This window comes from Podarcis liolepis (assembly GCF_965112155.1).
Source record: "Podarcis liolepis genome assembly, chromosome: 1".
Lineage (NCBI taxonomy): Eukaryota > Metazoa > Chordata > Lepidosauria > Squamata > Lacertidae > Podarcis > Podarcis liolepis.
Genome location: NC_139554.1, coordinates 119,769,037 through 119,841,125, shown reverse-complemented (window position 1 = coordinate 119,841,125; position 72,089 = coordinate 119,769,037). Strand labels below are relative to the sequence as shown.

Sequence of the window (72,089 nt, the reverse complement as noted above, 5' to 3'; positions counted from 1 at the left end):
TCTGACATTCGCACCCCCCGCGAAGTCAGAAAGGGTAGGTCACCTGGGGAGAGAGACGGGACTGGGAACCATGCCTCACCTCTCCCCAGAATGGTCCCAGGGCTTGTGTGGCCCTAGCCCCTTGCCAGGGGGTTTCGGACAAAAGCATGGGGAGCCCCTGGGTTCCTTTAACAGAAAACCCTTGTGGCAGCAGCAGCATTTTGGGGGGCAGGCACAGCCGAATCCATACCCCTCCGCCAACCAATTCCCAGACCAATGCCTAACCACAACCTTACAAGTTGTGACGATTTGCTACGCAGTAGGCAAAAATCAAATGGCACACACTAATCAGCCAAATGGACAAAATTCCTACCGGGCCCCTGCCCCAAAGCAGACGACCCCATGACAGGCATAGCAAGGTCAAGCAAACAGCCTAACATTAGGGAAGGGAGGGTGGGTGATCCGAAGCACACAGCGAAAAGAGGAAGTTCCTCGCTGCGTGCATTGTATTTAACAAATAGGGCTGTCAATCAACAAATGGCAACATCTAGATTTCCCCAGTAAAAGCTATATAGAAAGTGCATCTAATGAGCATTTAAAGCACATGATGTCCCCAAAATGATCTTGGGGATTGTAGCTTCCAGGCTCTCACCTTTGGGAAACTCAGAAATAGTGGAGACTGTTGTAGGAAGAGTACAGCAGGGTCCTTTCAGGCTTTGAAAGCGAGTTTGAATGTTGGGGGGGAGGCAGTTGAGAGTTCGTTGAGAGTGGTGGGTTCTAGAAGGGGGGGCAAGGGGCGGCTTCCGATTGGCTGCAGGAGCTTCCTGCACTCAGTTGGAAGCCATGTCGGAGGTTCGGCTTCCAAAGGACCTTTGCAACCGTGTTCTCCTTCATGGAGAGCATGTGTTGCAGTGGGGTCTGACAGGCCACCCCTCTGTTGCTGGGCGGGATCGTATAGATGGCCATAGCAGTGATTGAGCTGTTTGAGTTACCTTGGAAATTTTGATGTTGCCAATTTGTGGGATGGACCAAGGGTTTTATATATAGTGGTACCTTGGGTTAAGAACTTAATTCGTTCTGGAGGTCCGTTCTTAAGCTGAAACTGTTCTTAATCTGAGGTACCACTTTAGCTAATGGGGCCTCTCGCTGCCGCTGCACCGCCGGAGCACAATTTCTGTTCTCATCCTGAAGCAAAGAGGTATTATTTCTGGGTTAGCGGAGTCTAACCTGAAGCGTCTGTAACCTGAGGTACCACTGTACTGAGCACACAGCATTGAGCGTTCTCTTTTGCTGTGTGCATCGGGGGACAGTGGAGCGATCTTCTCATTGTCTGGTTACATTTCTTTATGTCCCCCTTCTTTCTAATCCTCTCCAGTCCCTTAATTAATTTATTTCCCCTTTTTTCCTGTTTGATTTCCCACCCCACCCCCGGACAAAATTATGCCAAAAACCTTAAACAAAAATTTCTGTGTGAATTGTGATTTATTTAGGAGGGTAGCTTGGGGACCTCAACACACAACAACATTGGAATAAGACTGGGTGGCTTCCAGCGCATATAAAAACATTACAAAACATTTTTTTTTAAACTTCCTGATACTGTATAAGAGGATTTGCATCTCAACTGTGTAAATAAACTTTTAATACCATGCCTATGTTGCTTGTTTTCTGGATCAGGTGCAAAAAAAACACACCTGTTGTATATACATTATTACCATATGCAATATTCCTTCCTTCCTTCCTTCCTTCCTTCCTTCCTTCCTTCCTTCCTTCCTTCCTTCAAGTGTGGTACAGAAATGCATTTATTTGATTTGAAGTGTGGTGCATCAAGTGCATTTGTTCTACATAAATAAATAAAACCTTAGTCCTACATTTAACTTATTTATTCATTGATCGTCTTTGACACATGTGTCTAAAGGCCAGGCCTCCCCCCCCCCCAGCTGGAACTCGCCGGAACCGGCCCCTCTCAGATGGGCGCCATTGCCGTTCTAAGAGAATGAGGGAGGCGTTCGTGCTAAGTCCCAGCACCTCTTTTCCTAGAAAAATATATAGCACTTCTCAAGGCAAAATGGAATAAAAACAGCTTTAAAAATCAGTTTTAAAAACAGCACAGAAAGCAGATAAAAACAATGCAAGGTAGACACCCATGGCAGAGACCTATAAGGTAAAGGTAAAGGTCCAGTCGTGACCGACTCTGGGGTTGCAGCGCTCATCTCGCTTTATTGGCCGAGGGAGCCGGCGTACAGCTTCCGGGTCATGTGGCCAGCATGACTAAGCTGCTTCTGGAGAACCAGAGCAGCGCACGGAAACGCCGTTTACCTTCCCACCAGAGTGGTACCTATTTATCTACTTGCACTTTGATGTGCTTTTGAACTGCTAGGTTGGCAGGAGCAGGGACCGAGCAACGGGAGCTCACCCCATTGTGGGGATTCGAACCGCCGACCTTCTGATCGGCAAGTCCTAGGCTCTGTGGTTTAACCCACAGCGTCACCAGAGACCTATATTCACCCATAAATGTCTTCAGTTGTTTCTGGGAAGTGCAGAAAGTGTTGTTTAACTTACCTGTCAGTATTTCATGAGGGAAAATAGAAACATTTGTATACAGCACTTATTTCTATGCCAGAGTTGGGGAACCTTTTTCCGTTCAAGGACTCTCATTTCTTTCTGGGCAACTTGATAGGTCATAACAGGTAATAATAACAGGTAACAGAAGCTCAGAGACCTCTCAACAGCCAAGAACTGAGGACCAAAAAAAAAAAGTTTGTGCCTTGTAGACTTAAGATGAAGTCCAGCCTGGCAGGGATCCTTATTTTAACATCAAACCGAGCAGTTACTATGCTAATGGTTCGTTAAATCAAGCAAAGAGTATTATTATGAAGCCAGTCTTGTAATTTTATACTCAGCAAAATCACTATGACGTTTTGCACTTCAGACGACCTACTTCTGGATAAGGCAGAGCACACGCTCAAACTGCTTTTTAACAATCACCATCACCAACGCATAGTAAAAATAGATGAAGAAAAGTATCAGTTAAGAGGAGTTCCCGTGTATGGGCACTGCCCAGGTATCACTAAGTCACCACTCCCTGTGTTTTTAACGGAAGCCAATGCGGTGAATTGTTTTGTGCAGTCAGTGTTAAGCCACACGACAAGCAGCGCTGTTATTATCCCTTTTGGACTCCTCAAATTACAAGCTAGGCTGGCTTAGCTAGAAGAGAAGATCACCGAGTCATTTGGCAGAGCCACTCTCTGAGTCACAGCATTAAGAGCCAATAATTTAGTGGTCTGGAACATAATGGCGAGTCCTAATAACCAGGAAGTTCATCTAGCTTTAGCAAACAAGCGATGCTGATACAGATTTTTTGGGGAAAGATCCGGAAGGAAGGAAGGTGCTGACTGTGTGGTGCTTGCCGAAGATGGTTTGCTGCCTGAAGCAACGCCCCAAAAGCATGTTTTATCCCTGCTAGGGACAACACTTAGGCAAGTCTGGCTGCACAATTTGGGCACTGATTTCCATCCCAGTACATTTCCGAGCACAATTCAAAGGGTTTTTGCTGACCTTTAAAGCCCTAAATGGCCTCGGCCCAGTATACCTGAAGGAGCATCTCCACCCCCATCGTTCAGCCCGGACACTGAGGTCCAGCTCCGAGGGCCTTCTGGCGGTTCCCTCATTGCGAGAAGTGAGGTTACAGGGAACCAGACAGAGGGCCTTCTCGGTAGTGGTGCCCACCCTGTGGAACACCCTCCCATCAGATGTCAAGGAAATAAACTACTATCTCACTTTTAGAAGACATCTGAAGGCAGCCCTGTTTAGGGAAGTTTTTGATGTTTGATGTTTTATTCTTGTTGTTTTTTAATATTCTGTTGGAAGCTGCCCAGAGTGGCTGGGGAGGCCTGGCCAGATGGGCGGGGTATAAGTAATCATCATCATCATCATCATCATCATCATCATCATCATCTTTCTTTGTGATGTCAGGGCTACTCTGGACTGTGTGTGGATATACCCTCCACCACTGAACACAGGAACCAAGTTGGGGATGGAGTAAGTCCTGGATTTACAGACGCATCCTGGTTTCTGATTTGATCTCGGGATGTCCCTATTTTCATCAGAAAAATGTTGGGAGGTATGGAATTATGTGACACCCCCCCCCCAAGCCAAGGAGATCAGTTAACTATACAGCCTTTAGCAGGCATCTGAAGGCAGCCCTGTATAGGGAAGTTTTTAAATGATTAATGTTTTATTATGTTTTTATATATGTTGAAAGCCACCCAGAGTGGCTGGGGCAACCCAGTCAGATGGGTGGGGTATAATAATAATAATAATAATAATAATAATAATAATAATAATAGGATGTACCTATTTTCATCTGAGAAAGGTGGGAGCATGCTTTTACAAAGAAACACAGACACCTTCATCTTCCAGAGGCCAATACAGGAATGTGCAAATACAAAGAACCACCATATTTCCATTTAGTGAATAATAATAATAATAGTAGTAGTAGTAGTAGTAGTAGTAGTAAATTAATCGCTTTGCCAACTAAAAAGACTCAAAGTGACTTACACAACAGCCACACAGTATTAACAATAAAACCAATTACAGCAAACAAACAAACAAACACCCCATACAAATAAAACCCAGGCTTACAGAATTCACCCCACTAATAGTACTTAAAAACCTTCAGAACCGAAAGGCCAGGTAAAAAGGAACTTTTTGCCTGGAGCCTAACAAACAGATAAAGGTGGTGCTAGGTGAGCCTTCGTGGGCAGAGCATTCCACAAGCGGGGCGGGGGGCCACCACCGAAAAGGCCTGTTCTTGTGTTGCCATTCTCTGGACTTCCCATCAAAGGGGGCACAAGAAGAAAATAATCACAGGGTCCAGCTCTGGGTCAGCAGACCTTCCCTGCTCCTTGCTCAACTCCTTGTTTTCTTCTAAATAAGCTCTTTTCCAATCTCTGTATGCTTTCTTATGATGTGTGAAAAGAACTCCAAATGGGAAGCAAAACTGCTGAAGTGCTTTTTCCTCACACATTAACCTAAGGGCATTAACAGAGATTGCAGCATAAAATAATGAAGAAGAAGAAGAAGAAGAAGAAGAAGAAGAAGAAGAAGAAGAAGAAGATTATAATAATAATAAGAGCCCCAATCCAGATATATATGTATACGCATGCAACAAGTGTTCAGCCTCAGACCAAGATGGCAGTTGTATATGGTCATTTATAGAAATGTGTTCTCCCTTTAGCGCTTGTGAATGGCAGATGTATCGGAGCTGGTTTTATGCATATTGTTAAGAAGCAACAGAAAAACTCACAGAAGTCCCAGAAACAATGCACAGAATGTGATATATCCACTGCTTTTTCTTGCATTTGCCGAACTTTTGGCTTCATTATGTAATCCTTCCCAGACTTCTTAATTCTTATTGTGACCCAGAACCCTTTCTTGTTCATACGAGAACAGACCAGACCAGGAATAATTTTGGGAATGATCTAAGAGAAGTTGAGATCACGGGGAAACAGTCCCATCAGGATTTGTTGTACTGGGGCATCCAAGCGCTTTATTCTACATTAATAGTGCAAACCTAAGCTAGAATTTTCTTGGCCAAAATTTGGCAATTACAAGAAGTACCAACTGTGGAGGAATGGCAGATGAAGATAATAATAATAATAATTTATTATTTGTACCCCGCCCATCTGGCTGGGTTTCCCCAGCCACTCTGGGCGGCTTCCACAGAAACCAAATAACACTAAAATATCATACATTAAAAGCTTCCCTGAATAGGGCCGCCTTAAGATGTTTTCTGAATGTCAGGTAGTTGTCCATCACCTTGACATCCGATGGGAGGGCATTCCACAGGGCGGGCGCCACCACCCTGATGGACTTTTGGGAGCTAGCCGACCTGACCGGAAGAGTCCGCGACCAGAAGGAGGAGGAGTACCAAGAGGAATGGAAGAAATTCAAAGACTATTTAGCTAAATTTGTCAAGATAACTGAAATAGAATTACTTGCGAGTATCATATTGGCCTAGGATTTACATATGTGATGTTGTAGGATACTATGTCAAAAGTTAAAATGAAAAGAAAGAAAGATGTTAATCGACCAAGTAAATTGTATGTGAAAATAGTTTTGGAAACTGCTACAATGATTTATATGGAAACTCAGCCAGGGGGACTTGAGGAAGTCACCTAATAATGTTAACAAAAGTGGAATTATTACAGTTAGGATAAATGTTTGCTTGCTTGTTTGTTTTTTAACGTTTTCTTTTTATGTTTGTGGATTTGTTTGTTATAAATTTGGAAAACTAATTTTTTTTTTTGAAAATAAAATAGTGCAAACCTAAAGCTATGATTTGCACTTGAATCCTTCCTACACAAATAATAGCAGTCTACAAGCCCACATCCCTTAGTCTTTTCCTTTGGGTACCGCAGACCCTCCAAGTGTCCCTATTTTCCAGGGACCGGGCTGGAGGAAGGGGGGGGGTGCAGTGGGGGCGCAGAGTGTCACCACTGAGGGGGTGACAAAATGCCTGGTTGCACTCACCCCGGGGTGTGATGGCCTGGGATTCGGACTCAGAGGTTGAACCTGAGGAGTCCCAGCCTGCACAGGAGTCCCTGCCTCCAGAACCAGCTGAGCTGGGGCTGGGGCTTGAGCCTGAAGGGTCCTCACCTGTGCTGGATCCTCAGGTGCAGGCACCAGCTGAGTCTGCTCTGGCTCCTGAGGTGATGGAGGACCCATTGCCTGCAGGTGCTCTACTCTCAGCCCCGTCAGGGGTAGCTGAGGTTGCCTCTGGGTCCGGTAACCCTCCAGCCTCTCCTGAGCTGCAGAGGCTCAGGGCAGAGAGGCGGAGGGAACTAAGTTCCCACAGGAGGAGTGCTCGCCTCCAGGCCAGGAGAGGTGAGTCACCTGTGGACCGGGGCCGCCCTATGCCTCGGGGCAGAAAAAAGCCAGCCAGCCCCAGTTCCAAGTTGCGGGAGCAACATTGTTGGTAGCCTGTTCCTGCCTGCACCCTGTCCTGCTCTTCTGCCAGAGTTCCTGACCTCACCCGACTCCCTGCCTTGGACTCAGCTTCAGCTTTGACGGACAGCCTCCATACCGCACCCTCGACCTTGGACTGGACTCGGACCTCACCTCATGGTTAACCCTCAGGACCAGAACACGGGGCCTGCAGCACGTCCGAGCCACGCATCTCTGCTGGGAGTGATGCAGTGGCTTGGGAGCCCGCAGACTCTGTGCTGCCCCAAACTGTCCGACCGCCGCCTCCCCCTCAGCTGTAGGGCGGCTGAGTGGGAGGTTGCAGGCAGACTCTTTGGAGGCCCCGTGGAGAGTTCTGCCCCAGCTCGCCCCGCCCCACGGGCTGCTGTTCCCACCTCTGGGCACAGGGCACACGCGCCGCCCCAGGCGCCCAATCAGCTTGCTCTGCCACTGCCAGGGGCGTCCTTGTTTTTGAGAAGCCATTCCGGTTTCTGGTTTTATCCCAGAATGTCCCACTTTTCCTTGTTGTTGTTGTTTAGTCGTTTAGTCGTGTCCGACTCTTCGTGACCCCAACGACCCAAGCATGCCAGGCACTCCTGTCTTCCACTGCATCCCGCAGTTTGCTCAAACTCATGCTGGTAGCTTTGAGAACACTGTCCAACCATCTCGTCCTCTGTCGTCCCCTTCTCCTTGTGCCCTCCATCTTTCCCAACATCAGGGTCTTTTCCAGGGAGTCTTCTCTTCTCATGAGGTGGCCAAAGTATTGGAGCCTCAGCTTCAGGATCTGTCCTTCCAGTGAGCACTCAGGGCTGATTTCCTTAAGAATGGAGAGGTTTGATCTTCTCGCAGTCAATCACTTTTCCTTAGGATGTCCCTATTTTCACTGGAGAAATGTTGAAGGGTACGGAGCTATCAGACCCTTGAGCCGTCTGAAGGCAATCCTCTATAGGGAAGTTTTAAAAAAATGTTTACTGTTTTATTATGTTTTTTATATATGTTGGAAGCTGCCCAGAGTGGCTGGGGCAACCCAGTAAGGTGTGTGGGGGTATAAATAGTGAAATTATCATTATGGAATGGGATGTCCCTATTTTCATCGGAGAAATGTTGGAGAGTATGGGTGCCATGATACTACAAGTTGTTTTGAACTGTTTAAAATATTGTGTTGTAATGTTGTCTTGTAATGTTGTAACCCATCCTGGGACCTCAGGGTGAAGGTAATAAATTAAATAATACTTATTTTAATAAAATGTATACAGTGGTACCTTGGTTTTCAAATGCCTTGGTACTCAAACAGCTTGGAACCCAAAAACTGCAAACCCAGAGGTAAGTGTTCTGGTTTGTGAAGTTTTTTCGGAAGCTGAACATGCTCAGTTTTGAGTGTTATGCTTCCGTTTTGAGTGTAATGCTTCCGTTTTGAGTGTTATGCTTCCGTTTTGAATGTTACGCTTCCAATTTGAGTGCCATGCTTCCATTTTGAGTGTTACGCTGTGGTCTATCTGTTTATGCTATTTATTTTGTGTTTTTGTTTTTGTGGCTTTTTTGTTTTGTTTTTGTGACTGTGTGCACTCCATTTCATCTACTGATTGATTGATTGTGTGACCGCAGTACATTGTTCATTGCTTTCATTTTATGGATCAATGGTCTCATTAGATAGTAAAATTCATGTTAAATTGCTGTTTTAGGGGTTGTTTTTCAAAGTCTGGAATGGATTAATCCATTTTGCATTACTTTCTATGGGAAAGTGCTCCTTGGTTTTGGAATGCTTTGGTTTTGGAATGGACTTCTTGAATGGGTTAAGTTTGAGAATCAAGGTACCACTGTACCAGATAATCAGATTGTGTAGCTATTTGTTGGTTGGTTAAGTGCTTAAAAGAGCAGCATGCTTTGTACAAGAGTTGGGGGGAAATACAGATCTTTGCTGAAACAGGTCACAATCAATGGAGGATGATGCAAAAGGGCGAACAGTTGCACCATGATAATCCTTTTTACCTCATAGGGTAATCTGTGACAGACAAGGGAGGCCATTTATTTGAATTATTTTAACCACATACCTTTCTGTGCTTTGCCACTGGAGAAAAAGGTCACACCACAAGAGGCTACAATTATTCCACAAGAGGCTACAATTATCATTGTGAAAATTACATACATAAAAACCATGGCCACTATTGCTTTGCATTATATTGCAAAAGGGTGTGAAGAGTCGTTTAATAGCACCAGAACAAATATTTTGGTGTAGGCCTATATTGCTGGCAAGGCATGTGCGTTCAACATGAGTCATTTTCATGCACCTCACATGCGTCTTCAAAGCACTCTAACAGCTTGGATTGGGAACAATGTGGTTGTATGACTGACTCCACAGTAACATGAAAAGGCAACAGAGATTTCCCTGGTTGTTGTTTTTTAAAAAATGAATAGTTAAATGCTGTTAAAAGTAATGTGGGCCGAAACAATTCAATGATAGAACTTACATACAGTGGTACTTTGGGTTACATACGCTTCAGGTTACATACGCTTCAGGTTACAGACTCCACAAACCCAGAAATAGTACCTCGGGTTAAGAACTTTGCTTCAGGATAAGAACAGAAATTGTGCTCTGGCAGCAGCAGGAGGCCCCATTAGCTAATGTAGTGCTTCAGGTTAAGAACAGTTTCAGGTTAAGAACGGACCTCCGGAATGAATTAAGTACTTAACCCGAGGTACCACTGTACCAAGTTTTTATAGAAAGGCAGAATAGAATAAACAAGGTAATGCAATATCATTTCATAAAATCAGTGTACAGTGGTGCCTCGCAAGACGAAAACAATCTGTTCCGTGAGTCTCTTCGCCTAGCGGTTTTTTCGTCTTGCGAAGCAACCCTATTAGCGGCTTAGCGGATTAGCGCTATTAGCGGTTTAGCGGCTTAGCGGCTATTAAAGGCTTAGCGGCTTAGCGGCTAAAAGGCTATTAGTGGCTTAGCGGCTTAGAAAAAGGGGGGGGGAGCGGAAAAAAATCGGAACACTCGCAAGACGTTTTCGTCTTGCGAAGCAAGCCCATAGGGAAATTCGTCTTGCGAAGCAGCTCAAAAACGGAAACCCCTTTCGTCTAGCGGGTTTTCTGTCTTGCGAGGCATTCGTCTTGCGAGGCACCACTGTACTGAAAGGTTAGTGGGATGGTCCTCAATGAAAATATTACAGGAGGTGTGGGTGTGTCACTCATGTGCGCACACACAGTATGTTATTGTGGACATGAATTAATGGAAACAGCTATTGTCTGGCAGAAGAGAGGGGGGAAATCAACAAAGCATTAAAAGTTCAGTAATTTATTATGCCTTGGAAACCAAATTATGAACACATTCAACACAAATGTCCTGGCATGGTATCCAAAATATTGTGCTTGGCAATCTGACCGGAGCCTGGGAACAGCTTTTACCCATTAGCTGCTTCTTCCATTTCAATGCTCTGTCTGCTGTGTGGGCACTTTAAGTCACCGCAGCAGGAACTTAAGTCATGAGTCTTGGCATCTGCATCAGCTCAACCACCTGAATTGCTAGAAAGGCGCATATTGAGGAACAGCTGCTCTTTTTCTTCCTTCGTCAGCAGAATCGATGTGCTTACACAAATGTTGTAGCTCCGAAGTATTGTTCTTGTGTGCAGAATTTTCTTCTGTTAATAATAACTGCATCCACAAATAAATGAAAAGAGAGAGGGGGGTAACTTAATGCCAATGTATTTTTATAGGGTGATATTCAACTGAATAGAGGGACGCGGGTGGCACTTTGGGTTAAACCACAGAAGACCCCCTGTTTGTTTGTTTTTTTAAGTTAAATAAATATTCCCAAACTAAAGCCCTGTTGTGTAGATTATAGATAGATAGATAGATAGATAGATAGATAGATAGATAGATAGATAGATAGATAATAAATGACAAAACTGACTAAAAAGTCACAAAATTGCATGCAGAATGAGACAGGCTGATTTCACAGGCCATGTTCAGTAGGTTCCCATGCTACTTGTGCATCCATATTCCACATGGTAAGTCACAGTATATTATTATTATTATTATTATTATTATTATTATTATTATTATTATTTATTAAAATAGGCTGCTTTTCTGGAAAAATGCTTTCTCAAAATGGCTTACAATAAAAGCAGTGCAAAACTGATAATTTTGAAAACTTAACACTACAGCTCAACCATACATGGCATTTTGTATTTTGAACAGAACCAAAGTAACAGAGAAGGACCACCATTCATCTAATCAGCACCATGCCTGAAGGCAAGTAAGGGGGCAAGAAAGCCTCTGGGGTCTTCTGAAAAAAGAGCAGTGTAGAGATTTTGTGAAGGTCCGATGAGAGGAGGTTCCATAGCCAAGTAGACACCATACTTCTGAAGAAGAAGAAGAAGAAGAAGAAGAAGAAGAAGAAGAAGAAGGGGAGTTTGGATTTGATATCCCACTTTATCACTACCTGAAGGAGTCTCAAAGCGGCTAACATTCTCCTTTCCCTTCCTCCCCCACAACAAACACTCTGTGAGGTGAGTGGGGCTGGGAGACTTCAGAGAAGTGTGACTAGCCCAAGGTCACCCAGCAGCTTTATGTGGAGAAGCGGGGATGCGAACCTGGTTCACCAGATTACAAGTCCACCGCTCTTAACCACTACACCACACTGGCTTTCTTGTGGCAACCTGCCTTCCTCACCGAAGGGGTGGGAACACCAGGGCAGTCTTTGAAGCAGATCATAAGGAGGAGGCAGGATGGGATGGGTGCAAGCGGTCCAATAAACTGTTTAGGGTTTTAAAGGTTAAAAACAGCAAACTAGACCCCAAAATGCACTATTAACCAACTGAGCTGATACAATAAAAGGTGCTACATAGGCTGACTCCCTTGGCCCCAGAAGGACTCTAGCATCTCCATTCTGAACTAGTTGGAGTTTCTGAACTGTCTTCAAAGGCAGCCTCCTGGTCAATGGTACTGAAAACCACTGAGAGATCTAGGAAGACTTATGGTGCATCCCTGTGTGGAGAGCCAGCGTGGTGTAGTGGTTAAGAGTGGTAATCCTGCAATCTGGGGAACCGGGTTCGCGTCTCTGCTCCTCCACATGCAGCTGCTGGGTGACTTTGGGCCAGTCACACTTCTCTGAAGTCTCTCAGCCCCACTCACCTCACAGAGTGTTTGTTGTGGGGGAGGAAGGGAAAGGAGATTGTTAGCCGCTTTGAGACTCCTTCGGGTAGTGATAAAGCGGGATATCAAATCCAAACTCCCCCCTGCTGTCCATTCTCCAATGTAAGTCCTCCACCAGATTGGCGGAAACTGTTTCCACCCCATAACCAGGTCTGAATTCAGACTGGAATGGATTGAAGTACAGTGGTACCTCGGGTTACATACGCTTCAGGTTACAGACTCCGCTAACCCAGAAATAGTGCTTCAGGTTAAGAACTTTGCTTCAGGAAAAGAAGAGAAATCGTGCTCTGGCAGCGTGGCAGCAGCAGGAGGCCCCATTAGCTAAAGTGGTGCTTCAGGTTAAGAACAGTTTCAGGTTAAGTACGGACCTCCGGAACGAATTAAGTACTTAACCCAAGGTACCACTGTAACTGATATCATCCAAAACTGCCTGAGGTTGAGAGGCCACCACTCATTCTATCGCCTTGCAAATTAGAAACAGCCCAGTAGTTGTCCATGGCCAAAGGATCTAAATTTGGTATTTTAGGAACGGTGACACTTTCACCCCTTGAGGCAGATAGAAACCACTCCTTCTGTCAATGAGGCATTAACTACCTCTGGGGTCCAGGCACCCGACCCTGATTTCACAGCTATCAAAAGCCAGGAATGGCAAGGGGTAAGTAAGAAAGTGTCAGGCAGCACAGAAACCAAACCCCGCGGCAGGTTGCCAGGAACGGGCAAGACCAGCAAAAGTTCTTACCATCTGCTTTTATTCAATATTCACAGAGAGAGGCTTGGGAATGCAGCCCCTCGGGATAATGACGTTGTCCCAAGTAAATCTCCACCCCACTGCTCTCATTCATCAACAGGACACACACACACATGGTTGCCGCTTAGGGCCATCTGTCTCCAAGCTCTTTGCGTGTCGAGGTCCCCCAGGGCCACCCCAATAACTCACACATCACACAGAATTTTTTGTTTAAGATTTTTGGCATAATTTTGGCCTCAACTTTATTAAAATACAAATTTGTGAGCAGGGGCGCCGACTTATAAAAAATATTGGGGGGGCCCATACCGGGGTCCATATTGGCGGCAGGATGGCAGTGGTGCTTTTGCATGCAAGAACCGGCCTGCCCTCCCCAGGCTTCGCGCCGGGAGGCGGCCACCCCCTCCTACCAACGTCACCTTGGCCGAACCCAGAAAAAAAGCCCCGCTCCAGCGGCGGGAACTCCCGTCCCCTCCATTCTCCCCTCACCCCGGTCCCTCGCCGGCGACGAATACGCCGTTCCTCGGCCCCGCGGCTCCATTCCTTTCTAAAGTCCCGCCGCTGGGGGTCTTCCTCTGACTGACCGACCTGCCCGCCCCTTCTCAGGAGCTCCCGGTCACTTTGGGAGGCGCGCGCCAGAGTCCCCTGCGCAGTTTTTTGGCAAGGTGCCTAATAATTTTCTTAAATTATTGGGGGGGCAGAGCCCCCCCAAACGAATTTTTGAGGGGGCTCGGGCCCCCTCAGGCCCCATGGAGTCGGCGCCTATGTTTGTGAGTGATTGCTTAGGCATTGGTTGCGACTATCTGCCCCCACCATGGGGGACAGACTGACATTCCGCACGATGCAAAAGTCAGAATAGGGGAATACACTTGGGGGTAGCGATGGAGCAGGGAACCTGCCCTCACCCCAAATGCAACCAGGAGCTCATTGCTGTGGCCCGAGTCCCCTTGACAGAGTGTACAAGCAATAGTTAGCCCCCGATTCCTTTAAGGGAATCCCTTGCAGCAGCAGCATTAGAGGGGCAGGCACAGCCAATCATGCCCCTCAACCAACCAAACCATAAACCAATGCCTAACTGCAACCTTACAAGTTGTGACGATTTGCTACGCAGTAGGCAAAAACCAAATGGCCCCAGCCAATCAGCTAGATGGACAAAATTCCTACCGGGCCCCTGCCCCAAGAGCAGACGACCCCGTGACAGGCATAGCAAGGTCAAAGCGAATGACCCTAATTCTAGGGAGGAGGGGGGACGGGCAATCCGATGCATGGGCGAAAAGAGGAAGCCCTAGCCTCATGCAAGGAGTTTTAGCATTTATGGCTGTCAATCAACAAATGGCAACATTAACTTCTTCCCAACAACAAGGGAAGCCCCAATTGCATCAGTGGCCAATGATCAATTAGCCCGCCCCCCCAACTTTGGAGTGTCCTGGCGGCCCCCACTGCAACACGTGCTCTCTGTGAAGGAGAACATGCTTTGCTCTCCTACTTTCAAGGCCTGCCGGGTTCTGGGAGATGGCGGATCTAGAATGCTTTCTAGTGATAGTGTCAGCCAGCTGCTCTGGCTCTGCCTTCTCCTCCGCCTCTCCCATTATTTCCCAATTTCCCCCCTCACCTTCCTCTAAGCTGTGACCTTCCTCAAACCCCTGTTGTAATTCTGAACTGTCTCCTTCTTCTCTGGAAGGGTCAGGCTGGGGAGGCGGTCTCCACCATTCCTCCTCTGCCCAGTCCCCGACAGCAGGTCATAGGGCTTGCCGCTCCAAATAGTTTGTCCACCTCCTCAGGGAAAGCAAACTGAAAGTTATCTGTCCTAACAGTTTTAGATGGTATCTTGGTCCCATCCATACCTCACTCAGTCACAACAACAGCATCAAGGTCAGCCAATTTATCTGTGAAGCGCATAGCAAATTGGTCAAAGCAGCCCCTCAAAGATTACAGATGTTGCTGCTGCCTAGCACTCTGATTGTTGATCCTGTCTCTGATGGTCTTGTGGCCACCTTCTATTTGCCCACACACTCTTCTTGTACCAAGTTGGAACGGTCATTTTGCAACGCAGAGCTTTTCATGTAAAAAGCCTTCTTGGTGCTGTTGGCTGAAACAAACAGTGCATTCATTTAAAACAGCAGATTAGAAAGTCAAACAAATGGGATAATTTTCTAAAGAAAGTAGCTTTAAAGTCACAGTGCCATAACATCCAGCCCATAACTGACCCATGCCCAGCCTCAGAACTTCACTCGACAAAGTTTTATTTCATTGTGTAGCAACTCTGATAGCCACTATGTGGCAAGATTCTGTTACAACAAATTCAATGAAGGATCGTGGGGAAGACTCTCTTACTGCCATGCTTTGGCTAGATAAGCCATAAAGATCTTGCTTGTTGGGTACAGAGCCCACTGTTGGGTTTGACTCTGTTGAAGAACTCAGTTTAATGAAGATCTCACCTATATAGCGAATACAATATATGAAGGCATGGGAAAATGCCTTAGGGGTTGTGGAACCTGTGGCCTTTCAGGTGTTGACGGACTCCTGATGTTGACTAGAAATGATGGGAGGTGAACTCAAGCAACATCTGGAGGACCACAGGTTTCTCACACCTGACAGAAAGAAATAAGTCCTATTGAATTGAATGGAATGGGACTTTCTCCCAAGTTGTGCTTTAGAGCCTAAGGAATGATTTTGGGTGAAGGCATGTGTCAGGGGTTCAGGAGCAGAGGCGAGGGCAAGGGAGGAAACAGAGAGCGAAGGGGAGGAGGCAGAAGAAAAGATGAGTGATGACGACGACCCGAGATCTCCGAGTCTTTCCAGTGAATCAGAAGATTCACAGGAAGGGGCGCCAGTGGCCAGAGCAAGGGGGGAGCCTAGGGGGACACCCCAGGAAGAAGGGTCCAGAGGGGGCTCAGAGAGCAGCAGTTGGAAATCAGGACCAGCATCACCAACAGAACGCAGTGGAGAGGAAGGGCGCCAGGTATCGAGCTCTGGCAGCTCGCAGCAGGAGGGAGGGCATGAGTCAGGAGTGGCCACACCTCCATCGGGGAGCGAAGAAACGGTCAGGCGGAAAGTGGAAGGTTGGGCGCGCGCGCCAAGTTCAAATGCACAGGAAGGTGGCGCAGTAAGCAGCCCGGAAAGGGAGCCAGGTCCTAAAGCCCGACGCAAGGAGACAGAAGGGTCCGGGGGGTCAGCGTCAGAAGCGTCCCGGAAGGAAGAGACCACGGGGGGCAGAGGGACCCAGAGAAGAACGGTCAGGCGGAAAAGGTGGAGTAAGGCTAGGGCATTTAGCTGGTGTACAGGGGGCGGAGACTCAGACGGAGCTTCGCCGGTCTAACCCATAAGACGTAGAGTTGCACGCAGCAGCTTGAGAATGGAAACTGTAACTCAATAAAGACTTTTACAAAGTGACCGCTGGCTAGCGTGATCCTCTGTGAGCTAGGATCTGGAAGCAGCTCTGACAGCATGTTTCATAAACCTTGCTCCACTGTTTGAAATCCTTATTTCAGCCAGAAAAACTATTGCATGATTCCTTTTAAACATTTAACATGGAGAACATTTGCCAGGATAAGTTTTTAAAAAGCTTTTGTGGTAACTTCACTGTGGGCAAACATTTTTTTAAAAAATCGGCTGACAGAAAGACCTGGAAAGTTTAAAATTGTCATGTTTCCTATTAAACAAGGACTTTGATTCATAGTGTGGCAGGATGTACTCTATTGACACAGAAAAATTAAGACCATCCCAGGAAAAATCTGCTTACCTAGCTGTATTTGGCCTAACCACAGACATCCAAGAATTTATTTTAGGTAGACCCAGGTAAGACACACCTGTTTCACTGGGTAGCACCTAGTATTTTAAAATATTGATTAATGTTAACATTTAGAACATTCTTACCAGTTAAATGAATACATTATTTGTAACATGCTGTCAAGTTGTTAAGACTGTCTTTATTGGGCATAGAGAAATTCTTGGTAGCCTACCAATGATTTTACATAGTCCTCTTCTACATTATGAATACAGGTTACCATCATTTTTTGCGCTAAATTGACACCAAGGTTTCTTCAGTGCTGGCTGTGAAATGCAGATTTCAGTATAGTGGTACCTTGGTTCTCAAACACCTTGGTACTCAAACAACTTGGAACCCAAACACTGCAAACCCGGAAGTAAGTGTTCCGGTTTGTGAGCTTTTTTTGGAAGCTGAACATGCTCTGTTTTGAGTTGAGTGCTATGCTTCCAATTTGAGTGCCACACTTCTGTTTTGAGTGATATGCTGAGCTCTGTCTGTTTTTGCTATTTATTTTGCATTTTTGTGGCTCTTTTTTTGTTTTTGTGACTGTGTGGAACCCAGTTCAGCTAGTCATTGATTGATTGATTGATTGATTGATTGTGTGGCTGCAATACATTGTTTATTGCTTTCATTTTATGGATCAATGGTCTCGTTCGATAGTAAAATTCATGTTAAATTGCTGTTTTAGGGGTTGTTTTTAAAAGTCTGGAATGGATTAATCCATTTTGCATTACTTTCTATGGGAAAGCGTGCCTTGGTTTTGGAAGGCTTTGGTTTTGGAACGGACTTCCGGAACGGATTAAGTTTGAGAACCAAGGAGAAATATACATGAGAGCTTTCAGATTCTTCCTCCATCCCCCCTTCCAAAAAAAGTTTGTTTCAAAATTTGCCTCTGCAGTTTTCTCCAGTTTTGTCACTGGCTTCTTTCGCCTCCTCTTCCATTTTCCTTCTTTGTTGTATTCGCCAATTGTTGCCCATCGGTCATAGCTTGAAGAACAAAGTGTATATACCCAATGTGCATTTTAAAACTCTCTTCTTTCTTTGTAATTTTATAGAGCTTGTGTCTGCAGTATTGTTTCAAAAGGAGCGACTAATGACAAGATTAAAAATTAGTTTCGAGCTTAGATACTGATCGTTGGTGTTGTTGTTTTTTAAGTCATAATGTTTTGTTGCAACATTTCAAGTTGACAGGTTTAAATTAAGCCACAAGGTTTCCTGTGACTCATCAATGGCAGCTGATTTGTGCTACAAAGCGCCAAAAAATTATGTGACTGAAAAGAACGTCCTACAGTTGCTAGGCGATCATGACATGCTTCCCTCCACAATGTAGTCAGGTGCTTTGAATCTGAAATGGCGATAGCAAAATAAAAGGGGGAAAGTTAGGGCCAATGTTCAGCCTCTGTCCAACAAACCAGACCATTGTGAGAAGGATTCAATTAATATGGACTCTTTCATATTTTAACAAGGCTACTCGTATCAAGATTCTGTTCTTTTCTTGTATTTTCTTGCAAAGTTAGGAAACTTTATGATTATTACTATTATTTCTTAATAGCTCATCTACTTGCTGATTTAGAAGCAGAGCAGACAGGCACCATAGTGTTATGTGTGGATAATATGGGGAAAAGCAATTGCAACCGCTGAATTTGACAACTTTTACCAGTTCGTGCTGTTGCGGCTAACACCCTGGCATAACTTCTAAAGCAGTAACATCATGGCTTACTTGGAATTCCTTAATCCTCCTGGTGTTTATGTTGAGACGGTGTACTGTGGAAAGGTTTTGCCCTTCAGTCGAAAATCCAGGAAAAACATTGCCTTCTCTGAATTTCAACAAGGGGGGCATTTTTTGAAATAGCCCTGAAATGTTATTCATCTTTGAGATGAGGGTAAACTGACCACATGCAAAGGAAGTTTAGTCTTCTCCTGTACTTTTAATAATTGGGTAGGGGAGAGAGAGAGTTCTGGCAGGTGTGGCTTGTCTATCAGGAGTTATGAAAACTGTAAATGGTGGATTTCTTTCTTCTGTAGCATTATTAGAGATGCAGATGTCTTGCACTCCTTTGCTTCTGTGTCCTCAAATAAAGGGCGAAATGTTCAGACCCTAAGAGGGGTCCTTGAGAGTTTTGGGAAAGGAATTTGTTAGGCAGAACTTATCCCCATTGTATTGGAAAAGACACACTTGGAGCAATTCTCTTTTTTTCTGTACAACTCTTAAAGGTGCAGGTACTTTCTTGAGGATCTAGACCTGATCATGCTGTGTCAGGGAGATGGAATCAAAAAATTGCATTTGGGGAAAATGTACTAGAGCAGGGGTACAAAGCTTGCTGGAAATGGTGCCAAGTACAGTGGTACCTCAGGTTAAGAACTTAATTCATTCCGGAGGTCCGTACTTAACCTGAAACTGTTCTTAACCTGAAGCACCACTTTAGCTAATGGGGCCTCCTGCTGCTGCCGTGCCACCAGACTACGATTTCTGTTCTCATCCTGAAGCAAAGTTCTTAACCTGAAGCACTATTTCTGGGTTAGCGGAGTCTGTAACCTGAAGCGTATGTAACCTGAAGCGTATGTAGCCCGAGGTACCACTGTATTATAACATGCTAAGAGTTGAGTTTTCTTGTTTGCCTAAATCAAGTCTTAGTGGTTGACACTAAGAAGCTTTTTTAAACATCCCCTGGAATGGAAGAGAGGTCTGCTTTGAGACATCAAATTAAAGAAATCAAATAATTTAATATAGCTGAGATTGGATACAAATGTGTCCTATTCAGTAAAAATAAGTGAAAATTGGAATCCCAAATTGTATGAATGAAAGCGATTTCCAGTAAGGCAAAGTCAACATCAGTTACAACCTGCAATTTCTATATTCCCATCCATTTATTGTCATGTGTGTATGGTTTGCTTTATCCTCAGCAGTAAATTCTGCCAGCTTTCTGCTAGTCATTTCAAGCTTCAGCATGGGGCCGTTTTTATAAAGTTATTTGTGTCAATTTGTACAGTATTTTCATCGTAGCCCTCTGGAAAAGCTCTGATCACAACCTCCTGCATCGCAGCTGGGTTATTATTACCTCTTTTAGCCCCGACTCCATTAACATGTGACGGATGGAAAAATAAATTCCGTAGCCCGTGCTGTCAGCAAAATCTGGCACTCACACTCTTAAGACAAATATGAAGAGGGAAAAACTGACCTCTAGAAGGAAACAGCAGATGACCGAAATTAAAATGACAGGCTCTTAACATACTGTCTTTGTTGAGACACTAGATATGCACAGATGGCCACAAAATTCTCCCCTATTTGTTGACAGAGAGATCTAGAGACCATTTTACTGAGTTTTTCCATGGCAAAGATAAATTCTCCAACAGTGTCTTAGGGGTGAGACTCAACATTAGCCGAGGCAGTAGCACAGCTTCTTTTTCTCTCCCACCCCCACCGAGATCTCCATTGTGTGTGTGTGTGTGTGTGTGTGTGTGTGTGTGTGTGTGTGTGGTGTTCCAGTAACTATCTTGTTAGTCTGGGGCACTATTTGCACTCCCTGTTTTGCATCATTCTGAGACATTGTGCATGGGTAATGGCAAATGCCACCCCCAAAATGGAAGGCAACTATTTAGAGAAAATCCTGTAAGGTTGCTTTTTCGGAGGGAACTGTGTTGATGAAGACACACACACACACACACATCTCAGAGATTTTCCAGGAAAAAATTATTCTGAAGAATTTTGGTTCAGTTCTATTTGAGACATCATCTTTAACCTTGGCTGAGCTTTCTGCAATACTCAACAAAAGAAGATGAACTGAAACTGCAGTTTTGAGGTATGCAGAAAGGGTTTTGAAACCTCTGACGCTATCCGGTGAGGTTCAGTACTTCAAAATAAGGCAGAGTCTTTGAAAAGGCTATGAAGCAGGCCTTTATGAGACTATATCACCTCTGAGTGCACGCCAAGGAAAAACACTCAGCTGCTCTTGCACAGAAAACTATTGTGTGAGGTAAATAAATTCACCAGAAAGCTTTAAAAAAATACAGTGTGTGTGTGCAATACACACTTAAAACAACAACAACATTTCAAGGCGTTCTACAACATATGAGAATAAAATGAACCAAAAGACCCATGCTGCATGGGTAGTTACTTGAGGAACAGTAAATGGCATTTTTTGGAACCTGTTGACACATAAATGGCAATCTCCCTTGCTTTAACAAGTAGAAATCAAATCAAACTTTTAAAATTCACCCACATCATCAACTTATGGCGTTTACTGCATTTCACAAACATCCATGTTTCAGTTGCAGTCAAAACTGAGAAACTAGTAGGTTTTTAGCTCGATAAGCATCTACAAGGGCGTTCTCCAAGCATGATAATTGTGTGTGTACTTATTAATGTATATAATATATCTCAGTATTTGCAGTACTTAAAAGGTGGTGGAAGTCTCATGCATCCCATAAGGCAGATGAAGGAGAAAGATCCAAGAATGAGGAACACTATTAAGCATCTTTTTTTCCTTGCTGGCTACATCATATACAGAGTTTCACTGATAATATGCCAAATTGCTGCATTCAAGACCAATCCAAAAATCATTAAATTTCTAAAGAGCGTTTCATGAAAATACTCTCATGCACTGCTAGCGACTGAAGCAAAGGAACACACCAGAAAAACAAGTAGATAATGACAGACAGCCTGCAATTAGCTCAACACAACAGACACCACCCTTACAATTTCAATCGTGAGACTTGTGAGACGTTGCCAAATCTGTTAGCATCATGCTATTTTCTTAATTGCAGTTGTTTCAGTAAGCCAGCAGAAGTTTGACTAGACCTTTGGATTTTTTGAGCACAGAAAAACAGATGAAGTAACCTCATGTACCCAACTTGTCTTATTGGTTTCTTCCTTCGCTTGCGAGTGTGAACCAATTAATAACACATCTGTTTTAAAAAGGTAAGCGAGGGAGATGTTCAGGAGAGTCACCCTGCCTTTTCTCCATTAGCATGGAAATTGTATTTGAGCTGACGGTTGCTTTGAATTAAGAGACTGGATATCACACACACATAAAAAACTTTAGCCAGGGGCACAGAACGATTTAGGCGTAGAGATTGAGCCAGGACTACTGGTGAACTCAAATGCCATGCTTTTACTGCAACACAGCAACAGAAAAAAGTGGTTTGAAGCAGAGAAGCAGAGAGAAAAGTGGTGTTAAACTTTGTATGTCACTTCCCCTCCCCACTTGACCACAACTATTCCCACAAGTGAGGTACTACACCTGTCAGGTGTTTTGTGCTACAATTTCCACCAGGCCCAGCAGCTAGGGTCGATGTATTGAAACATTCAAATGCATATAGTGATGATCTTTTTCTTCTTTTGCATGTCGGGGCAAAATGCTATCTACTTCACCACATACCGTTTCTTTCCTGCTTTGACAAGATCTTCGCATGAAAAGAGCAGAGAGCTCTTAAAAAACTTAAAATACTACTTTCCACAGAAAAGTCACTGACAGGAGACCAGAATTATGAGGGTCACCAGAACTACAATCTGAATGAGAGGAGGTCTGTAAGGGGCACAAGTTTTGACATGTTGGAAACAAACCTAACAGGAATGTTCTCTGGCTTCAGCCATCAGTTAAAGCAGCTGTTTAAAGGAATGGGGAACCTTAGGCCCAGGTGGCAAATGCTGCCCCTTGGCACTCTGCCCAGGCCACCTCCCTTGTTGCCCCTACTATCACCCATTTTGCCTTAACTAGAATGCCCTTGCTCTGACGTTTGCCTGGATAGAGGTGTTTGTCAAAGTTTGTTTCACTCTAGCTCTGCAGGGAATGCTAGTTTGTTGGGTTTTGCTTCCAAGTCTAGAGCCAACCCAGTCTCTCTATACCAGAGGCAGGGGCTCCTGGGATGTAAAATTGGACTCCCATCAGCTCTAGTGAGCATGGCCAATGGTCACAGGTGGAAGTTGTAGTCCTCAAGCTGGAGAGACACAGGTTAGCACCCCAGCTCTGAACATCTCTGACTTAAAAGTGTTGAGGAAGCAAGTTATATCCATGTATTTTATCATCAGGCATTCCACCTGGCCAGCCATGAGGTAAAGTGCTGGTCTAGATGCAGTTTGCCCTATTATACAGAATTGTCCATACTGAAATTATTATCCTCAGAAACACTTTCCTCCATAGCAGCTCTGGTCAAATGAATAAGTATGAGCCAATTTGGTTGCTACTCATGGCTTCCTCAACAACATTTCTTCGGTTTTAATATTGAGCTGTTGTACTGTTAGTACAGTGGTATCTCGGGTTACAAACACTTCGGGTTACAGGCTCCACTAACCTGGAAGTAGTACCTCGGGTTAAGAACTTTACCTCAGGATGAGAACAGAAATTGTGCGGCGGGAGGCCCCATTAGCTAAAGTGGTACCTCAGAATGGTTTCAGGTTAAGAACGGACCTCTGGAATGAATTAGGTTCGTAACTGGAGGTACCATGTATTCCTTTGCTTGTTGTGTAACAGTTGTACTTAAGATAGATGCTTCTTCAGAGTTCAACAGCACTAACATGCACATCTATAGGCACATGCACAGACATGAACTGGATTCAGAGTTATTTGGGCTTACAGAAGGGTCTTATACTAGCATAGTGGAACTGTTGACGTCGCCATTTCAAAAGCAGTTTATCATGGGAGGCAGTGTTTGAAATGGTCCCTGGGGTCCACAGTATTAATTTCATTATTCTTTCATCTTGGTGAGCATGCATATAATTTCTCCCTCCCAATGCTTTCTACTAAAAGGTTTTGAGCAGGCTATTTTGAGAGTTCAGAAGTGACTTATTACCCAGTGACCTATTTTGCTCCCGCTGTCTGCACTGGACAAAAGTGGATTTGTTTTGCGTCTTGCATTTCAAATTCTGCCTCAAGCGCTCCTGGACGTTTTAGGAATGTAGATTAATAAATACTTCTATTTCGTTCAGCAAGTTTGCCGTCCCTCCTGAAGGACGGGTGCCTCATGCTATGATTGTTCACTGTGCTTTCAGAAAACAATAATGGCAAATCTTCCCATTTCCAGAGCAACTCCCATTTCAAAACCTCAACACTTTGTAAAACCAGTTGGACCTTGGATGAAACCTAGAGGTAGAAGCATGCAGTTGTTTTGAATTGTTTCCCCTACAAAACCACATTTTCTGTAAATAAACCATACAAATGCTTGCTTCAAAGACTTCACTGCGGGAGACACTTGTTACAATTTATTCCAAGAAGTGAAGAAGCATCCTGGAAAATCGCAATCCTTTATTTGAAAGAATGACAACTTGTGGAATTATGGGTAAGAAATATAAATACTTGTAGTCCACAATACTATGTGTCTAGAGAACAGATGCCCAGCTGTAGTCCATTTTTCTTAACTGGCGCAGTTTTTTTTCTTGTTCTTTTGACAATTTAGATGGAATGTTGTCCTCTAAACAATCTGTCGCCTGTGGTGCCTCTGAGTCCATTTTAGCAACTTCCGTGTCCTCCTCCTCCGATTCATTCTCGCTGTTGTCGCTTTCCATTTCCACTTCATTGGCAACTTCACTAGTGCTATAAAAATACAAATGGAAGGATAAAATAGAAATGTGCATTTGAGACCACTGAGACATTTATAACAAAGTCTCAGAGCTAGAATATTTGCTGGGTTGTAGATACTTTTCTCAAGATTCTCATGAACATGATAAGTAAGCTTTAGTATGACGGGGGACGTGGACTTCTTAAAAGTGGAAAAAAGTTTCCACACAAGTCACCAATAAGAGAATGGGAATTATAAGGGTCGCAGAATAATCTGAAGCAGTGGGAGATCAGCAGGAAACACAAATTAGGAGGGAATTAAGCTTTTCAATGCATCCTGACACAAAGAAACTACTCCGTAAACAGGCACGGCCGGGAAAGGCCCAGAAATGTTCCTGAAGTGTATAGGCAGTGGAGGTGTCTTTAAAACTAGCCTTTGCTAAGGTTCAGTTTTACATACAACCTCTCATACTAATACACACTAAACCTTCCAGTATTTTATAAAATAGTTCTACTGAACATGCTGGGCCTAGCCACACGGGTCTTAGGCTGTGTTCAGACAGCACTTAATTCCATTTTCACAATGTTTCCTTTACAGTCGTACCTTGGAAGTCGAACAGAATCCGTTCCGGAAGTCCGTTCGACTTCCAAAACATTTGGAAAACAAAGCGTGGTTTCTGGTTGGCTGCAGGAAGCTCCTGCAGCCAACCAGAAGCTGCAGAAGTCCCGTCGGACGTTCAGCTTTCAAAAATAGTTTGCAAACTGGAACAGTCACTTCCGGGTTTGCGGCGTTCGGGAGCCAAAACATTCGAGAACTAAGCTGTTTGAAAACCAAGGCACGACTGTATTTACATATCTTACGTGATCTTTCGCATGACGTAAAAGCCACTTTTGGAAAACTAGTGGAATCTAGCCAAAGTTTAGTGCTAAATTCTGTGTTACCTGTTTCCAGAAAAAACGTTTGCAGCCCCAGTGACCCAGAAAACTGCAGTTTTGCATTGTAATTCCATGATGAAATTTTAGGCAGTGTTCTGGCACACTGTCCTTTCCAAACATTGAAAATTTAGTGTGACGTGGCAGTATACTGATCAAAAAGGCAGTGTTCTCTAATGGAAGAAAGTTATGCTGTGTGAAAGGAATTTAAGAATTGACACATTACCGTTAATGATCAGGAAATGATGAAATAATGCTCCGTGTCTGAATGCAACCTCAGACATGAGATTCTCTAGCCCACCTGATATGTGTCATCATACCAGGTTCCCAAATAGGAGAATTATGTTTTAATACCTTTTTTCTCATTCATATCTCTTGTGAATGTGGCTGTGCCTCCTATAGGGCAAGAGTCATTTTCAAAGGACACCTCGGTGTAAATGCTTCTATGACAATGGTAATGTGTTAATGCCCTCTTAACTCAGCTTCGTGAAGAACCACCACCTCACAATGTAAGCGGATAGGGGAAAATGTTGTGCGCGACCTTCTTTTGTTCTGTAAAGTTCAGTTTTATTGTCGGCTCCTTTCGAAAACAAACGTTTAAAAAACTGAAGGCTTCTTACCTTTTATTGGCTTTGGATAGCAGCAGTGAGTTGATAAAAATGGGGCACAGGAAAGAGGCAGACGGTAAGACATGAGCTGGAGTGTGAAGAAGCTGGGGAGGAAAGGGGAAAAAAGGACACAATAAGAAGGAAAGCTTGTTAAATGGTAGCATGTTCCTAAACAGGCATCATGTTTATTCTTACTTCTTTGACGGCAGGCGATTCTTGTGCAAAGTTCTTCTGAACAGGGAGTCTCCCAGTTTCTGTAGCCTCTTTGTTCTGTTGCTGGTGCTTTCCCAGTAGCAGGTAAAAAGGAGTCATGGAGAAGCTCTCTTCAACTGCCAACTAAAAAGTGGTGATGGAGAAAACAGACCCGAGTTAAAGAACAGAACAGGGTACTTAATCCCTGCCTCCCACCCACCTTGGTGTCCAAAGTTATTAAATTAAAGGAGGGGGGAAGTGCAACTGGAGAAAAGTCAAGCAAACCCCTAGAATCCCCAACTTTTGGCTTGGGGCTAATGGGAACTGGAGTCTAACAATTTCTGGAGGGGCACAGGATTCCTAGGTTTGTCCCCAATGGCTTCCTTACATGACTGGCTTCTCTCATATATATCTATATCTATCTATCTATCTATCTATCTATCTATCTATCTATCTATCATCTATCTATCTATCTATCTATCTATCTATCTATCTATCTATCTAAAAGAACCATTAGAAGTTCTTGAGGGCAAAGCTGTAACGAGAATCCCTCTGAATTCAATTACAGCACACTTTAACAGCAAGAAAAACCCAACAGCTTCTTTTGACCCCCCCCCCAAGCAATTATTAGTGGTTGGATCCAGTCGTATGTTATTCAAAAGTTAGTTATGCTCCTTGTTGTTGGCATCCGTCTGTCTCCAAAGACAATGGAGTGTGTCTCCAGGGGTGAAGTCAAACCATTGGCCTCCTGAACACTGCCGGGGCCAAATGTCCCATTGGCAGCCTGAGATTTGGCACCATTTATTTCCTGGCCCACTGTATGGCTCTAGGTGGCTGTATAAGGCTTTCTGTTGGACTGGTTGTACCTTTTTATAAATATTGGGGGGCAATTACAAAAATATTTTATTTTTGCAATTGTATAAATTAGAAAGGCGGGTATTTTCCAGCTCGCTTCTTATTTATGAGTAAAGCATAAACAGAATTAAGTGCTCACTTCATCCTTGCCTAGGCAGACATAATTTAAATTTGGGCAAATGCCAAAAGCTTAGGCTTTTCATGCATTTCTGTACTGATAAAGCAGTTTAAGATAGAACTCCCCCCCCCCCCGTCCAAGTGTGATGCAGATTTTTTTTTTTAAAAAAAATAAGTAGGTAAAAAGTGTAAAGGACTCCTGGATGGGTAAGCCCATTCAAAGGCAACTATGGGGCTGCGGCGCTCATCTCACTTTCAGGCCAAGGGAGCCAGCGTTTGTCCACAGACAGCCTTCCGGGTCATGTGGCCAGCATATCTAAACCACTGCTGGCACAACGGGACACTGTGATGGAAGCCACAGAAACACTGTTTACCTTCCCGCTGCAGCTTTTGAACTGCTAGGTTGGCAAGAGCTGGGACAGAGCAACGGGAGCTCACCCTGTCACTGGGATTCAAACCACCGGCCTTCTGATCAGCAAGCCCAAGAATCACCATGGTACAATTAAAAAAGAGGCCCAAACACTTGTGTTTTCACCCAAGATGAGAAAAAGTTAAGAACGCTGGTCTGTCGTTTTACGGATGATAGCAAGATTCCTGGCATAGTCCTAAGCTACGGACAAGAATCTCTTGAAATGGGAATCTAGTAGGACAGAGTTGACTGGATATATTGGGCCCAAGGATCTATTCCAAAGTAGATCCTCTACCCCTGCAGTTCCACCATGATGCACTGCACACTACTCAGAAGGGGATCTTTGGATCTGAAACTTAATATACGTCAAACCGATTTCCAATACAGGGCAGTTCAATCAAATCACACAGAATGGAATGTGGACTCTTTTAGAATTCCTGTTCACTTCTTTTAAAGAACAATTACCTGTCTGCTGGAAGGTGTAAGTCTCTCTTCTGGGCTCTTTGTGCTAAATGTCATCAATTCCTAAACATTCAGAAGGAAGAAACACTATTACGAAAAACAATCTTTCGCTAGGATTTCGTTGAGTCTTAAAATATGGCACACAATCCAGATGATTTATTTTGTAGCATATGCACTTAAGAAATATAAGCATCTACTCATTGAAAACAAAATCCAGAAGGGATATAACATGAAGCATGAAAGGTTTAATGCTGTTTGAAATTATTTCTCTTTTCTCTTCAAGGGACACTGGGGATATTCATTAATATTTGACAATATTGTTTGGGACCAAATAAAACTGTGTGATTTAACCAAGTACAAGTAAAAATGACAATATTATCAGTCTATATCCCTATCACCTGACAATTTTTTAGCTGATCGAAAGGTTTTAAACAGAAGTACGTATAAAATTGTGGAAGAAAGGCACCCCTGTAGTCAAGGCATTTCTCTCTTTTATTCTAGGAAGGAATCAACAAGAAACAATGTATGCCAGCTTTGTCAAAATGATTGATTTTACCCTTATGGAACTAAAACTCACATGATTAGCTAACATTTAGACTAGAATACAACAGAATCATATGAGTTGGAAGGGACCCTAAGGGTCATCTAGTCCAATGTAGTGGTTAAGAGCGGTGGACTCTGGTGAACCGGGTTTGCTTCCCTGCTCCTCCACATGCAGCTGCTGGGTGACCTTGGGCTAGTCACACTTCTCTGAAGTCTCTCAGCCCCACTCACCTCACAGAATGTTTGTTGTGGGGGAGGAAGGGAAAGGAGATTGTTGGCCGCTTTGAGACTCCTTAGGGTAGTGATAAAGTGGGATATCAAATCCAAAATCCAAATCCAAACCCCGAACGTGGGAATCTGTAGCCCAATGTGGGACTTGAATCAGTGACTCTGAGATTCAGAGTCTCCTGCCCTACCTACTGAACTATCGCCCATCTCCCCTAATAAGAACTAATTAAAAAGATTTCTCAGTTAAAGCAGTCTTGTCCAGAAAACTTCTTATACCAAGAAAGGGAGCAATTCATATGTACCGAAATCAGGCAGAACACTGATTTCCAAAGTGAGGGATTCAGGTTTAGCTCTCAACTGACTCGAAGTCCCCCTGTGAGCTTTGCGGCTAAACGATGACCTCTGGTCCTGTCTCACCTTGTTAATGGTAGATAAGGGTAGCAGAGCTGAAAAGGGCTACAGAAATGACTAGCACGACAACTTGGCTTTCTGAGCTCCTAACAACTCATTGCAATATTGTCCCAGATGCGCATTTAAACACTTACAAGTGTTTCAGTCAAGAAGTAAAACTGAGATTGGCTGAGCCACTGGTATTTTTTTGAATGAATGGACTCGGGGAGATCTCGTGGAACAAAGACAGCACACCGGACTTGGCCTCTGCAGACCTTCCTGTGGATACACAAAGGCTGCGGCTCACAGGGTTTGAATACAAATACTGAGGGGAAGAAAAAGAAGAAAAAGAGAATTTTAGTCTTTAAGAACTGCTTTCCGCGTTGCTTTTCTGAGGTCTGAAGTCAATGCATGATCAGAAAATGATAAAGAAACCCATACATTCAGTAGAGCTCCTGGTACTTATATGGGAACCTATTAACGGAGTATAAATAAACCAGTCCCCTGTCTACAGAGTTCCACCAACAAAGAATAATATGGATAAAGATACAGCATGCTAGGCCTAGTTCTCAGTCAGGTGGTAAACCTGTCATTGGACTGTACCACCCCAGTGAGAAATAGGCTACAGAGCAGGGATGGGGAACTCCCATCAGCCTTAGGCAGTATGGCTAAATGCTGGGCATGATGGGAAATGTAGTCTGGCAATATCTGCAGGACCATGGGCTGCCCAACCAACTGTAGAGTATCACACATTGCAGGATAAAGAACAGTAAAAAGGAACTCCTGAAATGGAAATAGGTTTTCGCCCCACCATAGACTTTAAACTCCCTGACAACAACCACCCCACGTACAGAAAACAAGGAATGTCAACAAGATATTATCGCTCACCTGATCTAGCCCAGTAGGGGGTGAGAGTTATTAAAAGGCTCTGCGGTGCCAAGACTGTCAGGTGGCCTTTTTCATTAAAATAGCTTTCTTATAATGAAAATCTACAACCCAGAAAACAGATCTCAGGGCAAGACTCTAAGCGACATGGTATCCCAAAGGTCTGCTAGACAGATTGCCCTACTTCGGTAATGGTAAGAGACCTTGCTCTAGATCAGGCGCCCCCAAACTCAGCCCTCAGCTGTTTTGGGACTACAACTCCCATCATCCCTAGCTAACAGCACCAGTGGTCAGGGATGATGGGAATTGTAGTCCCAAAAACAGCTGGAGGGCAGAGTTTGGGGATGCATGCCCTAGATAAAAGGGGTTTGGGCGCCAAGACACAAGGAAGTTCAGGCCAACCAATTCTGGGGCACTTGTCCTCTCACCCAGCAATCCCACCATGCTTCAGCCTGGTTCAGAAGGACCAGCGATCTTATAGATGGGCATTTGGGGGATGCAGTTGTGGGGGAAAAGAACAGCCCACTTGGTCCAGGATTCTGTTCTCACAGAGGAAAACCAGAGGCTTATGGGGAAGCCTGAAAGCAAGGTTTGAGTACAAGGGGGATGAGAAACACTCCGTCAGCAAACTTTCTTGTCTTAAGATCCAAACCATGATATAGTTTTCATGTAGACAAGAGCGGCCTATTTTAAAGAGTTATTTTAAGTGGCTTTCAAGTCCAAGGAAGTAAAATATTTTCCTGGGCAGTATGGTTCTGCAGTTTTGGCCAGTGATCCTTAACAAAAATGAAAGAGGTCTTTATGCTCACCATCTGAGTATTCCGAGTGGGATGAAACCGCGACGATGTTCTCAGACAGACAATCTGGCTGCAGAACAATGACATTTAATTGGGCACTCCATTCCACTGAAAATCAAAATAACCAGATTATTAAGGAGAACCACAGACTCTCAAGGATATGCTTTGCAACGGAGGACGGAACTGGAATTAATTCAAACCATGAATGCAGCTAGGAGAACTTTCAAAGGGAGGATCTGAACTGGGGAGCGGAGGTTGGTTGGGGATTCGGCAACAATACTTGCCATAGAATTTTATGCAATACGGTTCCAACGACTGGATAGATAAAAACTAAAAGTATTTGGCGTTAAGCTGAAATACAAAGCAATTTGCCTCCTTGGGTTCTCTCAGAATGACCAATTTTTAATCAAAGAAAGAACAGAAGGAAGGAGGGAAGGAAGGAAGGAAGGAAGGAAGGAAGGAGGGAAGGAAGGAAGGAAGGAAAGGTGATAAAATGGTCTTACATGTACAGCTCAGCAAGTTCCAACAGCACAAAAATCCAGTGTTGGTGGTGCCAAGAAGGTATTTTGAACAACTCTGCCTCCCAAAACACAGGTTTCTGGAAGAATAAATAACAAAGATAATGTTAATTAGTCGTGTCCATGAGATATTTCGCTGTAGGGTCACTATATAATCTAAGACAGGCAAGGGCAAACTCGGCCCTCCAGATGTTTTGGGACTACAGTGCCCATCATCCCTAACCACTGGTCCTGTTAGCTAGGGATGATGGGAGTTGTAGTCCCAAAACATCTGGAGGGCCGAGATAGATAGATAGATAGATAAATAGATAATACTTTATTCGGCTATAAGCCCACAAGGTAAAAACCAATCAATAAATAAAATAGCATTTTACATTCTAAAATATCAACTAAAATCTGGAGGGCCGAGTTTTCCCATGCCTGATCTAAGACAACCCTAGCTTACTTCAGGCAGCTATATCTGCTATTTCCATGGTTGAAATGGTTACAGGAGGGAGGCCAGCCATGTCTGCCTTAGGTGCCATGCTTCATTTTCCCCAACCCTCGCTCAAGCACTCATACCTCACAGACTGGTAAAAGATGGGAATCTACCTTCTGCATGCTTTAGTATACAGTTTAAGTAAGTAATTTTAAGTGAAAGGCTATATGTGTGCTCAAAAGAAAGCGGTTTATTACAGTTTTGGAGACCTGCCACACATTAAAAAGTGTGTCACAATGGGCACCACTGATGCCTAGGCAAATCAGGGATTCAAGAGTCAGGACTGGCCGAAGTCTTCCATTAAACCACCACACAACCTTTCTCTTTCTTCTCGATCTCAAGAGCAATTTTGTTTGCGCTCAGACTCTTATTTTATGACCCTCTAATTCCAACAAGGGAGATTCCCTCCCCCCTCCTTGCAACCAGGTAAATGTTTACTCTAAATAAACAGAGAGGCATTTCTCGGCTAATTGTAGAGCTTACAGCTTCTTAGCAAACCCGTTCTGTTGTAATCCCCCTTAAGATAATACTGGTGTGGGCAGGTGCTAAAAAAGCAGGGCAAGATTTCTTTAGGAAACTTTTGCAATAAATAAACTAGGCAGGGGAAGCAAGCAGCATGCAAGAAGGTAATTCCAAAAGCGGAAGGTATTTCTGCAGTCTTGTTGAAATCAAACTGTAGGCAACACTCAATGTCACATGACAGAACTTCTACTTCCTTCTCATGCCCCAAACTTCCATGAGCCCAATAATCTGCTCCAGAAGACTGAGGACCATCTGGAGCAAAATTGAGGGAAGGCTGCAGGAGGGAAGATAGGCGTTTGTTTCCCACCCAATGCAATTTCTAGTTCTGCAGATTATTCTGGACACATGTAAAAAATAAGCTGGTTTTGTTACAGTGCTTTGTTGCTATTTAAAGATCTTTCCCTTAAAACCATCGCTTCTTGTGAAAGCTCAGAAGGGCCCAATAAAGAAGTTTCTGATAGGAAAATATTAAGGATTAAAGCTTTTAAAACTTTGGGGGAATATTAGGTTAGTTTCATTACATGCTTAATGAATCTCCCCCCCCCCCAACAAACCTGATTTAAAATAAAGGAATTCATGGTTACTTACCGTATAGTCCCAGGAAGATGGCAGAAAGTACATTTGAGATCCCACAGTTCCGAGTCCCACACAGTGACTATTTTGTCAAAGCTGACTGCAAGCAAAGAGCCATCTTCGGAGAAACAGCAATTTGTAGCTGGATAGTTGTGATAGCTTCCTACGAAGTCGCAGGCCCAAGTTATGCTTTGATCTGTTAAAGAGAAAGAAATCCCACACGTTTATAACAGGACATATGTGTTAAAATTGAGTAACGTGATAAATAGTATGTAAGAATATTAAGGCAAGGGTCCACAATTTCCATCTGGCTTTGGTACCCAAGCCAAGAACTATGATCACTCGTCTCACCCATTGAAAGTTTGGATGCATCATGTGGCAAGGCGATCCAGACCTTCGGTGGAAAAGGGAGGTTTCCTGGTCTCTCTTTGGCTGCAGAAGACCAATAATCCTCCATTGCCTTTTCCATAAGGGGAGGCGGGGCTTACACATTGGGCCCCGCATTGGAACAGCAGCCTTCCACCACGTCTTCCTTCTTAGGGCAGAAATGGAGTGGCAGGGGAACGCTTGACTGTTTGGTCCTGTGGCCACAACACTCCCCACCTTCTTCCTAACCCTGAAGCTGGGAAGAGGGTACGGCAGGCATCCCCAAACTCAGCCCTCCAGATGTTTTGGGACTACAACTCCCATCATCCCTAGCTAACAGGACCAGTGGTCAGGGATGATGGGAGTTGTAGTCCCAAAAACATCTGGAGAGCCGAGTTTGCCTATGCCTGGGGTATGGGGATTGTTGTGCAATTGCTGAGATGACCCTTGCCCATAGCTGAAGCTTTTGAGGCTGGGATTTGCCATTGTCACCAGACAGCAGTGCCACACTTCCTGTGGGCAAGCAAAAATGCTGGAATCAGGTGAGGGCGCTTAGTTAATACCTAACTGTGTGTGCTCCTTGAGCATTTAATCAAATGTTAAATAAGCCATTACCTTATTTAAATTGCATATTTCTGCTGACATCAACTTCAACAGCAATTCTGGGATAGTGATCACAAATGTGTAGGCTTTTCCTGGTACAAACATGACTCACTGTTTTGATTAGAAGGAAGTACTTAAATCCTGAAAAAGGATAGTTGAGGTGTGTGACCACCTCAGCTGTTTTTCCTGGGATGTGTCCAAGGCCAATTCCAGACTTGCATTGTAGGAGTCGTCAGTACCACATTAAAGAGGCACTATATTCTTATACCACATTAAATGGGTACTATATGTCTTTCGCTGAATGCCAGACATAGGAACATATGCCTTTTTGTTTGAAAACAATCCCAGATTTGGCTTCCGGTTCCGCTCTGCCTTAATAGATTGCAGGCAGGAGATTGTAGGTGAAGGAAAAAGGAGGATTGAGGGTAAATCATCCTTGCAAATTCCACCCCCAGGGATAGGAGGAATGGGCTTCACTTGGAGTTCGTCTTGGTACCTGTCTCTCGCTCCGGCATGGAATGCAGGGGGCAGAGAGGTGCTGAGTGCAAAAGCACTTTGCCTGGTGAAAACCCTCCAATCCCGCCATTAAGAAGCAGAGGTTCTCCTGTTAATTAGAGCTTAATTGGGCCAAAGTACAGGTGTGTGGTAGAAGAGATGAGAGCACAAACTGTGGAACAAACCAACTGCAAGGACTTTAAGGTTTAAATTTGTGATAAGACTTCATTTGATGCCAAAGATTGGGGGGGGGGAGAGCCTATGGTTTCTTTATTAAAGATTTCTTCTCTACATTTATGATTCGGCAACTCTCCTCTGAAAGTTAGTTCAATTTATACTTCCAACATGTATCTGATTCCGCCTTCTAATTCTTACCCAACCTACTCAGACTTAAATACCATCTATGAATATATTCCAAGTAGTTCTTTCTCAACGAATAACATGCAGTAAATTTCAGGTCGCTTTTCCAAAGTTTCTCCCAGAGGTTAAGATCTATGTTGTGTCCTATATCTATTGCCCAGTATGTCACTGAAGATTTAACAAGCTCATCTTTTGTTTCCCATTCTAATTAAAAATTATACATTTTAGACAGAAGTTTATCCTTATGCTGTAAGAATTTTTTTTTAATTGTGAGCTTTGGTCCAAAAATCAATTCTTTCTATCTAATTTGTGTATCTGGTGATATTGCAACCAATCCACAAGTTGGCTCCTTAAGTTTTCCATTGATTTCAGTTTGGGTCCCGTCCCCCCCTGTAAAACCCAGCAATTCCCTGTAAATTGGTATTGTTATAATGAGGCTGTTACTGGACTGTAATTGAAAACTAATAAAAACAATTTACAGTGGTACCTCGGGTTAAGTACTTAATTTGTTCCGGAGGTCTGTTCTTAACCTGAAACTGTTCTTAACCTGAAGCACCACTTTAGCTAATGGGGCCTCCTGCTGCCGCCGCACCGCCGGAGCCCGATTTCTGTTCTCACCCTAAAGCAAAGTTCTTAACCTGAAGCACTATTTCTGGGTTAGCGGAGTCTATAACCTGAAGCGTTACCACTGTACCACTGTATTAACCAAAACGAAAAAAGAAAACAATCCCAGACTTGCCCTGTGTTTTCTGTGGGAAGCTCTTGTTTCTGACCTGAGGATGAAACAAACACAATCTAAAGGCATCAGAAGCACACTATGTGAATCTACAAAAGGATAAAAGTGTTGCTCTGCCTTGTTTCAAGTCCCCTGCCCTCATCAGTAAACAGAGAGAAGAGGATTTCCCCCCTCTCTATGGTGAATAAAAGCACAATGTAGTATTTTACAGGTACACCACCATCCTTTTACTCACTTTCACCATCATTGTCAACCAGTAGCATCCAGACTTTGAAGTGCCCATCGTTGCCAGCCGTTACCAAAGTCGGGGTTATATTTTCAGATGCGTCTGTGCAACGGAAACACATAGCTGTGACACAATCCTCATGCGGCATGCTTATTCTTGTGTTCAGAGTAAAGCTGCAAGAAAGGAGGAGAGAGATTCCTTGAAGCCACGGTGCTTAAGGGCACCTAACTCTATGTCGGATTGCGATCACTGTAAGCACTATACTTTGACATTATAACCACCCTCCCTAAGAAAATAAGATAGATAAAATAAAAAGGATGGATATTTTTTTTTTTTTACATTTTCATTTCATCTGACTGGATTCAATTTGATATCTTGATTATTTAATTTCTATACTGCTTAACGCTAATAAAAGGATCTCTAAGCAGTGTACAAAAAAATGAACAACACATAAAATATTGTAGTTACAGGTAGGTAGCTGTGTTGGCCTGCCATAGTCAAAACAAAATAAAAAAATTCATTCCAGTAGCACCTTAGAGACCAACTAAGTTTGTTATTGGTATAAGCTTTCATGTGCATGCACACTTATCTGAAATGGTATCTGAAGAAGTGTGCATGCACATGAAAGCTCATACCAATAACAAACTTAGTTGGTCTCTAAGGTGCTACTTTAAGGATTTTTAAAATTTTGTTTAAAATATTGTGACAGTACAGAGCTACATATAAAATGGTAATTGCTTCAAAGTTACATATATACAGTCGTACCTTGCAAGTTGAGCGGAATCCGTTCCGCAAGTCCGTTCCACCTTCAAAACGTCCGGAAACCAAAGCACAGCTTCTGATTGGTTGCAGGAAGCTCCTGCAGCCAATCGGAAGCCGCAGAAGCCCCGACAGACTTCCAAAAATAGTTTGCAAACTGGAACAGTCACTTCCAGGTTTGCAGTGTTTGGGAGCCAAAATGTTCAACTTGCGAGGTGTTTGGGATCCAAGGTATGAATGAATGCGTGTGTGTGTGTATGTGTGTGTGTGTGTGAGAGAGACACACACCCTCCCTTAGCCTCTGGGTTCTCACTTGGGGTCCAAACAAACTCTCAGCTTATCCCCAAAAGCCTTGCAACAAGAAGAGTTCTTGGAAACAGCAGAGATCACCCTAGTCTCTTACTTCAGACTTGTTTTTTTAATGGGCAAGCCCACTTCCTCAGGCTGCCCACAGATGTGTCCCATTCAGCTGCAGGAGCTTCTGTTTCCACAGTAAGAGGCACATATCTGCCTTGGTGGATACTGTTACACAGGTTCTGACCAACATGACAGTGGCTACAGAACAGGAGCAGCCATGCCACTAGGGCACATGTTGGGGGGATCTGTGTGCGTACATGTGCATGGACAAAGTAATGACGCGCAACAACTGCACATGCATGCTCCCTTTGATGCTCATACCTCAAGTCCCATCTTGTCACAGGTTTAATGGGGGCAGCAAGTGTGGGCAAAGAAAACATTTGAGACTGACATTATCTGAAACAATCGGCTTTCTGCCAGCTAGCTAGACAATGCAAGCATGAGTACCTTTGCTTTTGCTCGTCGTAAGCCCAGAGTTTCATGTACATTTCAAGATCGCTGCTGCTTCCTTGCCGCTGTTCTACAGTAGCCAGCCAGTTGCCTTCGGAATCAAAAGCAGCCTTTACTAACTCAATCTGGTTCAGCCCCTGTTCATGAATATACTCCTGCTGCACAATATCCAACTGCAATTTTTTGAAAGAAGAGATGAAGTAGGTTTATGGGCTCATGCACATTTGGAAGGTCAGTCAGTCAATGAATAATAATAATAATAACAACAATAAATTAATTACTTATACCCCGCCCATCTGGCCGGTCCTCCCCAGCCACTCTGGGTGACTTCCAACAGGATATTAAAAGCACAATAAAATATCAAACATTAAAAACGTCCCTAAACAGGGCTGCCTTCAGATATCTTGTAAAAGTCAGATAGTTGTTTATCTCCTTGACATCTGATGGGAGGGCGTTCCACAGGGTGGGCGCCACTACCGAGAAGGCCCTCTGCCTGGTTCCCTGTAACCTCACTTCTCATAGTGAGGGAACCGTCAAAAGGCCCTCGGAGCTGGGCCTCAGTGTCTGGGCAGAATGATGGGGGTGGAGATGCTCCTTCAGGTATATGTTGAATTGCTGTTCTAGGGGTTGTTTTTAAAAGTCTGGAACGGATCAATCCGTTTTGCATTACTTTCTATGGGAAAGTGTGCCTTGGTTTTGGAACGCTTTGGTTTTGGAACGGATTAAGTTTGAGAACCAAGGTACCACTGTATCAGTACACAACTTTTACCTGGTGATATATCATGATGTTGAAAACCAGATACCGCCCAGCCCTAGTAGTATTTTGTTTCTATGCAGAAATTATATGTCCAGTTAATGTTAAAAAAACCCCCAACAACCCCAAACAGCAGCCACAACTACTGTTGCTAGACCTCAGCCTTATTTGCCACTGTGACGAGAGCACAGATAACACATACCAAGTGGGTCCTAAGCTACCATTAGATCATCACTGGCCTAACTTACATTGTAAAGCTGCTTGTCATTTTGCAGTGAATAGAACTGCAGGTGGCCTGGTTTGCCGTTCAGAACCAAAGCTTTAGTTCGAGGGTCAACCATCAAGCCAGCCTTGACGTCACTGCCTGAAAGGAAACAGATGGTTTGAGCTGGAATGCACTTTCTTTGGAGAAAAGGAGATACGCAGTTATATAAATAAGCTGTCTGAAGCAAACATACCTCTGCTCAATCCTTGAATGACTGTGGAGACCTTCAGGTTGCTGTCTATGATGATTATTTCTACAGGAGTTTTAAAAGAAAGTTAATAAGGTTAAGAATGAAAGCTGGCAGAGCATTAAAAGGCCTATTGTTTACCAAATGATGATCCGGAATCTGCATCAGCCCATAGAACAGGAGTGGGGAACTTGTCATGCAACAGCATCTAGAGGGCTGCAGATGGCCTTCCCTGGGCATAAAACGTTTTATTCAGAAAAAAATGGTGCACTTCAAATGGCCAGTTATGGCTTGCAGCTCAGGGACATTATTGGATGCAGAACTCCAGTTGGTATGGCCAAGACTGATGTGGTGGTCAACAGCACATATGGTCAGCCTTAGTTAGATTTGCCCGTTGATATTCCTTCCTTAAAAAGCAGAGACATCACCTTGCCGACAAAGGTCCATATAGTTAAAGCTATGGCTTTCCCAGTAGTGATGTATGGAAGTGAGAGCTGGACCATAAACAAGGCTGATCGCCAAAGAATTGATGCTTTTGAATTATGGTGCTGGAGGAGACTCTTGAGAGTCCCATGGACTGCAAGAAGATCAAACCTCTCCATTCTGAAGGAAATCAGCCCTGAGTGCTCACTGGAAGGACAGATCGTGAAGCTGAGGCTCCAATACTTTGGCCACCTCATGAGAAGAGAAGACTCCCTGGAAAAGACCCTGATGTTGGGAAAGATGGAGGGCACAAGGAGAAGGGGACGACAGAGGACGAGATGGTTGGATAGTGTTCTTGAAGCTACTAACATGAGTTTGGCCAAACTGCGGGAGGCAGTGGAAGCCAGGAGTGCCTGGTGTGCTCTGGTCCATGGGGTCACAAAGAGTCAGACACGGCTAAACAACAACATCCCTTCCTTGAAAGGAGGGACTTTAAAATGTTTGAACATGCCCTAGTAACTAATGGGCAAGGGGCTGAGGCAGATTGGAAATCGCAGTTACTTCAGAATGAGCTGGTACGGGATACAAGGAGCATGCCACACCCATCCTAGATTTGCTTCCCTGGCTGCTGTGCTAAATCAAAAGTTCTGGTGCTTATCTTCTAAGCCTGTTAATCAGTTTCGCTAGGGAACAGAGAACTCTTTCTCCCATGAGTACTTCCCCAATCTTTTCAGAGTGGCTGAAAAGGCTCCATTAACTATTAGGGCTGGGAGTCATTCTCGAACAAGCTTCTTCAGCAGTGGCTCCCAAGCTCTGGAACCACTTTCCAGTTGGGAGAACACCACAGCCTCACCATTAGAAACATTGTTCATTCATATGTACAGCTGCTTAAAGGTCTTTTAAACCAGTACCAACCGCGGGCATACAACTGGCACTGAAAGAAAGCCAATTCATTGGTGGGTTTGGATTTAATTGAGGCAGGAAGATCCTCATGGAGCGACGGGGATAAAAATATAAATCAGAGACAGCAACCCTTCCCCTCCCCACAAGCCCTATAGAATTAAGAGAGAGATGCCAATCACAAAGCAGGGAGGGAAAGGGCCAGAGGGTGGGGTGGCTTCAGATGCTGTTGAACTACAACTCCCATCATCCCTGACCGCTGGGGCTGATGGGAGTTGGTAGTCCTACAGTACTAAAGGGCTATTGCCGGTTTCCAATCCATGGCTCAGGTGCTCATGGAAATTTGAAGGTGGAGGTGCTTGGATATACCGTATTTTTCGTCCCATAGGATGCTCCGTCCCATAGGACGCACCCAGTTTTTTTTTTTGGGGGGGGGGAAATAAAGGAAATTTCCCCCCCTTTATTTCCCCCCCAAAAGCAGGTCGGGGAAACCGAACCAGGTTGAGGAACAGCGGGATGGCGGCGCTGCACCTCCCTGCTGTCCCCCGAGCTTGTGGGGCTGGCCGATGTCTGCCCGGCGCGAGGGGCGCTCTGCATCAGGGCGCCCCGCCCGCTGGGCGGCAGGCTGCTATCCGCAGCGTGGGGAACCTTGCGGGGAACTCCTGCAAGGCTCCCCACGCTGCGGATGTCTGCCGGGCGCGGGGGGCGCTCTGCTTCAGGGTGCCCCTCGCGCTGGGTGGCAGGCTGCTATCTGCAGCCTAGACATCCCTGCGGGACCTCCCGCAGGGCTGCCTAGGCTGCGGATGTGTTCCCGAAGCCTGGAGAGCGAGAGGGGTCGGTGCGCACCGACCCCTCTCGCTCCCCAAGCTTCAGCAAAAGCCTGCATTCGCCCCATAGGACGCACCCAGATTTCCCCTTCATTTTTGGAGGGGAAAAAGTGCGTCCTATAGGGCGAAAAATATGGTAAATGACTGATTTAAGGAGGTTATCACCTTTCAAAACCCAAACAACCACAGTTGTTTGACATTATAAAGAGGTAGGTTTCTCTCCCCCATTTGGACTTACTGTTATCTGCATGCGAGGTACTAAGGAAGGCTCCATCTGGAGAGACGGAGATGTGCTCTATTGTGGATCCCAACCGGGGCAAGAATTCCTTCTTCGCATCCGACCCATCTCGCCACTGCACTAGGACAGACTCGATTCCGCCACTCAGGAGGCTAGTTCCTATCAAACCGAACAAAATGTGTGTGAAATGTAGCAATTTACACACACACACACACACACACACACACAGCATACTGCTCAGTGCAACTGGAGCAATGTGACTTGCCACAGATCTGGTTACTCTCCATGGATATTACAGTCTCGGAGGGCATCATTACCTGTTGCCATATACATTAATCTAGGACAGGGGTGCACAATCTCCGGCCCTCCAGATGTTTCTGGACTACAACTCCCATCAGCCCCAAACAGCATAGCCAGTGATCGAGGATGGTGGGAGGTGTAGTCCAACAACATCTGGAAGGTCACAGGTTGTGCGACCCTGATCTAGGTTTAGATGCTGAAAAGGACCAAGGCTGCAGTTCTATACATGTATACCTGGGATTAAGGCTCAGTGAACCCAATGGGATTTACTTTCCAGTAGATAGGCCTGCACTGATTTTGGTGCACAATTGCCATATGGACACAAATGCAAGTGTAATAAATAAATATACGCACATGTGGACACAGACTGCGTGGGCTCTTGTGTGCCTGACTATAAGGACTGAAAAAACCCAGCAACAAGAAGATCAGGAGCAACTGGATTGTGTTTATGAAGCAAATAGTTATGTTGCAACACAACAAAATCCTCCCACTTGCCATGTCAAACTGCTTCCTGTTTCGGAGAGAAGCCAAGAATAAAATAAACACTGCGGTGGGTCACTTCAAGTTCCCGCTGAGGTCAACAAGATTTTATCTGCACAGCTTTCAACATAGAAAAACAATTTTTATTTAGTTCCATTTTGCGAGAGGATTAAATTCCTACTTCCTCTGCTTGTTGAAGAACCGAAACAGTTTACTTCTGCCTGTCAACTCAAAGGGAGTGGGAAGAAGCAGGTTCACATTAAAACTGCTTTTAACGTCACTTTTATGCAGGGGTAGCCAACCTTGTGCTCACAATATGACTACAACTCTAATCATCCCCAAAAACTGGCCACGGTGGCTGGAGCTGAAGGCACCAGATTAGTTATCTCTGTCTTTACGCAACACACAGACAACTCTGTTGCTTTTGCCACAGTCCCATCTCTAAACTTCCACACTTTTGCAAGATGCATCAAGGAGATCTAACTCTTTGCTTTGACACTGCTGTGCATTTATATAGCGTATTTCAAATATCAAGAGCAGTTCACAAGCGTTTTCTGAAGAGGATGTTGGGAATCTGTTGAGAAATTCTTAATTGCTTCATATTCAAAAGGATCTCAAAGCCACATACAGACAACAGAAATCAAATACAAGAGAGTAGAATTTCAGAACTATCCTATTGCAGATGGGTGAATTTGCATGGGGAGAGATTGCTAGAAAAGTGACTTGCTCAAGGCCACTGGTGAGCTGATGGGAGAGGTGAGAGAATTGAAACAGCAAATGTTCCTAGCTTGGGTAACGTTACCTTCAACAGTGAAAGCGAGATCCATAACTTCACCATGGTGCCAGTGCATTGTGGAGTACGTGTAGTCTTTCTTGTGATTAAAATTTCTCCTAGTGCAGGGGGAAAAAAACCCCATTCAATTTAGGGCAAACTTTCCAAGTTAGGGATCTTGAGGAGGAGGACTGGTGCACAAAGAGATACATGAAGCACCTTGGGAAACTGCTAACCTTTGATAATTCTTGGGTTCTAATTATATTCTCCTGTGCTTTGCATACAGAATAAAAACATGGCACTGAGATTCAGCTAAAGAGCTCTGTTGGCATCAATAGGCTTTCACACGGGGACTGCTCACCAGAGAGGAAAATGCAAGCCTAAAGGTGATGGCGCAGTCAAAGCCCAAATAAAATGTGGTCCACCTGCATTGCAGCCCTTTCTAGTGGGATGCACATCCCAAGGTGTATTCCAATACACATGGTGCATCCATCCTCTCCCTCGGTTACTTACAATTAAAACTGGATTAACTAAAACATCCTGAAGGTCCCAGGCCACAGAGAGGTTAGGCTGGCCTCAACTAGAGCCAGGGCTTTGTCGGCTGTGGCTCCAATCTGGTGGAACGCTCCGTCACAAGAGACAAGGGCCCTGCGGGACTTGACATCTTTCTGCAGGGCCTGCAAGACAGAGCTGTTCCACCAGGCCTTTGGTCAGGGCACAGTCTGACTCCCTCCTCTGGCAATCTTCACAGAACTCTGGCCCAATGGTTGCCATCAATTTGATTTGAATTACTTTTATAATGAAATGTGTTTAGAATGTTGTACTATTTTATTGTTGTTAGCCGCCCTGAGCCCGGCTTCGGCTGGGGAGGGCGGGATATAAATAAAATTTATTATTATTATTATTATTATTATTATTATTATTATTATTATTATTATTATTATTGGAATGGTCTGTAGGCAGATGGTGCAGCCCTACTACTGCAACTAAGCAGGTCTGGTCAAGTCAAGAGCCCTGGGATCCACATGTAAGCTACTCTTGAGTTCTTTGGAAGAAGACTGGACTATACATGTAACAAATAAATAGCCCTTGCTCACTTATAGATATGCACTCTTGCCACTATTCAAGTATGAAGATTTAGAGTAAATATTTCCAACAACTATTAAATTGTACAGCAGGCCTCTTCTCCTTTGCCTCCAGCTGCCCCAAGTATATTTTTACCACTCCATAATCAACACCTTCTAAGACAAAAGCTTTCTCTGCTGGAATCAGAGGTGCATTTTATCGCAAGCTTTGGCAGGGAGGAGAGGCCGAAACTGTGCCTTTGTACTGCAGACTTGCACTGCAAGAGTACAGCAAGGAAGGATATGCATGCTTATCAGAAAACTACTGCCAATAGCAGCAAATGTTTGTCTCACCACAGCCGGATTTTGCCATCGCTGTGTCCGCTTGCTATGCAATCTTCCTTTGGGTGGCAGGCTACGCAGGTGAAGAAGTCGCTTATTCTGGATTTCCCATCTACAGAAAAGCTTCAAAAACAGGAGTCATGGCTTTAAGTTAGCTTGGCTGGACTGAGCTGAAAGAAATGTCAACTAATCCCCGGCTGCTCAACAGTGCAAGGAAGGTGGATGGGGAATACCTTTCCATTTCTGGGATGTACTAGCAACCATCGCATAAATCTCTCCCCCCCAGCTTTTCTGCTGCAGTAATATCTGCCACCAGGAACATGCAAGAAGAGCACGTGCTCTTTCTGTATAACTTCAGCCGTTTTCCTTTCCATTGTGCTCACTCTGACAAAGTAAAGGTAAAGGTAAAGGGCCCCTGGACGGTCAAAGGAAACAATGGGGTTGTGGTGCTCATCTCACTTTTCAGGCCACGGGAGCCAGCGTTTTCCACAGACAGCTTTCCGGGTCATGGGGCCAGCAGGACTAAACTGCTTCTGGCACAATGGGACACTGTGACGGAAGCCAGAGCGCACGGAAACGCTGTTCACCTCCCCACTGCAGTGGTACCTATTTATCCACTTGCACTGGCACGCTTTTGAACTGCTAGGTTGATGATCTCTGGCGGGCTAGGGACAAAGGTGAGAGCTGTTTCCTAGTTCTACTGGATCTCTCAGTGGCTTTTGATACAATCAACCATAACATCCTTCTGGACTGTCTAGAGGAGCTGGGGGCACTGTTATACAGTGGTTCCGCTCCTTCCTCTTGGGCTGTGTCCAGAAAGTGGTGGTGGGGGATGAGTGTTCAGACCCCTGGGCCCTCACTTGTTCCGTCCTCTCCCCCATGCTTTTTAACATCTACATGAAGTTGCTGGGAGAGATCATCAGGGGGTTTGGACTGGATGTCCATCAATATGTGAAAGATACCCAGCTCTACCTCTCTTTTAAATCAGAACCAGTGAAGGTCCTGTGTGAGTGCCTGAAGGAAGTTGGAGGATGGATGGCAGCTAATGGATTGAGGGTGAATCCTGACAAGACAGAAGTACTGTTCTTGGGGGACAGGGGGCGGGCTGGTGTGGAAGACTCCTTAGTCCTGAATGGGGTAACTGTGCCCCAGAAGGACCAGGTGCACAGCCTGGGAGTCATTTTGGACTCACAGCTGTCCATGGAGGAGCAGATCAATTCTGTATTCAGGGCAGCTGTCTACCAGCTCCATCTGGTACGCAGGCTGAGACCCTACCAGCCCGCAGGCTGTCTCACCAGAGTGGTGCATGCTCTAGTTATCTCCCGCTTAGACTACTGCAATGCCCTCTACGTGGGGCTACCTTTGAAGGTGACCCGGAAACTACAATTAATCCAGAATGCGGCAGCTAGACTGGTGACGGCTGCCGAGACCATATAACACCGGTCCTGAAAGATCTACATTGGCTCCCAGTACGTTTTTGAGCACAATTCAGAGTGTTGGTGTTGACCTTTAAAGCCCTAAACAGCCTCGGCCCAGTATACCTGAAGGAGCGTCTCCTCCCCCATCGTTCTGCCCAGACACTTGAGGTCTAGCACCGAGGGCCTTCTGGCAGTTCCCTCACTGCGAGAAGCAAAGCTACAGTGAACCAGGCAGAGGGCCTTCTCGGTAGTGGCGCCCGCCCTGTGGAATGCCCTCCCATCAGATGTCAAAGAGATAAACAACTACCTGACATTTAGAAGACATCTGAAGGCTGCCTTGTTTAGGGAATTTTTTAATGTGTGACATTTTAATGTATTTTTAAACTTTGTTGGAAGCCACCCAGAGTGGCTGGGGAAACACAGCCAGATGGGCGGGGTACAAATAATAAATTGTTATTATTATTACTAGGTTGGCAGGAGCTGGGACAGAGCAACAGGAGCTCACTCCATCATGGGAATTCGACCGATGACCTTTTGATCAGCAAGCCAAAGAGGCTCAGTGGTTTAGACAACAGCACCACCTGCGTCCCTACAAGATACAGGCTGTAGCTCAGCAGGACAGCACATACTCTGTATGCAGAAAGCTCCAAGGCCTCCAGCTAGGGCCGGGAAAGAATCTGGTCTGGACGTATGAAATGATTATATAGAAGGCAGCTTCTATTGCTCCTCCAAGCCTTATCCTATGGGATTTACAATACTATCACTGGTTCATTTTGTTGTTGTTGGCATTCATTTGTCTCAAGAGGTGTGTGTGTGTGTGTGTGTGTGTGTGTGTGTGTGTGAAGTCAAACCTGGGTAGTGTGTATGGAGATCCTGGACTGCCCAGACGACAAGACCCCCCCCCCCAGCCTTGCTGTGGTCCAAAGGAAAGCAGAGCAGTATGTTTGGCACCAGTTCGGCTGCAGGAGATGCCAGAAGGAGGTACACAAGGCACCATCCACTTAGAAAACTCCACTCCGGATTTGTGTAGGGTTTACTCCTTAGCAGATAAAAGGAGCAGGGGGCACTGTTGTCTAAACCAGTGTTTCCCAACCTTTTTTGGGCAAAGGCACACTTGTTTCATGAAAAAATTTCGAGGCACACCACCATGCCAGATGGGGAAAGGTCACTTTTTACTTATGTAAAAAAAAATAAAAAAATAGTAACAGCATAGAAGGTAATGGTTAGGCTAGCATCCCTCTTCCAAATATGCTAGGTTTTTATTTGCAGGGACTGTTCTACATGGGAAAGCATTCAGCACTGTCATTCTCCCATCTGCCATCTGAATTGGTACTATTCTGGGTCAACTTACTCTGCTGCATGTGTAGATGAAAATGGCACCAAGTGTGGGGGAGGGGGCAGAACAGGTTTCAGATACAGGATATTAAGCATACACGTACTTCAGATTGAACTGGTTGCTTGCTTTGCAAGTTTTCATTTCCCAAATGACTGCCTTGGCAAGCGCAATACCTACCAGGCTCAACGCCGGTCTCGCGCTGCCGCTTCCCGCGCTCTCAAGGACCCGGGAGGAGGAAGGCATGAAGGCAATCCCAAAGGCGCGAAAACCTCGCGCATGCGCAGGCCTTCCGCCTGCGACAGCCCAGTAGGCCGGCCGAAGCGAGCGGCGATGGGATGTGGGAGCTCGCTCGCTCGCCGCCCCGCGTGTGCCTATGTGGGGCACGTTACAGCCCCGTGACGTCAGCGCCACGCAGGCAGCCAGGCAGGCAGACAGCAAGAGCCCCGCGCTGGGCGGCCTCTCCTCGCCGCCGCCGCCCCGCCTCTCGCCGCCCGACTCCCTCCCACGGCACACCAGGCAACGTCTCGCGGCACACTAGTGTGCCGCGGAACACCGGTTGGGAAACACTGGTCTAAACCACTGAACCTCTTGGGCTTGCTGATCAGAAGGTTGGCAGTTTGAATCTGCACGACGGGGTGAGCTCCCGTTGCTTTGCCAACCTAGCAGTTCGAAAGCATACCAGTGCAAGTAGATAAATAGGTACCACTGCGGAGGGAAGATAAATGGTGTTTCCTTGCACTCTGGCGATCGTCCCGCTGTCCTGTTGCACCAGAAGCGGTTTACCTTCACCTTTTCCTCCTTAGCCTTTCCTTCTCCAAAGATATTAATAGTTGGGAGATATCCAGCTAAGTCATATTCAGAATAAATCCCCTAAAGTCAATAGAATTAAACACATTGATTGGTCTACTGCATCTACAGTTTGGATATCACCATCTGGGTTTTTCTTTTCTTTTCTTCATTAATAAGCATAAGTGTTATCAGGGCTACGGACACTTCTGTAAGAAACAGCAAATTCCTGGCCAGTTCAGAAGCAACAGATGCATATTCAAAGCAGCAAAGCAATTACTAGCTGGAGTTGTCTGCCCTCACCTGTAAAGCTTCTTCTTCCTGAAGAAACAGACGACGAGGTGACTGCCGTAAGCAGATACCACATATTCACCCTGTTATAAACAAAATATAGTTTAGTACATACCAGAGTCCAAGTGGATTAAAATGTAAGATTAAAAAAAATTAAAAATTAGAACATGTGATGGGCAAACTGCAAGAGACAGACAACTGCTATGCAAGTCAGCTAAAGCAGCACAATGATATATCTGCAATCAGTGCTTTCCCCCTTCTAAATCAAATTCAGACATTTCCTCCATGGCTTTTACTCAGAGTGATCTAAAGAGAAATGATGGCTAATTCAGGTGCACTGAGATCTGGAGTTTAAAGAAACATAGCAAAGATGCTGAACACGGGTGAAGTCAGCCTAGCTGCTGGTGGCAAACCACAAGGTTGAAGCTCCTTTGGCTCCACAGAACTGGCCATGTGGTTCTTGGTATCATAAGACATAGGAGTGCGCCCAAAGCAGTTTTGGAATTGCGTTTTACAAAAACATGCCATATACCCCACTGCCTTTTGTTAACCTGTTCTTGGAACAGGGAAGTGTTTCCAAAACAGCCTGAAAAGCAGACCTCATATAAAAGTGATAAATTCTTTTGAGAACACAACAGGTAACAGATAAAAAGGTAGCTCTTTGGATACCCCCTTAAGACAGAGAGAAATACAGGTATTTTGTGTCCAGGGTCACAAATAAGGAAGTTTTAGAGAGGAATTTCTTCCCAACTGTACAGAATATGACAGTTACAGCAGAACACCTACGCTATAATGCGGTAAAGGATTTTATGGTGGCTAGAAAGCCGCCCTGGCAACGATTGACTAATCTGTCCACATGTCATGGAAAAGCAGAGAAAGCGGAAGGGCCTCTGCATTGGATTGGCTAAATTTCTGAGATTTTACAGTGGGCAGCCAAGGCAAAGAGGCTAGGAATGCAACGAGTAAGGCTGTGGTTGGAGAAGAGACTAAGAAGAGGGTGCATGCTCTAAGAGCTGAGGAAGTAAAGAAGGATGATTTGACATCAAGTTTGTGCATGCAGACCTCTAATATGATATACAGAAAGAAAGAAAGAAAGAAAGAAAGAAAGAAAGAAAGGGTATATACTTCTCTTCCAAGCGCTGTACATTTGGGTGACTGGCTTACACCATCCAAAATCAATTCCAGCTCATTGGCTTCTACTTCCTGACCTGGTGTTTTGGGGATTTTCAGTGAAGCTAGCTGAAACGGACCTGATGGAAACAAAATTTATTTAAGTTTTAAACCAATTATTCTCATATAGATGAAATAATAATAATTGTTTATCACATCTAACTTTTATCGCATTCATGAGTGCAATTAGGCTACAGTGGACGCTCGGGTTGCGAACGTGATCTGTGCAGGAGGCACATACGCAACCCGCAGTGCCGTGTCTGCGCATGCGCGGCTTGCGATTTAGCGCTTCTGCGCCGAAACCCAGAAGAGACCCGTTCCGGTACTTCCGGGTTCGGTAACCCGAGGTATGACTGTATTTTGATGTATGGCTTTTATTTATCATATTTGCACCAGGTTGTCGTCCCCAGAACTCAAAGCGACATCAACAATGCTGCCTCATTTTATTCTCCTAACAAGCCTGCACAGAGACTAAGGGTACTGTGAATTATAGCAGCATTTGTGGTTCAGTGGCATAATTCTTGCCTGCCGTGTGGGAGGCCTAGATTTGATTCCTAGCCAATGCAGCAACATGCCTTATGAAACTCTGGGATAGCTCAGTCGGTAGATCACGAGACTCTGAATCTCAGGGTTGTGGGTTCAAGCCCCACGCTGGGCAAAGGATTCCTGCATTGTAGAGGGTTGGACAATATGATCCTGGTTCCTTCCAACTCTACAATTCTATGGTAAAATAATATCCCCCCCCCCAATGCTCGGCAGAAATTAACACACACTGTGCAAACTTTTATAGTTACAGACAAAATTATGGCAATGTATATCTCCTCAACCTGATGCCCTCCAGCAGGTTGGCAAAAGCTGATGAGCACAGTGGTTCATTTTAAGCATGACTGCCACACTAAGATGAGGAGCGTTAAACGCATTGGGGCCAGCCATTCCTACCTTTAGTTCTTTTAATCTGCAGTTCATCAATCCTCTAAATAAAATACCTGTTTGTGATACAGCAGCTTATACTAAAACACTTAAAGCATTCTTCCTGTGCTGGGAAGTGAACTGGAATAAATCTGCAATCCCACTAATTCGGGGTGGGATTTGCACTCACGGTAACAGTGCACCTTGTCCCCTATTCGCAAAGCTGTTGCATGCAGTTATGTTAACAGATTCTGGGCTGTGCAGTCCCAGCCCACTTATTCTGCACTGATTAGGCTTTCCTGTGTCAGCATACCAGAGATAGTGCTGATATAGCAGTCACTGGATATCACCCTAACCATAAATGCTTACCAGCCCGAAAAAGCAGTTCACGGCACTGGGCTTCAAGTTCTGAGCAGCATATATGACATCTATGCCTCCACGCTCCATAAATGTCCAAATCCAAAACAACATAGTGTTTTAAGAAGTCTGCTTAGCATCTTTTTCACAAATTAAGAAACCTATTTCTACTCCTCTGCTGTCCAACTTTTCATACCCAGTGGGCTGCAGTAGTGCTGCCACACACATTTCCATATTGTAAATTGAAGTGTTCACAATACATTTAATATTTAATATACACGATATATGTAATTAAATATATTTAATTAATATATGTAATTAAATACATTTAATTAAACACACAATTAATAGATCTAATTACTACACAAATTCAATACGCAAACAGATGCGTGTGCTTTTGTTAGCAAAATATGACAAACTTTTTAAAAAAGGTTTTAAGATGTTATCTCTTGATTGTTGCTGATGACTGCCATTAAAGGCGGACCACCCTGCTATAGCAGGAACATACAAAACAAACAGGGGGCCAGATTCAGCATTCTCTGCCAGCCTAAGGGGTGTTGTGCTAGTGTAAGGGCGAGAATTATGGTTCCACAATATAAAATACAGCGCAACCATTGTGCTAGCGGAAGCCTGTTGTGCAACAGGTATTGGAGCTGCAACCAGACATTAGAACCATGCTGGCTTCCTATGTCTTCTCCTGCGCAAACCATTCCACTGCCACAGCTGGTATACCATTAGGGGACTTAGTGATTCCTCGCTGGGAATTTATTCCTTATAGGGATTCTACCCCATCCCCCATCACATACAAAATTCTATTTTAGGTATACTTTTATGTTGAGCATTGAACTCACGTATACTTTTATGTGGAGTTTACATGTATTTTATTTTGTTCACTTTTGATATGGTCTGTACTAATAGTCTATAACAAATAACCAATCCCTAAGATGTGACGAAGCTCCTATGTACCCCACTTTTCCCCACAAGGGCAAGAAAAAACAGCAACAAAAGGGGAAAACAATTTCTTTATCCTGCCTTTCTACTTAACAATAAAACCCGCAAAAAGGCTCACAGTCCTCATGTTAACAACAATCATAAAAAACAAGATGTACAAAATTACAAGAGCACCAATTATGACATACCTGATCTTTCATCGTTATCTTTTGAGATGATAACAAATACCGAATTCTCAGATCCCGCAAGTGCATAGAATGCAAAGAGTTTGAACCCAACCACCAAGGTCTGTAAGAGAAAACACACACATACACAAAATCAATCTCTTTAGTCTCATCTAAAAACTAAGCTGAAAACCCATGCAAGTTTATACAACCCTGCTAGTTAGAAGGTGCGGAACGGGTTTTTAATTAGGCACAATTATCAATAAAGTTGTGCATACAGTTCAGGGATGGAGAACCTGTGGCACTCCACATGTTTTTGGACCACAGCTCCCATCAGTCCCTGTCAGCATGGGATGATGGAAGTTGTAGTCCAACATCATCCTGATGACCAAAGGTTTCCCATCTCTTATGTAGCTCATCTCAGTCATGAATCATCAACAGAAAACACTGTCCATTCTAAGCCTTCATGGATAAGAAGATAAGAGATCCTGCTTATTAGTCTTTGAAGCTAGACACTCCTATGCTGAAAAGAGCCCATTCGCCCCCCCCCTACTCCATTGCAATGCATTTACACTGCAATCCTATACACACTTGGCTGGGAATAAGTCCTGCTCAACTTAACAGTCTTAGTTTTGAGTAGCTATATTGAGGATTCCACTGTAGATGCCGTTAGTGATGACTCCTATCAACCAAGATGCCACAGTGCAGTTTGCATAGCAGTGGCAAAGCCTATCCAGGTCTGCAAACAGAGCATTTACTCACGAATCACAGAGATTTGTTTTATTCACTCCAATGCATACCATTTCATTAATCTAATGAGAAGCCCATGGGCTGCTATGGAGAAAGAAGAGATGCAAAGAAAACATAACAAACCTTGATGAGAATGCCATCCATAAAATCCCAGAGTTTAATAGTGCCATCTAGAGACCAGGAATAGAGCTGGTGGAGAAACAAAGACATATTAAAATGATTTGTAAGGTCCTATTCTGGTTTATCTACAAAGCATTTTGATTCTTAGCAGTGCTGATTACTCCCTGTGTATGACAAAAACGCTAACAAAATGTGATGTGGTTCTAACACCTTTGAAAAAAGCTCTTACTACTACCTATTTAATTAAAACTGCACATACCATGTTGTCTGCTGAAGATATAACACACAAGCACATTTACGAGAAAAACAGACCAGAGATGGGATGATAATCAAAATCAACTATGATGCAGACAAAACGATTGCGACTTAAGTCCAAATAAGTATGTCCTAGCGCCGACCGCTCTTAAAAGGGAATAAATGTATTCCATGAGAAACCAAAATACCAGCAGAGATGTAGCTAGTCACATCACTGAGCAGAATGTTCCACTAGTTGTGTCTGTCACGTAAGGGAGATGCAGCTTTGAGTCCTTTCAAATTCCTATGTCCATAAAGGACATATGAAGCAGCATCTCCATTATAGATCTACACATGAGGGTGAGAGAAAATGTTATCTAAGGTATGCAGACCTCGGCCCAGGCAGGGTTTTATAGGTTTTCCACCAGCATTTTCAACCGGGGCAGGAAGTGATAAGAAACTATTGCAGAATAGGTATGATTTGCTCCATTTGAGCTATACTCATACCTGGCCATAATCATGGATTTGGCCTGGGATTACCACAACAACATATCACAACAACAACAGCAACAATATATCAAATTTCTATGCTGCCCTTCATTCAAAGATTATAGGGCAGGTCACCGTTAAGCACCAGCAAAATTACCTAGGATATTTATCCCAGTTTCCCCTTGAGTGCCAATGTGAGTGTTGGTGCCCTGATGTTGATTAGGACCCTGGCGTATGTGGGGAGGGAACTTAAATCCTTTGCCCTCTGCTATGGTCCATATGTGGTTCTGAAATTTTGCAGTGGAAAAAGAGACTCTAGTGGGAGCCTCCTTGCCCGCTTGTAAATTGATGTCTCAGGCCCTCTAATCCAAATTGCCCCTCTTCAAGCAAGTTGGGGGCGGGGAAAAGTTTGCACTTAATGACAATTATGTTATATATGCTGCTTGTACAGTGGTGCCTCGCAAGACGAAAAGAATCCGTTCTGTGATTCTCTTCATCTAGCGGTTTTTTCGTCTTGCAAAGCAAGCCCATTGACGGATTAGCGGATTAGTGCTATTAGCGGCTTATCGGATCAGCTGATAAGCGGCTTAGCGGCTTAGAAAAAAGGGGGGGGAAACACACGCAGGAACTCGCAAGACATTTTCGTCTTGCGAAGCAAGCCCATAAGAGATTCGTTTTGCGAAGCACCTCCAAAACGGAAAACTCTTTCGTCTAGCGAGTTTTCCGTCTTGCGAGGCATTCGTCTTGCGGGACACCACTGTAGTTTGGCTCTAAGATAGGACTAGCATTGCCAAAATTTTAACAACCTGTAGATGGTTTTGGGGATTCAACTGGACTCCTGTCACTATGTTGCTGTGACCTTGGAGAACATGCAGACATTCTTCTGTAGCTGTACTGTAGACTTTCACATAGTCACCAGAGGCACACAAAAGGTACCTATAAGCAATGAAATCAAAGGCAGAAATCAATTAAAAGGCACTTATAGTACTTGGCAGAAACAACATAGGCTAACTTGGAAAATTCTAGAAGCATATTAGATAATATTTATCCATTTTCACATCCAGCATTACATGTAAAAGACCAATTCCCAACCGCCAAAGGTACAGGAAAACTAGACTATTTTTCAGTATGGTCCAGTTCATATCTAATGCATACAATACCAAACCATGAATGTGCAGATATGCAAGTATTTTACTCCTCTTCCAGTTCTCCTACTGCCATGCTATCTGGAGCTAATTTTGGGTGGGAGTTAGCAACTTAAGTCATCATGGGCCCATAGCTTGTCACCTCCAGACAAACCGTACATGGTAAGCAGAACAAACCTTGGCTAAACCAAACCAAAGCTGAGTTTCGTGCAGAGCAGGACAACTGGGGGAAAGGACCGATGTGGCCATGATTCCTGCAATCGCATTTTAACCATTGGTTTATCTTAATGATACATGTGAACCAGGTCATGTAGTATTTAAATGCCACGTGTAATGACATTTAAATACTATATTAAACACAAGCTGCCATGCGTGCCTAACATGGAGACAGAAAAGTGAAATATAACTGTTTAAAAATTATATAAACATTTCTGTATTTTGTTTCTCCAAATGATAGCAATAGACCAAAACATGCTTTTTAAATATATTGTCATTAATATACACTGTGCTTAGAGTAGCATAAAAAGAGTTTACAGCTCAAAATTTTGATTGGGACAGGGATGAAACATGTTAACAAGAGGAGGGAATGGAAGCAAAAGATAACTGGAGAATGAACTGTGTTGCATTTATTACCATGTGGTTTAAACACATTTTTGTCATAGTTCCAGGAAGTCTAAGGACTATTAAAAAGGCCAGTTTATCAGAAGCCTCTTTTACTCTGGATTGTTTGTACCATATAATATATGCACTTTTCAAAACTCTAAGGGGGAAAGGTATGGGCTCAGTGGTAGAGCAGAAGGCCCGGGTATAAGACAATTTCTTATGCTGATCTAGTGTAACACTCCTCTCCTCATTCATTACTTTCACTGTTATAAAGATCTTAAAAGCTTGCTGATACTGGGGCACAAATCCCCATGAAGAAAAATTCACTATTGGCAGAATCAACACTACCACAGTTGCCACACAATGCCCGTTCTGCATTTGCAATTATAATTTGATAGTTTAGTGTAGCAGTGCCTGCGCCTTGAAACTCCCTGCCTGTTGAGAGCAAACAGGGGCCTTTGCTGTACTCATTCACCGGTGCCCACTAAAAATATTATTGTTCAGGTTGACAGTTGGGGTCATCTTAAACCTGCTTTAATGTTTTAACTTTTGTGTATCTTAGAATAGGGCAGTAAATTTTGCTGGCCATTCTTCTCTTTTTTAAATTGTGGTAGTCGTTGTTTGAAACCATATTTTTTAGGAAATTAAAAAGGGAAAAGATTGGAACAAAACCAACCTAAACAGTGCACCTCAGACTGTGTGCGATCCTACAGCCCACTCGGCCTTATTTAGAAAAACCCACAAAACATGACGGGTGTGTGTGTTATTGGGTTGTTTTTATTTTTGTTATGTATTTTGCGTTTCTATGTTGGTGATTTTATGTTGTAACCGCCCTGCGACTTTCTGGAACTAGGCGGTATAATATTAATTATAGCAATTATATCTTAGTAATTATTATTTAAGGGACCCCTGACCATTAGGTCCAGTCGTGACAGACTCTGGGGTTGCGGCGCTCAACTCGCTTTATTGGCTGAGGGAGCCGGTGTACAGCTTCCAGGTCATGTGGCCAGCATGACTAAGCCGCTTCTGGCAAACCAGAGCAGTGCACAGAAACGCCGTTTGCCTTCCCGCTGGAGCGGTACCTACTTATCTACTTGCACTTTGACGTGCTTTCGAACCCGAGCAACGGGAGCTCACCCCGTTGCGGGGATTCGAACTGCCGACCTTCTGATCGGCAAGTCCTAGGCTCTGTGGTTTAACCCACAGCACCACCTGCATCCCAATAGTAATTATTATTACAACAACAATAAAGATAATGAGTCTCACCGTGTGTCTTATAAATAATAAAGTGTCTCAGCGTTTGTCTTAATAATAATGAATAATAATAGTGTCATGGAGTGTGTCTTAATAAAAATAAATAATAATAGTCTCAGAGCATGTCTTAATAAATAATAATAATAGTCTCAGCGCGCGTCTTAATAAATAATAATAATAATAATAATAATAATAATAATAATAATGTGGAGTCTGAGCGCGTGTCTTAATGATACTAATAATGTGGAGTCTAGAAGCGTGTCTTACTCGGGAGTAAACTCAGCCGCGTTCAACAGGGCTGACACCGCCGCCCCGCGGCTTAAGCGGTTGGCATTCCTGAAAAGCCCCCACTGATCCCCTCAGCGCCACTCACTTCGAATCGGCCGAAAAGACCGCGCGGCTCCCGCTCAGCCAACTGCCGCCGCAGCGAACCACGCGGAGCTGCTCGCGCGCCACCATCTTCCCTCGACGACCTCCGACCTCTGACCTCCCCCGACCCTCCTCGCTCCTCCGGAAGGAAGAGTAAAAGCTCCGTTGCCGCTCTAGCCCAAACCTTCCCTTAGAACTCAATAGCACCGCCCTCCTCCCCCTCCCCCTCCCCCTCCTCCTCTTTCCGCTCTGCTGTCACGACGTTCCAAGGGGTTAGACCCGTACTTCCGGTTTTCTTGCAATTGAAGCCGATAGAAAACAAAAAAGAGGACCATAGAGATGGAAAGGAATGGGATAGAAAGAGCTTTCAAAACAGAAACCGGAAGAGTGACGCTCCTCTTTTTCCTAGGCTCTCTGAACTGAAAGTCCGCGTCAGGGTCTGGCAATCGGCTCCCGGCCAGGAAGAACGGGGCATAGAGCTAGAAATGGAAGAGTCGCGCAATCCTTATTTTGCATGAGGCTGAGTTGGGTCTCCATCTCGCTTCCAATGCTATGTGTACAGTACAGGGTTTTCATCATAGATACATCAGTCGTGGGAAACAACGCAATATAAATAGTTCACGGTTAAAGGCGACTTTCCTTTAATTCATTTTTTTTAAGGGAGGCGGGGCGGCAGCCTCGTGCCATTGCGCGTTTATTCCGCTTGAGTATAAACGGCGTGGTGGCCATTGCGTGATTTTTGTTTTCATTGGCGCAGGGCGTGTTATGGACAGGTCAAAGCAGGGTATAAAAGATAAAGATAACCCGTTGATGGAAGCAGTTATGGGGATTAATTATAATGATGAATGAAAATAATAATTTTGTTATTTGCAGCCCCACCCGTCTGGCTGGGATTAGAATTGGAGCCACTCCTTTAGCTAAAACAAAATCATGGTGTGTGTGACTTTTTACACTTATAATCTTCTACACCAGCGCTTCCCATGCTTGTGTGTTGTGACACGTTAGTGTTGGCTGCAGTGTGTAGGTGCATGGCAGGAATGCTCCCTGCGCTCCTTCAGGGGCTGGAAAGGGGTTAGTTTAACCTCTGGTTTGCTATTAAAACTGAATTACTGTGTCACAAAACGATGCAAAACTGAATTACTGTGTCACAAAATGATGCATGTCTAAAAAGTGTGTCTCCAACATGAAAAGTTTGGAAAGCTCTTCTCTACACAAACGTACGTGTATGTGTAAACACACACACATACAGAGAGTATTTACTCGAATCTACTGCTCACCTTTTTTGGCCAAATAATGTTGCGAAAATTAAGGTGCACATTAGATTCGACGGCACATTTACATTCGCCAGCAAATACTTTTTTTTGTTTCAAGTTTCTGAAAATTGAAGTGCACATTAGACTCGAGTAATTATGATATATATTCTCCATTGTTTGAAGGCAGTTCTGAGAGACCTGGCCCTCAAGCTTATTTTAAAAACAAAATGCAGAGCTGTAAGCTTAAATATCATCAATATGCTTATCTCTGCAGACATTTGCCAACTGAATACCCAGCTGTGGTTGAACCTCTGGGTAAGGGAAGCAAGAGTTGTATGCACTGAAAAGAGCTTTCCCAGCTCGCCTTGATTAAATAGAAAGAATAATAGAGAATGTGCTCCAAAATGGATTAATTTATTTAAAGGGTACAAAAGGAAAAGCGATCTGCTGGGAGTAAACTGGAGAAAAGAGATATCGGGGAGTTTTCTAACTCCAGATTTTGACACTGACTGTTCATGAAAAATGAATTAAAATATCAAAAGTAGGGCCAGGTTGTACTTATTGCATAATTCTTAGAAGCTTTTTTGCTTGGGTAAGTTGCGTGTCGAGGACCCCCAAGACACCCCTGAATAAAAACACGTTCACAAATCATTTTTGTTTTGGACTTTGGCCACAACTTTATTGAATTACAGTAAGTGAGTGGTTGCTTAGCATTGGTTAGTGACTATCTGTTCCCACTTGGAGGTAGGACAACCATACCCATGCGGAAGTCAGTAAGGGTAAGCAATTTTGGGGAGAGAAAAAGCTGGGTGCCAGGCTCACACCTCTCCCCAAATGCTCCCTGGGGCTCTTGCATAGCCCTAGCCCCTTGTCAGGGGTACGAATAAAAGCATGGCGAGCCCCTGGATTCCTTTAACAGAATACATTTGCAGCAGCAGCATTGAAGGGGCAGGCACAGCCAACCTCATCCCCTCCACCAACCAAAAAATTAACCAATGCCTAACCGCATGTTTTTGAATTATGGTGCTGGAGGAGACTCTTGAAAGTCCCATGAACTGCAAGAAGATCAAACCTCTCCATTCTTAAGGAAATCAGCCCTGAGTGCTCACTGGAAGGACAGATCCTGAAGCTGAGGCGCCAATACTTTGGCCACCTCATGAGAAGAGAAGACTCACTGGGAAAGACCCTGATGTTGGGAAAGGTGGAGGGCACAAGGAAAAGTGGACGACAGAGGACGAGATGGTTGGACAGTGTTCTCGAAGCTACCAGCATGAGTTTGATCAAACTGCGGGAGGCAGTAGAAGACAGGAGTGCCTGGCGTGCTCTGGTCCATGGGGTCAGGAAGAGTCGGACACGACTAAATGACTAAACAACAACAACCACCGCAACTTAAAAGTTGCGACGATTTGCTACGCAGTAGGCAAAACCCAAATGGCACCAGCCAATCAGCCAAATGGTAAAATTCCTACCAGGCCCCTACTGCAAAGCAAACTACCCCATGACAGGCATAGCAAGGTCAGCGCAAACAAACCCTAAATAAAGGGAGGGTGGACAGGTAATCCGATGTGCGCAGTGAAAAGAAGAAGCTTAACGCTGCACACAGGGACATATATAGCACCCCCATCAATCAAATAAAATTGCAACAATCGGTTTCCCCCAGCAACATTGGAAGTGCCCAATCAAATCCGTGGCCATCCAAACTAACCCGCCCAGCAACAGGCAATGTCATGGTTGCTCCCACCGCAACACGTGCTCTCCATGAAGGAGAATCCGCTCTGTCTTTTAATGCTACTTTTGTTTGATTTTACACCCAATTCCCTCTCAAGGGACATAGGCTCTTCTAAGGCCCACTCTTGGTCAGAGAAATAAAACAGAAGACAACCGGGTAAAAGAAAGCAAGGCAGGCTCCATCATGTGTAACATGTGAAAAAGGGGTCTTCTGAATGTGTATGAAAGTATCCCCATAAAGAAACACAATTCCTCCATATGCTGTCTTGAACAATCCCTAGTTTAAAATATGGATGCAAATTTGGATCGACTGCTCTTCCATGTCAAAACTGGGAAAGCCGTTAGCCGTTATGTTGCCTCACTTGGTGTCACACATGTGTATCTGAAGAAGTTGCGAACGTGATCTGTGCGGGAGGCACATTCGCAACCCGCAGTGCCGTGTCTGCGCACGCGTGGGTTGCGATTTAGCGCTTCTGCGCTGAAACCCAGAAGAGACCCGTTCCGGTACTTCTGGGTTCGGCAACCCGAAGCGTCTGTAACCCGAGGTATGACTGTATTTTGTTGTATGGCCTTTATTTATCATATTTGCACCAGGCTGTCGTCCCCAGAACTCAAAGCGACATCAACAATGCTGCCTCATTTTATTCTCCTAACAAGCCTGCACAGAGACTAAGTGTACTGTGAATTATAGCAGCATTTGTGGTTCAGTGGCATAATTCTTGCCTGCCGTGTGGGAGGCCTAGATTTGATTCCTAGCCAATGCAGCAACATGCCTTATGAAACTCTGGGATAGCTCAGTCGGTAGATGATGAGACTCTGAATCTCAGGGTTGTGGGTTCAAGCCCCACGCTGGGCAAAGGATTCCTGCATTGTAGAGGGTTGGACAATATGATCCTGGTTCCTTCCAACTCTACAATTCTATGGTAAAATAATATCCCCCCCCCCCAATGCTCGGCAGAAATTAACACACACTGTGCAAACTTTTATAGTTACAGACAAAATTATGGCAATGTATATCTCCTCAACCTGATGCCCTCCAGCAGGTTGGCAAAAGCTGATGAGCACAGTGTTTCATTTTAAGCATGACTGCCACACTAAGATGAGGAGCATTAAATGCATTGGGGCCAGCCATTCCTACCTTTAGTTCTTTTAATCTGCGGTTCATCGATCCTCTAAATAAAATACCTGTTTGTGATACAGCAGCTTATACTAAAACACCTAAAGCATTCTCCCCGTGCTGGGAAGTGAACTGGAATAAATCTGCAATCCCACTAATTCGGGGTGGGATTTGCACTCACGGTAACAGTGAACCTTGTCCCCTATTCGCAAAGCTGTTGCATGCAGTTATGTTAACAGATTCTGGGCTGTGCAGTCCCAGCCCACTTGTTCTGCACTGATTAGGCTTTCCTGTGTCAGCATACCAGAGATAGTGCTGATATAGCAGTCACTGGATATCACCCTAACCATAAATGCTTACCAGCCCGAAAAAGCAGTTCACGGGACTGGGCTTCAAGTTCTGAGCAGCATATATGACATCTATGCCTCCACGCTCCATAAATGTCCAAATCCAAAACAACATAGTGTTTTAAGAAGTCTGCTTAGCATCTTTTTCACAAATTAAGAAACCTATTTCTACTCCTCTGCTGTCCAACTTTTCATACCCAGTGGGCTGCAGTAGTGCTGCCACACACTGAACTAAATTTCCATATTGTAAATCGAACTGTTCACAATACATTTAATATTTAATATACACGATATATGTAATTAAATATATTTAATTAATATATGTAATTAAATACATTTAATTAAACACACAATTAATAGATCTAATTACTACACAAATTTAATACGCAAACAGATGCAAAATATGACACACTTTTTAAAAAAGGCTTTAAGATGTTATCTCTTGATTGTTGCTGATGACTGCCATTAAAGGCGGACCACCCTGCTATAGCAGGAACATTCAAAACAAACAGGGGACCAGATTCAGCATTCTCTGCCAGCCTAAGGGGTGTTGTGCTAGTGTAAGGGCGAGAATTATGGTTGCACAATATAAAATACAGCGCAACCATTGTGCTAGCAGAAGCCTGTTGTGCACCAGGTATTGGAGCTGCAACCAGACATTAGAACCATGCTGGCTTCCTATGTCTTCTCTTGCGCAAACTATTCCACTGCCACAGCTGGTATACCATTAGGGGACTTAGTGATACATAAATTTCCTCTCTGGGAATTTATTCCTTATAGGGATTCTACCCCATCCCCCATCACATACAAAATTCTATTTTAGGTATACTTTTATGTCGAGCATTGAACTCATGTATACTTTTATGTGGAGTTTACATGTATTTTATTTTGTTCACTTTTGATATGGTCTGTACTAATAGTCTATAATAAATAACCAATCCCTAAGATGTGACGAAGCTCCTATGTACCCCACTTTTCCCCCCAAGGGCAAGAAAAAACAGAAACAAAGGGGGAAAACAATTTCTTTATCCTGCCTTTCTACTTAACAATAAAACCCGCAAAAAGGCTCACAGTCCTCATGTTAACAACAATCATAAAAAAACAAGATGTACAAAATTACAAGAGCACCAATTATGACATACCTGATCTTTCATCATTATCTTTTGAGATGATAACAAATACCGAATTCTCAGATCCCGCAAGTGCATAGAATGCAAAGAGTTTGAACCCAACCACCAAGGTCTGTAAGAGAAAACACACACGTACACAAAATCAATCTCTTTAGTCTCATCTAAAAACTAAGCTGAAAACCCATGCAAGTTTATACAACCCTGCTAGTTAGAAGGTGCGGAACGGGTTTTTAATTAGGCACAATTATCAATAAAGTTGTAAATACAGTTCAGGGATGGAGAACCTGTGGCACTCCACATGTTTTTGGACCACAGCTCCCTTCAGTCCCTGTCAGCATGGGATGATGGAAGTTGTAGTCCAACATCATCCTGATGACCAAAGGTTTCCCATCTCTTCTGTAGCTCATCTCAGTCATGAATCATCAACAGAAAACACTGTCCATTCTAAGCCTTCATGGATAAGAAGATAAGAGATCCTGCTTATTAGTCTTTGAAGCTAGACACTCGTATGCTGAAAAGAGCCCATTCGCCCCCCTACTCCATTGCAATGCATTTATACTGCAATCCTATACAGACTTGGTTGGGAATAAGTCCTGCTCAACTTAACAGTCTTAGTTTTGAGTAGCTATATTGAGGATTCCACTGTAGATGCCGTTAGTGATGACTCCTATCAACCAAGATGCCACAGTGCAGTTTGCATAGCAGTGGCAAAGCCTATCCAGGTCTGCAAACAGAGCATTTACTCACGAATCACAGAGATTTGTTTTATTCACTCCAATGCATACCATTTCATTAATCTAATAAGAAGCCCATGGGCTGCTATGGAGAAAGAAGAGATGCAAAGAAAACATAACAAACCTTGATGAGAATGCCATCCATAAAATCCCAGAGTTTAATAGTGCCATCTAGAGACCAGGAATAGAGCTGGTGGAGAAACAAAGACATATTAAAATGATTTGTAAGGTCCTATTCTGGTTTATCTACAAAGCATTTTGATTCTTAGCAGTGCTGATTACTCCCTGTGTATGACAAAAACGCTAACAAAATGTGAAGTGGTTCTAACACCTTTGAAAAAAGCCCTTACTACTTATTTAATTAAAACTGCACATACCATGTTCTCTGCTGAAGATATAACACACAAGCACATTTACGAGAAAAACAGACCAGAGATGGGATGATATTCAAAATCAACTATGATGCAGACAAAACGATTGCGACTTAAGTCCAAATAAGTATGTCCTAGCGCCGACCGCTCTTAAAAGGGAAGAAATGTATTCCATGAGAAACCAAAATACCAGCAAAGATGTAGCTAGTCACATCACTGAGCAGAATGTTCCACTAGTTGTGTCTGTCACGTAAGGGAGATGCGGCTTTGAGTCCTTTCAAATTATTATGTCCATAAAGGACAAGATATGAAGCAGCATCTCCATTATAGACCTGCACATGAGGGTGAGAGAAAATGTTATCTAAGCTATGCAGACCTCAGCCCAGGAAGGGTTTTATAGGTTTTCCACCAGCATTTTCAACTGGGCCAGGAAGTGATAAGAAACTATTGCAGAATACGTATAATTTGCTCCATTTGAGCTATACTCATACCTGGCCATAATCACGGATTTGGCCTGGGATTACAACAACAACATATCACAACAACAACAACAGCAACAATATATCAAATTTCTATGCTGCCCTTCATTCAAAGATTATAGGGCAGGTCACCGTTAAGCACCAGCAAAATTACCTAGGATATTTATCCCAGTTTCCCCTTGAGTGCCAATGTGAGTGTTGGTGCCCTGATGTTGATTAGGACCCTGGCGTATGTGTGTGTGTGTGGGGGGGGGGACTTAAATCCTTTGCCCTCTGCTATGGTCCCTATGTGGTGCTGAAATTTTGCAGTGGAAAAAGAGGCTCTAGTGGGAGCCTCCTTGCCCTCTTGTAAATTGCTGTCTCAGGCCCTCTAATCCAAATTGCCCCTCTCCAAGCAAGTTGGGGGCAGGGGAAAGTTTGCACTTAATGACAATTATGTTATATATGCTGCTTGTAGTTTGGCTCTAAGATAGGACTAGCATTGCCAAAATTTTAACAACCTGTAGATGGTTTTGGGGATTCAACTGGACTCCTGTCACTATGTTGCTGTGACCTTGGAGAACATGCAGACATTCTTCTGTAGCTGTACTGTAGACTTTCACATAGTCACCAGAAGCACACAAAAGGTACCTATAAGCAATGAAATCAAAGGCAGAAATCAATTAAAAGGCACTCATAGTACTTGACAGAAACAACATAGGCTAACTTGGAAAATTCTAGAAGCATATTAGATAATATTTATCCATTTTCACATCCAGCATTACATGTAAAAGACCAATTCCCAACCGCCAAAGGTACAGGAAAACCAGACTATTTTTCAGTATGGTCCAGTTCATATCTAATGCATACAATACCAAACCATGAATGTGCGGATACGCAAGTACTCTCAGTAAAAATTGTAGCTGTTTTACTCCTCTTCCAGTTCTCTTACTGCCATGCTATCTGGAGCTAATTTTGGGTGGGAGTTAGCAACTTAAGTCATCATGGGCCCATAGCTTGTCACCTCCAGACAAACCGTACATGGTAAGCAGAACAAAACTTGGCTAAACCAAACCAAAGCTGAGTTTCATGCAGAGCAGGACAACTGGGGGAAAGGACCAATGTGGCCATGATTCCTGCAATCGCATTTTAACCATTGGTTTATCTTAATGATACACGTGAACCAGGTCATGTAGTATTTAAATGCCACGTGTAATGACATTTAAATACTATATTAAACACAAGCTGCCATGCGTGCCTAACATGGAGACAGAAAAGTGAAATATAACTGTTTAAAAATTATATAAATATTTCTGTATTTTGTTTCTCCAAATGATAGCAATAGACCAAAACATGCTTTTTAAATATATTGGCATTAATATACACTGTGCTTAGAGTAGCATAAAAAGAGTTTACAGCTCAAAATTTTGATTGGGACAGGGATGAAACATGTTGACAAGAGGAGGGAATGGAAGCAAAAGATAACTGGAGAATGAACTGTGTTGCATTTATTACCATGTGGTTTAAACACATTTTTGTCATAGTTCCAGGAAGTCTAAGGACTATTAAAAAGGCCAGTTTATCAGAAGCCTCTTTTACTCTGGATTGTTTGTACCACATAATACAGTGGTGCCTCACAAGACGAACGCCTCGCAAGACGGAAAACCCGCTAGACGAAAGGGTTTTCCGTTTTGGAGGCGCTTCGCAAAACGAATTTCCTTATGGGCTTCCTTCACAAGACGAAACCCCATAGGGAAACCTCCGGGACAGCGGGGAGGTCCCCACTGTCCTCGGACCTCCTCCGAAGGTTGGCGGTGGGGCGGAGAGACCACCTCCCGCCGCCGCCTTCGGAAGGCTCCTCCGAAGGCTGGCGGTGGGGCGGAGAGACCTTCTCCCCGCGCCAGCCTTCGGATGGCTGTCCTGAAGACTTGCGCTGGGAGGAGGGTTTTCCTTCCCACCGCCAACATTCAGAATGCTGTTCTGAATGTTGGCGGTGGGGAGGAAAAACCCTCCTCCCACCGCAAGCCCCGGGAACAGAGGAGAAGCGCTGCGCCCCTTCCCCCCTGTTCCCGTACCTGTCCTGAAGGCTTGCGGTGGGGAGAAAAGCCCTTCTCCGCACCGCCAGCCTGGCAAGCGGTTTCCATAGGAACGCATTAAATGATTTTCAATGCATTCCTATGGAAAACCATGCTTCGCAAGACGAAAAACTCGCAAGAAGAAAAAACTTGCAGAACGAATTAATTTCGTCTTGCGAGGCACCACTGTATATGCACTTTTCAAAACTCTAAGGGGGAAAGGTATGGGCTCAGTGGTAGAGCAGAAGGCCTGGGTATAAGACAATTTCTTATGCTGATCTAGTGTAACACTCCTCTCCTCATTCATTACTTTCCGTTATAAAGATCTTAAAAGCTTGCTGATACTGGGGCACAAATCCCCATGAAGAAAAATTCACTGTTTTAACAGAACATACCTCCTATCCCTACATTTAATTGGCAGAATCAGCACTACCACAGTTGCCACACAATGCCCGTTCTGCATTTGCAATTATAATTTGATAGTTTAGTGTAGCAGTGCCTGCGCCTTGAAACTCCCTGCCTTTTGAGAGCAAACAGGGGCCTTTGCTGTACTCATTCACCGGTGCCCACTAAAAATATTCTTGTTCAGGTTGACAGCTGGGGTCATCTTAAACCTGCTTTAATGTTTTAACTTTTGTGTATCTTAGAATAGGGCAGTAAATTTTGCTAGGCATTCTTCTCTTTTTTTAAATTGTGGTAGTCGTTGTTTGAAACCGTATTTTTTAGGAAACTAAAAAGGGAAAAGATTGGAACAAAACCAACCTAAACAGTGCACCTCAGACTGCGTGCGATCCTACAGCCCACTCGGCCTTATTTAGAAAAACCCACAAAACATGACGGGTGTGTGTGTTATTGGGTTGTTTTTATTTTTGTTATGTATTTTGCGTTTCTATGTTGGTGATTTTATGTTGTAACCGCCCTGCGACTTTCTGGAACTAGGCGGTATACTATTAATTATAGCAATTATATCTTAGTAATTATTATTTAAGGGACCGACTCTGGGGTTGTGGCGCTCATCTCGCTTTATTGGCTGAGGGAGCCGGCGTACAGCTTCCAGGTCATGTGGCCAGCATGACTAAGCCGCTTCTGGCGAACCAGAGCAGCGCACGGAAATGCCGTTTACCTTCCTGCCAGAGTGGTACCTATTTATCTACTTGCATTGGCGTGCTTTCGAACTGCTAGGTTGGCAGGAGCAGGAACCGAGCAACGGGAGCTCACCCCATTGCAGGGATTCGAACTGCTGACCTTCTGATTGGCAAGTCCTAGGCTCTGTGGTTTAACCCACAGCACCACCTGCATCCCAATAGTAATTATTATTACAACAACAATAAAGATAATGAGTCTCACCGTGTGTCTTATAAATAATAAAGTGTCTCAGCGTTTGTCTTAATAATAATAATAATAATAATAATAATAATAATAATAGAGTCTTGGAGTGTGTCTTAATAATAAAAAAATAATAGTCTCAGAGCATGTCTTAATAAATAATAATAATAGTCACAGCGCGCGTCGCGTCTTAATAAATAATAATAATAATGTGGAGCCTGAGCGCGTGTCTTAATAATACTAATAATGTGGCGTCTAGACGCGTGTCTTACTCGGGAGTAAACTCAGCCGCGTTCAATGGGGCTGACGCCGCCGCCCCGCGGCTTAAGCGGTTGGCATTCCTGAAAAGCCCCCACTGATCCCCTCAGCGCCACTCACTTCGAATCAGCCGAAAAGACCGCGCGGCTCCCGCTCAGCCAACTGCCGCCGCAGCGAACCACGCGGAGCTGCTCGCGCGCCACCATCTTCCCTCGACGACCTCCGACCTCTGACCTCCCCCGACCCGCCTCGCTCCTCCGGAAGAAAGAGTAAAAGCTCCGTTGCCGCTCTAGCCCAAACCTTCACTTAGAACTCAATAGCACCGCCCTCCTCCTCCTCCTCTTTCCGCTCTGCTGTCACGACGTTCCAAGGCGTTAGACCCGTACTTCCGGTTTTCTTGCAATTGAAGACGATAGAAAACAAAAAAAGAGGACCATAGAGATGGAAAGGAATGGGATAGAAAGAGCTTTCAAAACAGAAACCGGAAGAGTGACGCTCCTCCTTTTCCTAGGCTCTTTGGACTGAAAGTCCGCGTCAGGGTCTGGCAATCGGCTCCCGGCCAGGAAGAACGGGGCATAGAGCTAGAAATGGAAGAGTCGCGCAATCCTTATTTTGCATGAGGCTGAGTTGGGTCTCCATCTCGCTTCCAATGCTATGTGTACAGTACAGGGTTTTCATCATAGATACATCAGTCGTGGGAAACAACGCAATATAAAGAGTTCACGGTTAAAGGCGACTTTCCTTTAAATACAAAACGTTGAGTTTCATTCATTTTTTTAAGGGAGGCGGGGCGGCAGCCTCGTGCCATTGTGCGTTTATTCCGCTTGAGTATAAACGGCGTGGTGGCCATTGCGTGATTTTTGTTTTCCTTGGCGCAGGGGGTGTTATGGACAGGTCAAAGCAGGGTATAAAAGATAAAGATAACCCGTTGATGGAAGCAGTTATGGGGATTAATTATAATGATGAATGAAAATAATAATTTTGTTATTTGTAGCCCCACCCGTCTGGCTGGGATTAGAATTGGAGGCACTCCTTTAGCTAAAACAAAATCATGGGTGGGCGACTTTTTACACTTATAATCCTCTACACCAGCGCTTCCAAAGCTTGTGTGTTGTGACACGTTAGTGTGTTGGCTGCAGTGTGTAGGTGCATGGCAGGAATGCTCCCTGCGCTCCTTCAGGGGCTGGAAAGGGGTTAGTTTAACCTCTGGTTTGCTATTAAAACTGAATTACTGTGTCACAAAATGATGCAAAACTGAATTACTGTGTCACAAAATGATGCAAAACTGAATTACTGTGTCACAAAATGCTGCATGTCTAAAAAGTGTGTCTCCAACATGAAAAGTTTGGAAAGCTCTTCTCTACACAAACGTACGTGTGTGTATACACACACACACACACACACACACACACACACTGTATTTACTCGAATCTACTGCTCACCTTTTTTGGCCAAACAATGTTGCGAAAATTAAGGTGCACATTAGATTCAATGGCACATTTACATTCGCCAGCAAATACTTTTTTTTGTTTCAAGGTTCTGAAAATTGAAGTGCACATTATACTCGAATAAATATGATATATAGTCTCTGTTATGTGCTGAAGTTCTCACCCTGGGCCAGCAGAGGGATACTGTAGATAGTTCAGGTCCACATATGCAAATAAGGGATTGAAAGTGACGTTCAGTGATTGGATAGTTACAGAAAGTTGTTACAGTTACGTTGTACTGGAGCTCTATATAAGCAGACTGGCTGAACCCTTCAGTTCAGTTCTGACCTGTGAATAAACAAGAGCTGTTTGGAGAATCGCTGTGTCGTCTGATATGTTCACCCACAACTTAACAGTCTCCATCGTTTGAAGGCAGTATCAGTTTCCTGCTCAAGAGCCTGCTTTGCACCGTGCTGAGAGACCTGACCCTCAAGCTTATTTTAAAAACAAAACGCAGAGCTGTAAGCTTAAATAACATTGATATGCTTATCTCTGCAGACATTTGCCAACTGAATACCCAGCTGCGGTTGAGCCTGTGGGTGAGGGAAGCAAGAGTTGTATGCACTGGAAAGAGCTTTCCCAGCTTGCCTTGATTAAATAGAAAGAATAATAGAGAATGTGCTCCAAAATGGATTAATTTATTTAAAGGGTACAAAAGGAAAAGCGATCTGCTGGGAGTAAACTGGAGAAAAGAGATATCAGGGAGTTTTCTAACTCTAGATTTCGACACTGACTGTTCATGAAAAATGAATTAAAATATCAAAAGTTGTACTTATTGCATAATTCTTAGAAGCTTTTTTGCTTGGGTAAGTTGCGTGTCGAGGACCTTCAAGACACCCCTGAATAAAAACATGTTCACAAATCATTTTTGTTTTGGACTTTGGCCACAACTTTATTGAATTACAGTAAGTGAGTGGTTGCTTAGCATTGGTTAGTGACTATCTGTTCCCACTTGGAGGTAGGACAACCATACCCATGTGGAAGTCAGTAAGGGTAAGCAATTTTGGGGAGAGAAAAAGCTGGGTGCCAGGCTCACACCTCTCCCCAAATGCTCCCTGGGGCTCTTGCATGGCCCTAGCCCTTTGTCAGGGGTACGAAGAAAAGCATGGCGAGCCCCTGGATTCCTTTAACAGAATACGTTTGCAGCAGCAGCATTGAAGGGGCAGGCACAGCCAACCTCATCCCCTCCACCAACCAAAAAATTAACCAATGCCTAACCGCATGCTTTTGAATTATGGTGCTGGAGGAGACTCTTGAGAGTCCCATGAACTGCAAGAAGATCAAACCTATCTATTCTTAAGGAAATCAGCCCTGAGTGTTCACAGGAAGGACAGATCCTGAAGCTGAGGCGCCAATACTTTGGCCACCTCAGGAGAAGAGAAGACTCCCTGGAAAAGACCCTGATGTTGGGAAAGATGGAGGGCACAAGAAGAAGGGGATAACAGAGGATGAGATGGTTGGATAGTGTTCTCGAAGCTACTAACATGAGTTTGACCAAACTGTGGACTTCCGGGGTGGCGCCATCGGTAATGGCGGATTCCCTCTGATCCGGAGGGACTGGCTCCACGGAAAACGGGTCTGTTCCGCTACGGCGAAGCGGGGACCCTTTTAAAAATTACAGGCGGATGAAGCCTGTGACCATGGGACTTGGCGGGCACCTTTCGCGCCCCCCCAATTCATAAAGGAACCCAATTACGGGCTCCAGAGCGAAGAGGGGCTAGTGGCGCGGTGCTGAGAGTCAACTGCTTCTTCCGTGGAGCGAAGCCGCACAGCCGTTGCCGGAGAGCGCTACCTTTTTCCTGGGACAATTTGGCTACAAAAACAACTACCCGTGAGCAGATCAAATTTGGACAATTGGACTTTAAACAACGATCTGTGAGTAGAACGGAAAATTGGATTAAGAAATTCCTCTTAATTTGGCACTGAAGCGGGAAGGTCTAAACAGGAAGTCAGCCTTCCGTTTCTTGTAGATAGATTAAAGCAAAGACATGGCAAACTAGAGTTTAGAAAATCATTTGTAAAGGATCAACTTTCATCATCTAAAACTACTGAACCCCCTTTGGAAGCAGGAGAAGAGGGGGGATTTTTTCCGGATTGTTTAAACCTGCAGAAGAGAGTGTAAAGAAAAGTAATTTTCCACCGTCTTGAACCTGGGAGCGGGGTGTCAGGACAGACATTTTTGGGAAGTTCATTGACTATAGACAAATGTTTTTGACAGACAGTTAAAAGAAGAGAAACATAGTGATTCCATTGTTCTCTTTCGCATTTTAAAGGAACAAATATTGACAAAATATCTGAAAAAGGAAACTTTGTTGTTAGATCTGCTGTTAAAAAAAAAAGAAAAAAAGAAAAGAGATTGATACAAATAGAAGTTCTTCCCCTAGAGGGAGCTTGTGAAACTGTTATTAAATTTGAACTGGGGAGCTTCGCAGCTGCAAACAGATTAAGATCGTGGGAACAGACTTCTGACCTTGCATAACAATGTATTCAGAGGCTCTGGAGCGTGCTTTCTGCAAGACAAGTGCTTTATTGGAACAGTTACATGAGAAGACGGATTTGATGACTGTTGCGATTAGAAATTTTGGACAGGTAGTGGGTATCTATATAGAGCCCACCCAGGAATCAACTCAGGAGTGTGCTCTGACAGATCAGATGAGGGAGGAGGTTGTTGCTGGACCTCGGGTGGCAGAGATGGAGGGAGCTGTGGCCCAGCAGGAACATGAGTTGTTGGATCTGACAAATGAACTTGGAAAAAGCCAGATTTGGAGAGATAGAGTTTTGTTTGGCTTGGAGATGGGGGGCTGGATAGACCCCCCTATGCAGGGATGTCTTGACTTTTCAAGTCTGGCAATGGGCCGTGAGGAGTTTGGGGTTGTGGGGGTCGTCAACTCTGGAGGGACCTTGAAACATGCTTTTAAATACCACATGGAGTTCAGTGTGGACTATGGAAAAGGGGCTGATCTGTCGAGAAGGGACAAAAATACTGTCAAGTTGGAGTTTCCACGAGTGAAAGGACCAGGAGACAAAGTAAAGTACAGGTATAAATATGAAGAAGCTCTGCGGAAGGGACATGGAAGAGACTTAAGGGCCTCGGACATAAGATTACCAGGTTAATGAACTAGATGGATGGGATAGAAAGGACTGACCAAACCCGGGACCAGGAGGAAGAGACGTTGGATGAAGATTGGAAGGAAGTTTTAAATTTTTTTTATTTAGGATTGTTTTGTAAAATTAATGAGTATTAGAAAAATGTTGGAACGAAATTATTTAGCTTTAGAAGAAATGTTAAAAAGAACTATGCAAGAATATGTTATGGTTATGAGAAATTGGTATAAATAAGATTTAAGTTTTAAGTTTTAGGGTTTTTTATAGTAAGATAAGGTTAAAATAGATTAAGGTAATTTAATGACAGAATATTATGAAAAATGGGAAGGATTTGCTGTGATAATTAATAACTAGAATACAAAAAAGGGAGGTGTGAGGAGGTCGATGAAATTAGTAATGACAGTTAAGGATTTGAGAATATTGGATCTGTTTTTAAATTTTTGTGGTTTACTTTTGTTTTTTGATTTAGATGTGTTATGTGTTTTGGTTTTGCTTTTTGCTTTTGATTTTTATTGATTTGTATTGTTTGATTGCTGTTTGTTTTTCCCTTGTTTTTCTTCTTCTTTGTCTCTTTGTTTTTTCTGTAATTTTAAAATGCTTAATAAATATCATTATAAAAAAAAAGAGTTTGACCAAACTGCGGGAGGCAGTGGAAGACAGGAGTGCCTGGCGGTCTCTGGTCCATGGGGTCACGAAGAGTCAGACACGACTAAACAACCACAACTACCGCAACTTACAAGTTGTGACAATTTGCTACGCAGTAGGCAAAACCCAAATGGCAGCAGCCAATCAGCCAAATGGTAAAATTCCTACCAGGCCCCCGCACCAAGGCGG

At 44.1% G+C, this 72,089-nt stretch overlaps 1 protein-coding gene across 3 annotated transcripts; it reads right to left on the bottom strand.

The window, feature by feature from the left end:
• Window positions 1–23,839: 23,839 nt before the first annotated feature.
• Window positions 23,840–66,984, bottom strand: WDR75 (WD repeat domain 75). Of its 3 annotated transcripts, none has more exons than XM_083468229.1 (21): window positions 66,784–66,984; window positions 63,526–63,655; window positions 62,300–62,365; window positions 61,454–61,553; window positions 48,477–48,601; window positions 47,364–47,434; window positions 43,533–43,643; window positions 42,145–42,233; window positions 40,563–40,721; window positions 38,181–38,240; window positions 37,971–38,086; window positions 36,966–37,141; window positions 35,412–35,575; window positions 32,632–32,812; window positions 31,029–31,123; window positions 30,538–30,633; window positions 28,999–29,168; window positions 27,686–27,745; window positions 25,843–25,983; window positions 25,660–25,751; window positions 23,840–24,142 (listed from the first exon to the last, which is right to left on the bottom strand). In XM_083468229.1, exons 1-21 carry the CDS (start codon window positions 66,867–66,869, stop codon window positions 23,929–23,931), a joined length of 2,502 nt encoding a protein of 833 aa, XP_083324355.1. In that variant the 5' UTR covers window positions 66,870–66,984; the 3' UTR covers window positions 23,840–23,928. The 3 variants fall into 3 exon arrangements, with proteins under 3 accessions (XP_083324355.1, XP_083324357.1, XP_083324356.1); XM_083468231.1 differs by having other exon boundaries at window positions 66,678–66,878; XM_083468230.1 differs by lacking the exons at window positions 61,454–61,553; window positions 62,300–62,365; window positions 63,526–63,655; window positions 66,784–66,984 and adding exons at window positions 50,927–51,026; window positions 51,776–51,841; window positions 53,302–53,431; window positions 55,871–55,998.
• Window positions 66,985–72,089: the final 5,105 nt, after the last annotated feature.

Bases quoted from the DNA above. Each gene is read 5' to 3' on its own strand.
- WDR75 (XM_083468229.1), bottom strand. From the start codon at position 66,869: ATGGTGGCGCGCGAGCAGCTCCGCGTGGTTCGCTGCGGCGGCAGTTGG. The intron at 62,366-63,525 runs GTTGTTAAAATT...TTTCTCCACCAG, and splicing joins ATCCCCAAAACCATCTACAG to CTCTATTCCTGGTCTCTAGA. The intron at 25,752-25,842 runs GTAAGAATAAAC...TTTCCTCCCCAG, and splicing joins AATCGCCTGCCGTCAAAGAA to CTTCTTCACACTCCAGCTCA.